At 41.7% G+C, this 57,689-nt stretch overlaps 1 protein-coding gene across 3 annotated transcripts; it reads right to left on the bottom strand.

Moving 5' to 3' along the window:
* Positions 1-1,441: 1,441 nt before the first annotated feature.
* On the bottom strand, positions 1,442-41,951 carry atp1b3a (ATPase Na+/K+ transporting subunit beta 3a). Of its 3 annotated transcripts, none has more exons than XM_080185927.1 (8): positions 41,673-41,951; positions 38,028-38,182; positions 30,541-30,669; positions 13,563-13,670; positions 13,288-13,481; positions 13,149-13,205; positions 2,803-2,880; positions 1,442-2,161 (listed from the first exon to the last, which is right to left on the bottom strand). In XM_080185927.1, the coding sequence occupies exons 1-8, from the start codon at positions 41,735-41,737 to the stop codon at positions 1,994-1,996; spliced, it is 954 nt and encodes a 317-aa protein (XP_080042053.1). In that variant the 5' UTR covers positions 41,738-41,951; the 3' UTR covers positions 1,442-1,993. The 3 variants fall into 3 exon arrangements, with proteins under 3 accessions (XP_080042053.1, XP_080042055.1, XP_080042054.1); XM_080185929.1 differs by lacking the exon at positions 38,028-38,182 and adding an exon at positions 38,690-38,790 and having other exon boundaries at positions 41,673-41,789; XM_080185928.1 differs by lacking the exon at positions 38,028-38,182.
* Positions 41,952-57,689: the final 15,738 nt, after the last annotated feature.

Below are 57,689 nucleotides of genomic sequence, written 5' to 3'. Positions count from 1 at the left end.
CTGACATCCTGCATGATCTAGTGAAGATTGGTGGGCTGGAGAGAGTGATATGAGTGTGCTGGACTGGTGTTTAAATATGTTGCCAGGCGCTTCAAACCCACCAGCTGACAGCGGGCAGACGAATCATCTGCCTTTCCACCAGGTAACTGGGAAGGGAAAGTACTTGTGCATTATTAATGAGGTTCCAGGCACTGAACCCGGCCTGGGATCCCACCACTTTGGCTAACAGGAAATCAGCCACCAAAGCCCCCCATCACCCCACTAAGTGTCAAAATGGGAGAATTCCACCATATTTGGATGATACAGTAGTTAGCACTGCTGCCTCACAGCACCGGGGACCCAGATTCAATTCCTGCCTTCAGTGATTGTCTATGTGGCGCTTGCACATTCTCCCAGTGCCTGTGTGGGTTTCCTCCAGGTGCTCTGCTTTCCTCCCACAGTCCAAAGGTGTGCAAATTAGGTTGATTAGTGATGCTAAATTGCCTTTTAGTGTGAGGGGGACTAGCAGGGTAAATATGTGGGGTTATGGGGCTAGGGTCTGGGTGGAACTGTTGTTGTTGGTGCGGACTCAATGGGCTAAATGGCCTCCTTCTGCACTGTAGGGATTCTGTGATCTCACCAGATAATCCAGCCCTGTATGCAGAAAAAATCTGCAGGCGTGGCCCTCACTGATTGGGTTGGAGAAAGCCAGCGAAACTGGGAATTCTGAGTGCACAATCTCCGGTAGACAAAAAAGACAGGGACCATCTCCCTTCCCCCCTGCACCCCACCCCCAACTGATAAGGCAACCCTCCCCAGTGGAGCTCCCCAACAGGGCACCCTCGTTGGACTGCCCCCACTGTTATCGGGGCAGTGCCAAGATACTGCCCAGCTATGACCCTCTCTGCCTGCGGACTGTACTTACCTGTGCGCCTGGCAGGTTCCACCTGGTTCCTGTTTTTAAATGCTATCACAGCAGTGAGGGGGGGTGGTGGGGGGGAGATCCCATTGTGGGGCAATATGCGGCAGGGAAGTCCTTTACTTAGATTAACATTTATTTAAATGAGCTTCCCGACCTTTGTGGGAGGGAACCTTGTTCCTTAACCGCTTTGAGGTGTGATAAAAATCAGAAAATCAGAGCTTACCGGCAAGATTCCCATTTTCCGACTCGTGATATTTTGCACCCACATTGCCATTTTTCACTTGTGGCAAACATGGGCACAAAACCACGGTCAATGTGTGGTTGCTTTGGTCGGGATGAATGCTTCAATTCACTGTGAATGATGGTAAGTGTTAAATAATACGCATGTAGGACACTTACATGAAAATGAGAGTGTGATGCTTAGTGCGTTTGGCTAAAATGATGTCACTGTAGCCACATGGTTTATATCAGCTGCTGCTTTAAAAGGTTCTTGGTTTAGGGACAAAATAAATGTTGGAAACACCAATCCACATCCCAAAAAAAGTTTAAAATCCAGTTTTATTTTCTCTTTTCTTCATACAGGTTTTAAGGCATCTGCACGAAAGACATAATTCTGCAAAGGTTATAAAATCATTTACGGTCAGCCTGGGGTATCATTTGATCTTGCTTCCTAAATTTTCCATTCTTCTATGTGAAAGTTAACCTGTGTTAAGTTCATTAAATATGTACACAGCAACAGCACATCAAGCTTTAGACATTCACTTGGGGCAAAAATCACAGCACAAGAAGGACAAAGACCGCCATTATTCAAAGTTATAAGTAGAGCTATTTACAGGTCCCTTATTATGGCATGATGTCTTAATATGTGCGTAAACTGATCCAACAGGGGGTTGGGCTGGGGCAAGGCAGGCAGCTATGTATTTAGGATTTGTTTTTAACACTTGATATCTGGAAGCACAACATGATGCTACCATAAAATGCCATCTAGCTCATACCCCCTTCAAAGTGGTCACACATCTACAATGGCAGGTCCAGCGCATTATAACAAAACAAGACAACAAAGTAGTCATCGTGCAAGCTCTCCCATTCATGCTATTCTGTTACGTGAACTCTGAAAGCTACTCGACCCAAGAACCGGTCGCGGTCATCATCATTCTTCAGATTGGCACCAGTTATTTTGCACTCAATCATTAAATCCTTGTTGGTATCGTTGGAGCCCAACATTAGTTTTACAGCAACTAGAGGCTGTGAGTAGTTAACCTACAAAGGAAGGACAAAAAAAATCAGGCATTTATATATTTTCATTTCACCTCTTCCAGTTAATGTTTTAGCATTTATCACTAGATCAGAGTTGGATTTCCCCAACTCCATAAAAGGAAGCCAGCTGATTATGTGTAAAGCTGGTAGTGATGGTTGACGTGACAAAACATAGGAATCAGGAGCAGAAGTAAATTTAACCCTTCAAGCCTGCTCCACCATTCAATCAGATCACGGCTGATCTCTTCCTGACCTCAAATCCACCTTCCCACCTGTTCCCCATATTCCTTTAACCCACTTTTTAAAATCAGAAATATATCTACCTCCTTCGCAAAACCATTTAATGATTCAGACTCCGGCGCGCTAAAACAAACTTTCGCTTGGCTATTTCCACAGACTTGTAAAAGGCAGCACTGCACAGGTGTAGGAACAGGAGTTAGCCATTCATTTAGAGCATGGCTCCAATTATCACCTTTGTTCATAATTGCTGGAAGCCCTTAGCTAACAAAAATCTAACAACAGTCTTGGAAATATCAATTGATTCAGCATGCACGGCCTTTACGAGCAGTCAATTGTATTCTTGTAGGTCAACATAATAAAAACAATGTCAAAGAAATGTAGGATTAAGATTAAAACAAACTTACATGGGCTTTTTTGCCATAATATGGATAGTACATTTTATCAAATGATCCAAAGTATTTTACATCCACTTGTGGTTCTTTCTGCATAAAGAAAAGCAAAAGTTTACAATACTTCATATAACAGTTAATTTAGTTAGGATACTATTACTTAACTGATCAGAGGTTCTGGGAGACATATGATGTAGATGTTAGTTTAGAAAGCAAACTATAGATTTAATAATACACCTACATATTAACATTGTGAATTGAGGACGGGGCAGTATGGTGGTTCAGTGAATACATGTAATATACTCCACTCTGGAGCAGAATGGATCCCCAATGAGTTAACTAGCCTTGGCTGTTCATCAGAGACTGAGGGAAAACGACACTGAACATCAAGTAATATTTATTATTCCTGAGTGATCACTCACAAACAAAAGTCAAAAGGTCAGAATCTCACTGCAGGAGCTACGCTTTGACAATTAGAACTAAATCTAATACACATTGGCAGATTATTTTTCATTGAATTTCTATAGAAGTACAATTGGAGTTAAGGAACCACCTTGCCACTCCGTGCTAACCATCATCACTAATTTATAAGATCCTAAATTGAGGTTCATTTTTAAAAATTTTGTACATGGACATGTACATGTACACTTTTCAGCAAAAGCAATGTCAGAACTTGCAAATTGATCTTTTCCTTGGCAGACACATGTGTTCAGATTTACTAGAGTGTTATTGAACAGAACATGAGTGATTTTTCAAAAGAAAATGATAACACAAAATATGCATACTTAGTCCATAAACCTGAATGTTATACACGGGCATAGAACAGTACAGCGCGATACAGGCCCTTCGGCCCTCAATGCTGTGCCGAGCTATGTCCAAACCCAAGATCAAGTTATCTCACTCCCTATCATTCTGGTGTGCTCCACGCGCCTATCCAATAACCGCCTGAAATTTCTTAAAGTGTCCGACTCCACTATCACAGCAGGCAGTCTATTCCACACTCCAGCCACTCTCTGAGTGAAGTGTATACACATTAGGGTTCTAAAATTCAGACTAGGAAAGCAGCAAAGTTAAGATTAAAAGATAATGCTTCTAACTTGAAGACTTCTCATTTTGAATGATATAAAATCCAAAACCATTTAAGCAAACATTAATCCAAATCCTGTAGATGGCACAGATTTAGGCACCAACCTTTATAGTTTAGCAAAGACAACATTTAGCACAATCCTGCCAAAAGCAATCTTTTCCACATTTCCTACGCAACATCGCTTAAAAGAGATTGGCCAGGTAGGATTCATCCGCTGCTATCCTGAGTTTTGCTTTCAAATATCAAACTTCTGTCTTGCCTTAGATTTTTCGTATACACCATCCCCTTCCTAAATTAAGTGGGTTAAATGGTAAAGCAACTCATTATAGTACGGCTGCAAGCAATTAAACTTACAATTGAAAGTTTTAATCTGCTAATTTTGGTTCTAATTAGATCATAGAATCATGCAGCGCCAGAAAAGGCTCTTCAGCTCATCGAGTCTGTATGACACATTAGAAACACTAAGCTCCCACCTAATCCCATCTACCAGTACTTAGCCCATAGTCCTAAATGTTACGAACTGCTAAGTGTTCATCTAGATACTTTTTAAAGGATGTCAGACAACCTATCTCTGCCATCTTCCCAGGCAGAGCATTCCAGACCGTCACCACCCTGAGTAAAAATTTTTCCTCCCATCCCCCCTAAACTTCCTGCCTCTCACCTTGAACCTATGTCCCCTTGTGACTGACCCTTCAACTAAGGGGAACAGCTGCTACTTATCCACTCTGTCCATGTCTCTCATAATCCTGTACAACTCGATCAGGTCACCCCTCAGTCTTTCTCTGCTCCAATGAAAACAACCCAAGCCTATGCAACCTCTCTTCATAACTTAAATGCTCCATCCCAAGCAGCATCCTGGTGAATCTCCTCTGCACCACCTCCAGTGCAATCACATCATTCTGATAATGTGATAACAGCACTCCAGCTGTGGCCTCACGAAAGTTCTATACAACTCCATCATGAGTTCCCTGCTTTTGTAATGTATGCCTCAACTGATAAAGGTATGTGTCTCATATGCCTTTTTCACCATCCTACTAACATGCCCTTCTGCTTTCAGACATCTGTGGACAAACACACCATAGTCCCTTTGTACCACAGAATTTCCTAGTGTCCTACCAATCATTGAATACTTTCTTATCAAATTACTCCCTCCAAAATGTATCACCTCACACTTGTAAGAAGTCTGACAACACCAGGTTTAAGTTTAGTTTACTATCAAATAAATCGGTTGGACTTAAACCTGGTGTTGTCAGACTTCTTACTGTGTTTACCCCAGTCCAACACCGGCATCTCCACATCATCACCTCACACTTTTCAGGGTTAAATTCCTTCTGCCACTATCTGCCCATTTGACCATTCCATCTATATCTTCTTGTAGCTCAAGACACTGCCTCACTGTTAACCAACTGTCCAATCTTTGTGTCATCTACAAACTTACTAATCCTACCCCCCACCTAGTCATCTTTATGATGAATAAAAGAGGGCCCAATACAGATCCCTGTGGTACACCACTGGACACTGGCTTCTAGTCACTAAAGCAGCCTTCTGTCATCACCCTCTGTCTCCTACAACTAAGCCAATTTTGAATCCACTTTACCAAATTACCCCTGTTTTCCATGTGAATATACCTTCTTTACAAGTTTCCCATGGGGGACCTTATCAAAGGCTTTGCTGAAATCTATATAAACTACATTGATTCTCATCTATACAGCTGGTCACCTCCTCAAAAAATTCAATCAGATTTGTTAGGCATAACTTCCCTCTGACAAAGCCATCCTGACTATTCCTGATCAAGCTTTGCCTCTCCAAATGGAGACAGATGCTCTACTTCAGAAGTTACTCTAATAGTTTCCCTACCATTGACTTATGACTTACTGGTCTGTAGTTCCCTGGTTTATTTCCAAAACCCTTAAATAGCAAATCCATATTAGCTGTTCTCCAGTTGTCTGGTACCTCCCCCGTGAGGTCAGAGAGGGGAGCCCCTGTAATCTCCTCCTTTGCCTCCCACAGCAGCCTATGTTACATATTTTTTAATTTATTCATGGGACATGGGTGTCGCTGGCTGGCCAGCATTTATTGCCCATCCCCAGTTGCCCTTGAGGATTCATCTGGATCAGGAAATTTATCCACTTTTGAACACCTCCTATACCCTATCCTTCCCTTTGTCAATTAGCTCAAGAACCTCAGTCTCTCTCCCTGAATTCCATACCATGTCTTCATTCCCTTGGGTGAAGACAAATGTGAATTATTCATTCAACACACTACCAATGTCCTCTGGCTCCACCCACAAATTGCCTCCTGGTCCATAATGGGCTTATCCTTTCCCAGGTTATCCGCTTCTCATTGATCTACTTATAGACTATCTTGGGATTTTCCCTACTTGACCCTCTTTGCATTCCTAATTGCTTTCTTAAGCTCTACGCTGCACTTTCTATACCTCGCTAATGCCTCCACTGATTTGCTCCCCTTGTACTTTTTAAAGTCATTTCTTTTCCTTCTCATTGTAGCCTGAATATCTCTGGTCATCCATGATTCTCTGGGATTGTTATCCCTACCTGTCACAGTAGAGGGAACATGCTGGGCTTGCACCCTCCCCATTTACTTTCTGAATGCCCTCCACTGCTCTTTTGTAGATTTTCCCATTAGGAGCTGTCCCAGTCTTGGCCAGATCCTGTCTTATTTTACTAAAATCCACTCTCCCCCAATACAAAACTTTTTTTTTGCAGCTTGTCTATTTCCTTGCCTAAATTGTACCATGTTGTGATGACTATCACTAAAATGCCCCCTCACCACTTCCTTAACTACCTGTCCAGTTTCATTCCCCAGAATCAAGTCTACAATAGCTCCCTCCCTTGTTAGACCCTCCATACAGTGATTTTAAAAATTCTCCTGCACACGTTTCAAAAAATCTACTTCATCCAAGCCCTTAACACTATGTATATCCCAGTTAATGTTGGGAAAGTTGAAATATAATAACCCTACTGTTAATGTTTTTACACACCTTCACAAACTGAGTACATATTTGCTCCTCAGTATCCCTCTGACTATCTGGGGGGTCTAATATAAACACCTATCAATGTGGCTGCCACTTATTTATTCCTAAACGTTACCCACAAAACTTCATTTGATACCCCCTCCAAGATACAATCTCTCCTTACTGCAGCAACTGACTCCTTAACTAACATAATGCAATGCATCTTCCTCTTCTACCTCCTCCCCGTCTTGCCTGAAGATTCTATATCCTGAATGTTGAGTTGCCAATCGTGTCCTTCCTTCAAACATGTCTGTGATGGCTTCCATTTCCACATGTCAATCATTGCCCTCAACTCATCCGTTTTACCTGCAATACTCCTAGTATTAAACTAGAGGCTATCCAGCCTGGCCTTAGTTCCTTACAACTTAATGCAGCAGCACTCCCTCTTATTTGCTGTGTTTCTGTGGCCTTATTCTGTTAACAGTCTGTATCCCCTCCCCCTCTGAACTAATGTGAAATTAGTTCAAACTCCTCCCATAATAATTGACATAATTATTGCACCCATCTCTTTCAAGTTTATTATTAACACTATTAATCACCCAAAATCCAGCATAAAGCTTATTCCCATTTACCCATTTACGAATTCATACAAATATTGTGCACTTTTGACATAACTTAGTATTTATACACAGACACGTCAGGACAACTTGATCATGTAGCCATGGCTGCACTGAAGTTAGCACGTAGACAAAAGCGACTTGAGTGCAGAGAACTTTAGAAAGTTTAACTCCTTTTTTGATAGTAAACAGGGACAGCCCACAGCAACAGGTGATAAATGTAACTGTTGGCATGAAAACTGATGTCTGCTATGTGTCAATTAATGCTTCCCTCTGACAATGTTGTTGAGCCTGTGAATTCACCACACTCCTTTGATCTGATTTATTATTGTCACATGTACTAGTATACAGCGAAAAGTCTTGTTTCTTGCACACTATACAGAAGGAAAGAAGAGAGTGCAGAATGTAGTGTTGCAGTCATTGCTAGGATGTCGAGAAAGATCAACTTAATGAGGTAGATCCATTCATAAGTCCGACGGCAGCAGGGAAGAAGCTGTTCTTGAGTCAGCTGGTACGTGTCCACAGACTTTTGTGTCTTGTTCTAGATGGATGATGGTGGAAAAGAGAATTTCCGGGGTGCGTGCAGTCCTTGATTATGCTAGCTGCGAGGCATGCAAAGTGTAGACAGAGCCAATGAGTGGGAAGCTGGTTTGAGTGATGGACAGGGTTTCATTCATGACCCTTTGTAGTTTTTCACAGTTTTGAAGCAGTAACTTCAGTCAAAACTGCATCAAAGAAGAAACTACATTCCTTCTTGAAAGAGGAATATGATAAGGCAGGTTATTGGAATTTATATCCAGCAACCAGAAAAATACTGTTAGGTCTGATACCCTTTCTTGTTCCGAAGGTCTAGTTTAAATTACGTGGGCTGTGCACTCTGGTACCTTGTGCTACAATGCAGGGAAAAACTTTTAATATTCCTTCACATGACATTCCAAGCTCAGGAGACAAGGCAATCTTAAGAATAATCCAAATTACCTAGTACGATGGATTAAAGAACTGTAAAGACTAGAAATTAATTGTAGTTAACTTCTGCAATTAACACATTCACCCTTCTGTTGATTCTCTAATGTGCATTCATCACAGTTGTTGCACAGAGGATATCTGTGTGAAAATAGAAGCTCGGATTTTCTAAATTACTTAAATTTTCTTTTCCTCTGATACAACCTCACCTTTTGGCTCCCTAACATTTTTGGGATTCTCCCAAGTTCAGGATAGTAGGCCTCATTATTTCCCTCTCTTCAAATCACAGCTGATCCAGCCTTCATTCTCAGCCACCTCAATCTTTCACAAGTTTCAGTGGCTCTCTCTATCCCAGATAACGGAATAAGCTTCTTGTCCTCTGCCTCACTCCTCCTTACTCTGTAACCTCCTTCAGCCTTATATACCATGACACGCTCTCCACCTATGCAACACAGACTGACTTGTCATTTCCTCTACTCCACCATCAACATCCATCATCTCCACACACTCTGGAACAATTTGATCTCAGTCACCTCAATAATTTTATTACTGCCTTCAAAACAGCCTGAATAGCCCTTTACCTTGTTATCTCCCTTCTCCATGCACACCTACTTTCCACAGCTCTGTAAGCTGCTCTCCATGGCATGGAGGCACAGTGGTTAGTACTGCTGCATCACAACGCCAGGGATCTAGGTTGGGTCCAATTCCCAGCTTGGTTCTGTGTGTGGAGTCTGCACTTTCTCCCTGTGTTTGAGAGAGTTTCCTCCAGGTGCTCCGGTTTTCTTCCACAGTCCAAAAGGCGTGCTAGTTAGGTGCATTAGCCATGCTAAATTCTCCCTCAGTGTAACCCAAACAGGCACTGGAGTGTGGCAATTAAGGGATTTTCACAGTAATTTTCATTGCAATGTTAATTCAAATCCATGGAGTGTCAAATTCATACACTCAATAAAATAAATCCAGAGTTTTTTAATTAAAAATGTTTTATATTTTCTATTTTATCCCCTCATGTATTTTTACATCATTTATTTGTATAAAAAGCGAAGGATATTCAGTACATTTTACTTCCTACTTTGCTGTCTATGAGAATTCTTCAATTTGATTGGCTAGTTTGCCTGCTTGAGGACATCACTATTGCAGGAGACTGATGACTTAAATTGGTGCCAGAATCAAAATAACATCGGGAAAAGTGAAATCCATGCCACCAAGATCGCTAGATCTTTGTGGACAACCTTATTTAAGATCAAATGTTGTTACTTCACCACTCATCCCAAAATCTGGGCCTTAATGCAATAAGCCTATCAGAAATCAGTGTATTCTCCAGCATAGCACAGTCAATGCCACTGGAGATCTGCCTGTTTCGATTTAGTTTTGGGACAATCTGCATCCAGCCCCACAGGCTTGACTCTCACTGCACGTTTGTGGAGCCCATTTTATGAGTGGTTTAAGGTAAATGCCTAAAAAATGTTCGACCCCTTAACTTATAAATTAAAGATTCAACACCTGTAGAAGGACTGCTTTGACAAATAAGTCATCTCATGAACCCACCAGATTCTTCAACAGAAGCAGAAGGTTTTCAAATTTTTTTTATATTATCACCTTTGTGTGAAGTCAGGAATTCGCTTGCAATTCCACATGTACTACAATTGCTCACTATTATCTTCTCCAGACACCCATAGCCTGCTCCAAACCCAATCCAAGGGCCACCACTAGTAACACATGACTGGTATCAGCATGGTACAAGCCACCTGTGAAAGCCCAACAAGTACCAGCCATATGGCTTCTTTACTGCTGGATCAGAACCTTTAGTTTTGAGTCAAGTGCCAGGACTTGTTTGTCATTAAAGGAGCATTCAACAGGCTGATAATCAGCTCAGGAATCCTTGCACCACTCATTCACTATTTTCCCAGTGGTTAAAAAAAACAGTCTCGGAGTGAAAACACACTGAAAGAAAATTCAGTATGCAGACAGCTACAAAGTTGCATTGGTATCTACAACATAAAATGGATTTGGAAAATTGTGGCCAAAACACTTTCATCAAGAATAAAGCAGGGCCAATAACTTCTGCTCCAATTCATTCAGACAGCAAATCCTGGTACTGATTCTGCTCCTGAAATTTACAGCATCTCTAAACCAATCTTCTGCTTTTTTCAAATCTTGTCATATTACCACACCTTTTGGACTTGCAGCATCATTCCTCTTAACATTTCATCAGTCCTGTCTGTGAGACCTTCCCTTTTGTTCTTTTCTGCCTCTGAATTGGTTTGTAACCATCTCTAATGTTTGCGAGACAGAAGGTTGCCGACTCCAAAACATTGAGCAGGACTTAATCCGGCCCGATGCAGTGAGAGAGATGGTGCCCTGGGCCAGTTAATTGTGGGCGCGGTGTCAGTCTCCTGGCTGTGAGAAAAAATCGTTGATGATCCCATTGACACAAATTATCACTGAGATCACTGGAAGTTAGCAGTGGCTCAGGGACTGAACAGGAGTCAGATGGCTTTTCCGTACCCCCGGAATGCCACCCAGCAACCCCTACGGGTTAGCCAGCAGCCAACCACGTTGCCAAACTTCCTGCGTTCAAACAAGGGATCTGACAATGGAAGAGGGGTGGGGATGAAAGCCACCCCCTGCCCTTGCCCCTAACTCTCTTGTCTGCTCCCTCCTGTGGCTCCAATCTACCCTCCCAGCGCTGCTGCTGACACTGGCTTCAGATTGGCAGGCCATTCTCGAGATGGGATTTGTGTCACCCAGACACTAAATCTTGGGGAAGGCCTAATGCTGGTCAGTTCAGTGCCTGAGAGGCCTTAATTAGGGTGGGCTACCGCCAAGGGAGCAATGCAGGTTTTGCAACAATTCTTCAACCAATGGACTCATATGGGAAAACATTAATTCCATCCACTCCGTGTCTCTCTCCACAAATGTTGCCTGACCCACTGAGTATTTCCAACATTTTCTGCTTTTATTATGGATGACAACTAGGCTCTGGGCCTAGCCTGGAGGGAAACAAGTAGAAAAGACACCTTTGGTTGTTATCATTTTCTACTGATCATCCCTCAAATACAACAATTGCTGAATCAGCTCAGCGGCACATTGGTTAGCACTGCTGCCTCAAAGCATCAGGGATCAGGGTTCAATTCCTGGCTCGGGTGACTGTCTGTGCGAAGTCTACACATTCTCCCTTTCTGTCTGGGTTTCCTCTGGATCCTCCAGTTTCCTCCCAGTCTGAAAAACATGCTGGTTAGGTGCATTGGCCATGCTAAGTTCTCCCTCAGTGTACCCAAACAGGCACCAGAGTGTGGTGAAGAGGAGATTTTCACAGTAACTTCACTGCAGTGTTAACGTAAGCCTACTTGTGACATTAATAAATAAACTTTATCTCCAGCGTGCACTGAAATGAGTGTTTCTCACTCTTTAAGTTGGCTACTCCTCTATTCTCTCTGCTTTGCTAACCATCTCTTATTCCAATTGCCTCTCATATGCTGACTTTCATTGTAGAAGTCCTTTTCTGGGTTTCTGATATGTTATAAACTTCTGAACCTCTCCCACTTTCCCTTTACTCTCACCTGTTACGGAGATCTGGAGGCAGACTCAGAGCTCCAAGTCTTTGAAACTGTAGGAAGGATCTTGACTCTTTGATGGTGGAACCTGAGGCACATCATGCGTGCGATGAGTAGGCAGGTCGGGGACGGAGGATGGGGGCTGGTGCTTGGGGATCAAGCTTGGGCTCAAAGAGGATTTGGGAAGCTGGGACTCAACTACAGAGCAATAGTTTGATCAGGAGTACAGGGACTGATAACCACATAAGCAACATTGCATTAATGGTCAAATAGTTGGGATGGATTAAAGCAGATCTGCAGGTTATAATGCACGACTATAGAAAAGAAAAATCTTCACATAAATACTGAATAGATATTTTCCATTATATAAACACTCATATGAAATTATAATACCCAATTATAATTCTATAAATAACTAAGCTTTCAATTTATTATATCTGGTAGATGAAAGACTTCTTAAACTGTTTACAAAAAAGAAACAAAAATCATACATAAATTAGGTTCCCATTGAAATGAATATAACCTTAGCCAGTAATTAATATTGCAAACACATACCACTTCAGGACTGAGGGTCAGACTGCCAGTGCTAAGGCTGCAGCTGATCTTGGAGAGACCAGTGCAGAGACTGCATAGTCTATAGCTTGTGGGCGTGCTAGGAGGGGAAAGGAGCTTTGGGGTTCAAGCAAATCAGACAGATGGATGATAAATTCAAAAGCAAAAGCTTAGAATTGGGAAATAGGCTTAAAAATATACAATGGAAAGTATGGTTCGAGAGCAAAGTATCCTGCAAAAAGATAGGAGACGGATAGGCTTGTGGTATATTTTCAGTAACGAGGATAACAATTTCTCTCGAAGCCACTGTTACCTTGTTTGAACTGTGGTATATTGTCACTCAATTAATTCTGGTGGACTGGGGTTTGAAGCTTTGAATTTTAAAATCTGGAAGTTCCTTTCATATATTTATTTATAAAAGAATGAAGATGACTTGTCTCGATTTGAGGGGCTGGAAGGAATGGAGGACAACGCAGGGTGGTGGGGAGAACAGAACCATCCCATGCCCCTCTACGTTGCTCACCGCAGCAATCAACTGAGTCCTGAACACAATCAGTGTCAACTGAAGATTTTTTAATGTAAAACCCCAAAGAAGAACACGGTTTATAACTGACCTTGGATGTACAGTTTACAATAGGATTGTTCCCCGCACCTGCTTGTAATCCAATTATCTAGAAAAATAATTGTAAGATTTAGTTTCAAAGCCAGCTTTTAAGGATGCTTTCAAGCAGGTATGTCTTAAGGAATACTTACTCTATTCATTTTAACCAGGACACAAGGCTTTCCCTCATTATAGCCAAAACTGCTGTTGTTTACTCCAGAGCAGTCACCCAGCATCGTTCGGTTAAATTGACATGCCTTTTTTATCAATATATGGGAAGGCTGTGTGAGGTAGTCTCCAGGGTGACAGATAATATTTTTTTGTGCTTGTATCAAGTCGTCATAAGCTATTGAAAAGAAGTATTTCAAGAAGAATGAATTAAGCATACAAGGAATTCTAGAAAATACTCAAACTGGCCAATACTTACGTTTTAGAAAACCATCGAGAGCAGTCACGTATTTTTCATAAGACTTGGCGTCAGATTTGTTAAATACAATTTCCAGGGAAGAACCTACTTTTGGTCTAATCATAAGACCTATAAGTAAAGGGAATAAATTGAAATTAGTTGTTTGAAATATCCAGGGACATTCCTTTCTTCCATTCTGGACAAATTCTGATCGTTACTGTGTCAAAGATCTTTTCGCTGGCCCAGGCTTTGCAATTGTAATGACGACGAAATTGTCAACATTTACCCAATATTATACCTTTGGAACTGACAGCAACATCTCTAGTCTGTATATGCACAGTTAAACATGCTGAAGTTGCTGTCAATGATCCTATTCTTCTTCCCCATTGGGTGCATTGCTAATATTCCCCAACCATCATCATGCATTCATATAGAAGATCCATTAAAACGATGAAATGTTGCACTTTAATGCTATTAATCTTCTTGTACAAACTTTTGAAAAAGTTACATGTCGTTGAATGGGTTTTCTAATGACATACTAAGTTCATAACTGCTGAACACCTTTGCTGGTCCTCAAAAACTATGTTTGTGAAATGTCAACTCCTAGATTTGGATTTTTAAAATTCAGATGTTTTCATAGAAACCCTACAGTGCAGAAGGAGGCTATTCGAGCCATCGAGTCTGCACCAACAATAATCCCACCGAGACCCTATCCCCACAAATTTACCCCCCTAATGCCGCTAACCTACACACCCTGGAACACCATGGGGCAATTTAGCATGGCCACTCAACCTAACCTGCACATCTCTGGGCTGTGGGAGGAAACCCACACGGACACGGGGAGAATGTGCGAACTCCACACAGACAGTGACCCAAGCCAGAAATCGAACCCAGCTCCTTGGAGCTGTAAGGCAGCAGCGCTAACCACTGTATCACTGTGCCACCAGTTTTAAAAGTATGATATTTCAGCTTGGTGAAAATCATCATTTCTCACTTTCAAATCACCTTACTTCCCATACAGTCTGCTAACTGACCAGCCACTGCCTATTTCTCTCTTCAACAAAATATTGGAACAGAGTCTGGTGAAAAGTTCTAAAACACTCCGATGCACCTTTAGAACAAACATGGTCACTCTTAGTGAGGATTAACAATCTTGGCATGAATTAGGAAGTATAAAACAGTTGAATGTGTTCTAGAAATTAGACCCAAATATATGGCTGCATTTTCAGTACACCAAAACAAAAGTCTTAGCCGTACCAGGTCAGAAAAAGAGGTGCTGCAATCAATGTTCCCTCCAGCCGTGCACCAGTCAATCCCTTGTGAGCACGGTCACCAAAAAGCTTAAAGGACCCACACACCATTAAAAAAACAGGGTACGTTGGTTGCCAGAGTGGAGCTTTTTATATGAAGTCTGTACTTCTAAAAGTGACAAAGGCTACAACAGCTTATAACTAACATTTTGTCAACTCAATGTTGAATCAGGAAAATTACCATAGATGTACGACACACAAAAGAAAAGGAAAATTTTCTGGAAACATGATGAATATCAAACTGAAGACTGGGAAAGATATTCTATATGGAAATTCCGATGTAAATGATTCAAATGTGTCTCCTCTCAATGAAACCTCAAGAATGGATAAAACCTCAGCGTATCAATCATAAAATCCCTACAGTGCAGAAGGAGGCCATTCGGCCCATCAAGTCTACACTGACCACAATCCCACCCAGGCCCTACATTCCCATAACGCCATGCATTTACCCTAGCTAGTCCCCCGATACTAAGGGTCAATTTAGCACAGCCAATCCACCTAACCTGCACATCTTTGGACTGTGGGAGGAAATTGCAGCACCTGGAGGAAACCCACGCAGACACAGGGAGAATGTGCAAACTCCACACAGACAGTGACCCAAGCCATGAATCAAACCCGGATTTCTGGCGCTATGAGGCAGCAGTGCTAACCACTGTGCCACCGTGCCGCCCATCTTCTGAGACATGTGAAAACAAGACTAATCTGGGACATGACTGACAGCTGAGACTGCTGAAAAGTCCCACTCTCAATCCAGATTGAGAATAGCCCAATGAAGTAGATTTGCTGATTCTGCATGGTAACACACAGGTCAAAACTGCAATTTTAAAGGGTAAACAATATAAGTTTACAAGAACATACAAACTTAAATAACTTGACAGTTTACTTGGAACTAAACATATGCCTGGGCTGTTGAAGCAAAGAGGAGTTGTACCTCTTCTCTTGCAGAATACCACTTTATCTCACTTGTTGGAGGGTGATTGTTGAAATAGCAGCAACATGGATTGTGAACATTCATGCCACATTGCCCCCATAGAGCTTGAAGCAGTTTTCCTGACATCAATGGATGAAATGCTTCCAATGGCATTTTCCACTTTTAATATGAACATTTCCCTGAAGGATAATCAAGCTCAGACTTGAATTGTATTCGGACTGTATTTCTCGGACTCATCCTGTCAAATCACTCATGCTCAAAACATCTGACCTTTTACTGAAGACTAGGCACATGATTCAGGAATAGCTAATCTAAGTGTACATCAAATTCTTCTTGCATAAACAAAGCTGTTGATGTGACTATCAAGAAGCCATTGCCAAAGACATATCAGGGATAGTCAGCATGGCTTTGTCATAGGCAGGTCATGTCTAACAAATGCTTTGAGATGTGTAGGCAAGGGTAGTTCAGTCGATGTAGCTTATACGGATTTCAACAAAGTCTTTAAAAAGGTCCCACATAGGAGATTTGTAAAGAAGGTAAATTCGCATCAGATACATGGTAATTTGATAAAATGGATTCAAAACTGGCTCAGTTGTAGGAGACAGAGAGTGATGACAGAAGGCTGCTTTAGTGACTGGAAGCTGGTGCCCAGTGACGTACCACAGGGATCTATGTTGAGCCCCCTATTATTTGTTATTTATATAAATGACATTGATGACAATGTGGGGTGTAGAATTAGCAAGTTTATGGATGTCACAAAGATTGGCTAGTTGTTTAACAGCAAGGCAGAATGTCTTGGGCTACAAGATACAGACAGAATGGTCAAATGGATTGGTGGAATTTAACCCTGAAAAGTGCGAGGTGATACACTTAGAAGGAGTAATTTGACCAGAAAGTGTTCAATGAATGGTAGGACCCTAAGAAGTTCTGTGGGTTTGTCCAGGGATCTCTGAAGGTGGAAGGGCATGTTAGTAAGGTTGTGAAAAAGGCATATGGGACACTTGCCTTTATCAATTGAGGCAGAGATTACAAAAGCAGAGAAGTCATGTTGGAGTTGTATGGAACTTTGGTGAGGCCACAGCTAGAGTACTCTGTGCAGTTTTGGCGGCCAAATTATAAGAAGGATGTGATTGCATTGGAGGGGATGCAGAGGAGATTCACCAGGATGCTGCCTGGGATGGACGTTTAAGTTACGAAGAGAGGTTGCATAGGCTTGGGTTGTTTTTATTGGAGCAGAGAAGACTGAGGGGTGACCTGATCGAGGTGTACAAGATTATGAGGAACATGGACAGAGTGGATAGGGAGCAGCTGTTCCCCTTAGTTGAAGGGTGAGTCACGATGGGATATAGATTAAAGGAAAGGGGCAGGACATTTAGGGGAAGATGAGGATAAACCTTTTTACCCAAAGGGTGGTGACAGTCTGGAATGCACTGCCTGGAGGGTTGCCTCACATCCTTTACAAAGCACCTGGATGAGCACTTGGCCCATAGCCTTGAATGTTATGATGTGCCAAGCGCTGGCAGATGGGATTAAGCAGGGGAGTTCAGATGCTTCTAATGTGTTAGTGTGAACTCAATGAGCCAAAGGCCTCTTCTGTGCTGTATGATTCTATGAGGCGGTGTGCTACTCACTGTGGCAAGATCTTGTCCTGCCATTGTCAATGGAGTTTCCTGCTGAACACCCATCTTGCTGCTAGGAAGCCCGTGGCAGGGGTGCACCATTGGTGGGACTGTAAGCTCCCATCAGCGTGAATGCCAGCAGGATTTTGGTGGTATTCAACATCAGATCAGATGGCTAGCCAATTTGGAGGACAATTGGATGACGTCTTAAACTTCTCCTTATGAACTAAGACATTAAGTGCAGAGATTCAAGATAGACAAAATTCAATTTAATTTTCAGGACGACAAAGTAACAGAATAGAACTTCAGTTTTCTTGCTCTTGAGTGATCTCTTTAATAGCTCCAGTCTGTAACAGCTTGTGTATAGAAGAGTGTACACAAACCTATGCTCAAAGCCAAGATTTTCTCATTGCCTTCTAAATCTGTGACCCCTACAACATTTAAGAGCAACAACAGCAGATGCATGGGAACATGCGTCTACGATTCTAACATCACTCTGAAGTTCCCCTCTGAGTCACACACCACACTGACTTGGAATTATATCATTGTTGCCTCACTGTCATCGAGTCAAAATCCAGAAGCTTCCTACCTAACAGTCCTGTGGATGTATCTAAATCTGATTGACTTCAGTGGTTCAAGCAGACAACTTACCTCCGCTTTCTCAAGGGCGGTTAGGAATGGGATTAAATGCTGGCTTTCTCAGCATTGCTCAAATCTGACAAAATGAATGAATGAAATGAAAGTCTCCATCATCAATGCCTCTAAAGGAACAATTGTTCAATTACAGCAGAAGTCAATTACATAAATATTTAAGAAATAGGAACTGGAGTAGGTCAAAATAGTCCCTTCAGCCTCACCCACCATCCAGTAAGATCATGGTTTATCTTCAGTTTGACTTTTCTACCCATTCCTCATAGCCATCCTATACTTCAAAAATCTATCCATCCCGGCATTTAATATTCTCAATAACTGAGCATCTACAACCCTCTGGAGTGAGAATTCCAGAGCTTCACAAGCCTCTGAGTGAAGAAAATTCTCACCTCAGTTCTAAATGATCATCCCCTTATCTTGAGACCGTTCCCCACAGCTCTAGACCATCCAATCAGCAGAACCAGCTGCTCAGCATCTACCCTCCCAGCACTTTAATATGTCTCAATGAGGTCACCCCTCATTCTTCTAAACTGGCCCATTCTACTCATAGGATAAACCCAGGAATCAGTCTAATGAGCAATTGTTGCATCCCTTCTAAGACAAGTATATCCTTCCTGTGGTACAGAGAACAGAACTGTACGCAGTATTTCAAGTGGGCTCTCACTAAAATCAAGTGCAACTACAGCAAGAATTCCTTACCCTTACACCCCAACACCATTGCAATAAAGGCCAACCTACCATTTGCTCTTTCAAACTTCTTGTTTTAACTGCATGTTAACATTCTGTTTTTCATGTACCTAGGACTCCCATATATGTGCTAATAATGCTGAAAGTGGTAGCAGGGAGGCTCCTGGAGGTTTGCACAGCTCCACCCAGGGCTGCCCGCATGGTCTCTCAGAAATGATGCCCAGGCAAGGCTCCCTGCTAGTACCAGGGGCCTCAGAAGGAGCATTATCCTGAGGGCATACAACCCTACTGACTGGCATAATGCCAGAATGCCTAATGTGTATGTCGTTTGGATTTGACCAGGACTGTTACTGCATCCTCAAAGGCAGGGCATAGGTTCCAGTGCCATCTACACAAAGGGTGCACTATATTTGGGGACTGTAATGGCAATGACTCTGAGTCTGCCACACAACAAGGAGATGGAGCAGAAGCTACAGAGAGTGAAAGCTCTGCACAATGTCCTCTGCCTAACTGAAGCTGGAGTCCACCAAGTGTAAGTGCTGCCCATCCCCACTGTAATCACAACCTGAAAAATAGACAATTCTTTGCCATAACAGTATCTCACTATTTAAATAGTATGCCATTTTGCAATTTTCTCTACCAAAGTAAATAACCTCACAATTCCTCACATTACTCTTCATCTGCCATCTCATTGCCAACTAGCCTAATCGGTCTCTATCCCTTTGCCTCATTTTGTCCTCTTCACAGTTTACTTTTCCATTTAACTTTATATCATCAGCAAACTTGGATACATGAGTCTCGGCTCTTTCATCTAGGTCATAAATACAGATTGTAAATAGCTAAGCAGCAATCATTTTAGAAACCCAATATGAACAATTTGTTTTCTGTTCTTTAACCAATCTTCTGTCAACACCAACTTCATGCCCATTTGTCTTGTAGAACAGCATCTGGCACCTTACTGAATGCTTTCTGAAAATCCACTGGTTCCCCTTTACCCTGCTAGTTACATCATCTTCATGGATTTGTCAGGCATGATTTCACTTTCATAAAAGCAGGCTGACTCAGTCTAACCATGTTATCATTTGCTTGGTGCCCTATTACTAATTCCTTAATAATGAGGTCCAGCATTTTCTGACAAATAATGTCAGGCCAATTGGACTGTAAGGTCCCTCCCTTTGCCGGATAATGCTGTTACATTTGCTGACTTCCAATCCACTGAGGCCACTCCAGAATTTTTAAAAGATCATAAACAATGCATTCATTCTACGCAGCTACCTCACTTAGAAGCTTAGGATACATGTCATCAGACACAAGGGATTTGTCTGCTTTTAGTCCTATTCACTTCTCCACTACTTTTTCTTTACTAATAATCAGTTACTTTAAGCTTCTTACTCTCATTAGCTCTCGATTCCCCCCTATCATTGATAGGGTCTGTCTTCTAGCATGAAGACAAACATAAAATATTGGTTTAACGTCTCTCCATTTTCTTATTCCTGTTATAATTTCTCCTGTCTCAGGCGTTAAAGGGTCCATGTTTACTTTTGCATTCTCTTACCCGTCTTAAAAATAACTCATCCTCCACCATTAGGGGAACCCACGGCGGGAGGTTGCTGTTGATGGGAAAATCCTGCTGATGGCGTAATGGCAGGAAAACTTTGGGCTTTGTTTTTATATGTCTTGCTATGTTATTCTCTGTATTTTCGCCTTTTGTCAGTTTTTTTTGGTTACCCTTTGCTGGTTTCTAAAACTTCTTCAATCTTCGGGGCTTACTAATCTCCTTGGCAATATTACAAGCTTCTAATAGTAATCTAACATTTTCCTTAACTTCTTAAATTGGCCACAAATGGATCACTCTTCCTGTGGAGCTTCTTATTTCTCCACAAAGTATATATTCATTGAGAATTAAGAAATATTTATTTTAACATTTGCCATTTTGTATGTAGCTTACCAATCTATCTTAGCCTATATGATACTCATCCTGCTTGATTCCACTGTGTGTTGGTTTTAGGAAACTATCTTGAAAGCATCCGGTGGACTTGTCCTCCAGACTATTTTTGTCCATTTGATTCGTCCAAATTATGATTAAAGATCCTGATGATCATTGGATTGCATTTAACAAGCTCTTCCTATTTCTTGGTTTACACTTTGTACAACAGTACAGCTAATATTAAGGGGCCTGTAAACTACTCACAAATGTCTTCCGATCCTTCTTATTTTTAACCTCTACCCATATTTAGTCCAGCCAAAAGATTCCCTTGTTACTGTGTTCATGTGCTCCTTTATTACCTGGCAACCATTTCTCCTTCTCCAAATGTTATGTACCCTGGGAGTATTTAGTTCCTAAACTTGGTCACCTTGCAACTGTGGGTGAGATTTTATGGTCCCATTTCATTACCATACAGATGAATGTAGAAAAGAATTACTGCTGAGTAAAGGTGGAAGTTCTGCTTCTGTTTCCGCCTCTAGCTATTTTCAGTGGAGTGGAGATGGAGGGGAAGGGGAAAATAGGAGTGTGGGCACCCCACGTATTTCTGGCATTTCAGAACCTCTGAAACTTTCATCAAAATGGCTGCATTTTGGAAACCATCTTAAATCACACCTGCAAAGTAATGGTGTGAAACCATGATCAGAAGTGGGAAGACTATAAAAGTTGTATTGCCTCCTTAACAGTTCATCATGAAATGCTGTAGGCTGAATTAAATCTGTGTTTACTAAAGTAACTGATGACAATGCTGAGGTTGGAAAATGTAATTGACTATTAAAAAAAATTGGTTGCCAGGTTGTTATTTCTGACAACTAACAAGCTATCAAGTGAAAGATCTCCACTGTAAAAGGAAAAATGTCTTAATATGCTCTTAGAATAGATTATCCACTGGGTAAGGTGCTATTCTACATTGTACATTATTGAAAGTCCAGCTTAGTGTAAGGACCAGAGCTAATTGTTTGAACGTTCTCGTACTCTGCTCATACGTAGTAATGACTATTAGATCAAACTCAATTCCTTCTAGTTGTTGCTTTGAGCATTTAGATAAAGCACCTTTAATTTAAACTTTCCAGCTTTTTTTCCCTGATTTGACACTGATGTGCTAACATTGTCCTTTCAAATCACAATCTGCCATTGTTACCCAGATTGCTACACTGCTCTCCAGCTTTGATTTATCTTTTAAATGTATATATTTCCCTACAGCTGAACCCACTCCCCCCCCCAAGTATATCCTTCTCCATTCTTTTTAGTTTAAAGCCCTAATTATTCAATTCACCCACACATTGGCACCAAGCTGCCTTCAGTAGAACATACCCCAAAGAATCAGCTCCCTTTTTCTCCAGTATGCATGTCATTGCCCCATGAATCAAAACCCCCATCTCCCGTAAAACCTTTTGAGCCATGCATTTATTCAATTTTCTGATCTGTTTGATCCCTGTACCTATTTGTTTTGTTGTTGCTTTTAAGGGAAGTCTTTATGATCATTAAATGGAAGCTTTAGAGAACGTATTTTCATTTGTGAGAAACCAATGTCAAGGATAATCAGGTATTCATTAATAAGCCAAAAGGAAATTTACCTAGGGAATGGTTAGAATGAGGATTTTGTTTTACCATTTAAAGGGAAGCCAGACAAATACAAGTGATAAAGGATTAGAAGGTTACATTCATGGGGATTGATTGAACAAGGGTCTCAAGAGGTTTGTGTGGATCATAATGAACATGGACAAATGACCTGTTTCCCTGCTAGAAATACAAAACTTAAGTATTTTCATTCAGAGTTAACCAGGCAGTAATGTCAGCTCATCCTGCCCATGCATGGTCTTTCTTCATAAATAAAGAGTCTCAGCTGCCTTTTGCAGTTATCCAGCTGGAGACTGTACCTACTTAAAATCTAACATTAACCTAACTCCCAACCACTCAGGTAGTGCACCCAGACAACATTTTACTGTATATCGAAGAACAAAAAGTGCAAGATTGGCCATTTAGAGACGGCCACCAAAAGAGACAAGGGGTTCAATGACATAGAGACACCAATGTATAGGGGGGAGGAACTAATGGCCTGCATCAGCCCCCCCACCAACCTTCCAACTTCCAAGATGAAAAGTCAGTAGAAGTCGACATGCTCCATGCCGACCCGCCACGCAGCCATAGCATACTGCAGGCATGGCTGAAAGGAGGGCTGAGTGGGACTTCCACACCTCATTGGAGAGGAGGTTTCGCTGTAGGTTTGTCTGGCAGCTCCATCAGTCTCAGCAGCGCCAATAGCATGTTAGTGGCAGCTGCTGGTAAGTGCAGAGTCTTGGGCAGAGTGGGGTGGGGACTTAAGACAGGTAGAAAGGAGGAGGGGGGTGGAAAGATTCGAACTTAGGGGGCCACCCTGCCATTGGAAAGGGCAGCCCCCAAAAACTGAATCCCTTCCTCTCCTGTCCTTTGAAGTTTCTTTTTACAAATCGGGCTGCCCACTGCTGCCCAGGCCAAACATTTTATGGTGTAAGCACTGCATTATCAGAGTCAACTGGTTTCTTGACAGGACTAATTAATTAGTCCTTGATTGCTTATTTGAATGTGGAGGCAGGCTTCCAATCTTAGCAGCACCCCCTGCCCCCCCAGGGGCGTAAGCAGGTAGGCGTGGGGTGGGCATGTAAAATACAACCCAAAGTGTGCAAAAAAGAAAAAATATGGCACAATAAACAAAATTGCCCAACGGACTGAAGTCGATTTGACTTGAATTTGAATGGGTGCTGAATGTTTCCCATTATGGGAGGGACTCGAAATGGGGGGCACAGTTTAAAAATAAGGGGTCAACAGAAGAGTGAACTACTGTCCGGGTGCAGGGCAAATATGGTGCCCAGAGGTTGGAGTCTACGAGGTGACAACAGGATGAACAACCCTACCACGAGGTTTAACATGTTTCTTATTTTTTTAAAGTTTATTTACTAATCACAAGTAAGGCTTATTTTAACACTGCAACGAAGTTACTGTGAAATTCCCCTAGCTGCCACAGTCAATTTCATCATTGTTCAGGTCAGCCTGTTCAGGTCAATGTACCTAAGCAGCATGTCTCTTAGAACATCAGAGGAAACCGGAGCACCCCGGAGGAAAATGTGCAAACTCCGCACAAACAGTGACCCAAGCTGGGAATCGCACCCGGGTCCCTGGCACTGTGAGGCAGCAGTGCTAATCAGTACGCCACCGTGGCTGCTGCATTGTTAGGGAGCTGAACAAATAGAATTAACAATGCAGAACAATAATGGGAAACATTTAATAAGATGATCAGACTGCAAGGAAAATATATTCCACTAATAGGAAAGAACAAACCAAAAACTGGTGGCACTTCATGGGTGAATAAAGATAAAGGAACAATTGAGTGTTAGGCAAGAGGCATACTTCAAGTACATAGACAGCAGAGGAGCGTAGGATAAGAGAGAATATGAAGACGTTAGTAGAGAAGTTAAAAAGGCATGAGGAACTATGAAATTAAATTATCCTTGGAACATAAAACAAAACAGTAAATTATTTTAAAGGCAGATCATCAATAAAAAAGGGAGGTTGGGATGGAAGGAGGACTATGAGGGATACTCATGATAACACCACAGGGATGATAACACCATAGAGAGATGGCAGATATTAAATAATTATTTTGCTTTGGTATTTATAAAGGGAGACGGAACAGGTCGACATGACACTGAATGAAGAAATGCCTAATGAGGTAAATGCATTTCAAATTTTAAAAAATAGATATAAAGCTCTGGTTTGAATGGATTGCATTGACATATATTAAAACAACCCAAAGAGATAGCAGAGGCATTAATACTCATATTCAATAAAACAATAGCAAGGCCTGAAGGATTACTGATGTAATTCCTGTACGCAAGAAGGGAGACAAAGTATGATCAAGGAATTATAGATCAGTCAGATTAATGTCATAAGTAAGAAGAGCAGTAGAATCTGTAATAGTGAAGCTAATAGAAGAATATCTAGAAATGAGGAACTTAATAATTAGTTCGAAATCAGATTTCAAAAGGGTAAATCTTGTTCAACCAACCATATTGAATTTTTAAGGAGGTAACAGAGAGAACATACAATGGTAAATAATTTATCTAAATTTTCAAAAGGATATAACAAGATGTCTCATAATCGACAAATAAGTAATGTTGGAGAATATGGACATGGGGACAAGTACCAGAATGGATTGCGAGATTGCTACTGGACAGAAACAGAAAGTGGGAGCAAAGGTTAGATATTCAGAGTTCCAGAAGGTGGAAATGGTTTCCACTAGGATCAGTATTGGGACCATTGTTGTCTGTAATTTACATTAGTGATTTGGACTTTGGCATCAGTAACACAGGCCGCAATTCTCCCATTGCGGCCTGCAACTTTTCTGATGGGCTGAGGTGGGGGATACGCATCGTTGGCCTTGTACTGGGATTAGCTTATGCGCTGGGAACGCATTTGCATCTCTGAGCCGGCAAACAGTCACTGGTCAGACCATGCTGGAAATCGGCAGGAAGACAAGTAAGTAATTTGAATCTTCTTTAATATGTTTTAAATATGTTTATCAGTTCGTTATCAAGAACTTTCAAGTCCCAATCGAATCTCCCACCTGCCAGGAGTGCTTCATTCCAGCGGGGTTTAGAATAACTCCACACATTCGGGGAACGAGCAGGAGACCCCACCGGAATGAAGCGGGGAGCAATCGGGGCCCTCCAGATGGTCAGGCACTGGGGGTTAGGGCCCCCTGGGCATAGTCACCCTGGCAGTGCCAGCCTGTGCCCCTTGGCACTGCCCAAGGGGCAAACTGCCCATGTCCAGGAGGGCAGAGTGCTAAGGGGGTGGGGCTATTGTGGCAGGACGTGGGGCAATCAGTCGGGGTGCAGGTGGGGGGGGTCCTGCTGCCACTCTATAGATAGGATCAGTCTGGGATGGAGGGAGGGCAGCAATTGAGGTGGGCTGGTCTGACCCCGGGGGGAAGGGATTTTGTGTGTGCGTGTGTGTGTGTGTGTGTGTGTGCGGTTTGCCCGGGAATTGCTGTGAGGGCTGCGATCGGGCCATGGGGGGTGCTGGAGGGGCAGCACTGCGGTGGTCCGTGGCTGGCCAGTGATCGAACTGGCCAGCAAACAGGCAGTCTGACAGATCGGAGCCACTGCGCATGCGCAGAGTTCCAGAACTGTCAGACTTTGGCACAAATAGGCCCCACTCCCTTGGGTTTTTAATGATAGTCATGACTAGGACCTCTGCATTGCACAGAGTGTGGAGATTCAGGTGAGAAGCTGAACTGAGAAAACAGTCGGGATTTAGAACAGTTTTCCCGTCAATTTGGCACTTTTGGGAGAATTGCCCCCACAATTTCTAATGTGACAACAAGTGTTGCAAGTGACAACAAATAGTAAGAATAGTTAATGCTGAGAGGGCTGCAACAATTACTAGAGCGTAGTAAACTCGCAGAATGGGTAAATAATTGACAAAGGTCAACACAGATAAATGCAAGGGAGATGCAAATCTAAGTGAGATTGGGAATGAAGTGATGTTAAGAGTTTAACTATGCACTCGTCGGAAAAAATGCAAGAATACCAAATTTCAAATGATTATAATAACTTATATTAGAGGAGTAAAAGATACTGATTGAATCATAGATTATACATTTGCTATCCAGCCAATCGAGTATGCACCAAGTCTCTGAAAGATCATCCCACTCAGGCCCTTTCCTCTGCCCAATCTTTGTTATCTTGTATATAGCTAATCCACCTAACCTACACAACTTTGGGACACTAAGGAGCAATTTTGCATGGGCAGTCCACCTAACCTGCACATCTCTGGACTATGGGGGGAATGATGTGGAGATGTCAGCGTTGGACTTGGGTGAACACAGTAAGAAGTCTCAAAACCCCAGGTTAAAGTCCAACAGGTTTATTTAGTAGTAAAATCCACTAGCTTTGCTCCTTCGTCAGGTGAGTGGGAACTCTGTTCACAAACAGGGCATATAAAGACACAAACTCAACTTACAGAATAACGCGAGTCTTTACAGCAAATCAAGTCTTAACATACGAGTGTCAGTGTAGACTCAATGGGCCAAATAGCCTCTTCTGCACTGTAGGGATTCTATGATTCAATGAATTTTTGCAGTGCTCCTTTTTTAATTGCATAACCTTTTAGGTCATGTCATAAAGCTGTGAGTAATTCTTGACATTTGGAGCCTTCAACATATCATTGATGAAGACGAACATCTCGCCAAGGCTATCCCCACACCCCCACTTCTTGCCTTCAAACAATCACACAACCTCAAACAAACCATTGTCTGCAGCAAGCTACCCAGCCTTGAGGAGAACAGTGACCACGACATCACACAACTCTGCCACAGCAACCTCTGCCAAGATGTGCCAGATCATCGATATGGATACCATCATCTTATGTGAGAACACCATCCATCAGGTGCACGGTACATACCCTTGCAACTCGGTCAATGTTGTCTACCTGATACCCTGCTGGAAATGATGTCCCAAGGCATGGTACATTGGGGAGACCATGTAGACTCTATGACAACAGATGAGTGAACACCGCTCAACAATCACCAGGCAAGACTGTTCTCTTTCTGCTGGGGAACACTTCAGCAGTCATGGGCATTCAGCCTCTGATCTTCGGGTAAGCGTTCTCCAAGGCAGCCTTCATGACATACGACAGCGTAGAGTTGCTGAACAGAGACCAATAGCCAAGTTCCGCACACGAGGACGGCCTCAACCGGGGTCTTGGGTTCATGTCACACTATCTGTAACCCCCACGACTTGCCTGGACTTGCAAAAATCTCAGTAACTCTCCTGTCTGGAGGCAATACACATCCCTTTAACCTGTGCTTAATGCTCTCTCCATTCACACTGTCTGTACCTTGAAGACTGGATTAGCGTAAAGACTCGCATTTCAATCATTATTTTGTAAATTGAGTCCGTGTCTTTATATGCCCTGTTTGTGAACAGAATTCCCACTCACCTGACGAAGGAGCAACGCTCTGAAAGCTAGTGGATTCTGCTACCAAATAAACCTGTTGGACTTTAACCTGATGTTGTGAGACTTCTTACGATGGGAGGAAACCAGAGCATCTGGAGGGAACCCACACAGACATAGGTAGAACATGCAAACTCCATTCAGACAGTGACCAGAGGCTGGAATTGAACTCGGGTCCCTGGCACTGTGGGGCAGCAGTGCTACCCACTATGCCACCTTGCCGCAGGTTGACAAGCAGACTCTAGCCAAGGTGCTGTTATGGAAAAAGGCATAGGGAACTATAGGCTCCAAAAAAGGATGCCAACCTAAGACAAACCATCTACCATTAGATATGATTCTGTGATTGGGTAGCACTTGTTGAACAATCCTGAGTGTTAATAGCTACATCAATCGAGCTCATGAAGTGGTTAATTTATGCTTCAAATAACATTAATTCATACACAGTGATGCACCAATTCTCTGCGAACAAAAGAAATATGTTTTGTCTTGACCCATTTTAGTTGTGATCATTTGAAATTTGGCATCTCTGCATTTGTCCTGATGAGTGCAAAATGTCTCTCTTTTCAGCAATATCCAAGTTCTGTCCTACCAAGCACCATTTATATATGGATCACTAAGAGTTCTGCCACAGATTAGTAATGCCGCAAAAACCAAACCAAACACTAGGTTTTATTTCTACAGTGATAGAATCAAAAAGTACTTAGAATCAAAAGGAACTTATGCGGGGGAAGAACATAAGCAGAGGCCAGCAATGTAAGATAGTCTCCACCTGTACTATTTCAACATTGTTTTCAATGCCATAAACTAGCAAGAGAGATTCAGTAACCAAGTACATGCCCTATTAATTTGTGACGGTCTAATCATAAGCTAAATAGTTTCTATTACTCAAATTAATTTGAACTACCATAAGAGTGGATACATTTACACACAGCTTTATCACATGATCTAAAAGGTTATGCAGTTAAGAAAGGAGGCCTGCAAAAATTAATTGAATCATAGAATCCCTATAGCACAGAAGAGGCTATTTGGCCCATCAAGTCTGCACCGACTCTCAGATAGAGTATTTTACCCAGGCCCTCTCCCCCACCAAATTTACCATGGTTAATTCATCTAACATACATATCTTGGGGAAGTATCGGGCAATTTAGCATGGCCAATCCACCTAACCTGTTATTATATCTGTATTTCCTTCTTGAGTTTATTTAATGTCCAGTGTATTGACAGGGCATTGAAAATTGTTGGACAGTCAATTAATACTTAAAGTGTAGTCAATGTTTTTTTGTTTTGTTCATCTCAATATTGAATGCTACCTGCTTCCCCAGCCACACAAATAAAAAAAATGCCAGTTTGCACACAGTGAGGTTCCATAAACAGCAAATGAGATGAGTAACCTAAGAATTTGTTTCAATGTTGTGTGTTGGAGCAGAACACAGAACTTAATGTTTTTCTTTGAATGCTATCATGCACTGTTTCATGTACATTTGAACAGGATGAGGCTTTGAATTAATGCATCATTTAATAGTCAATACCTTGGACAATGCAACACTTTTCAGAACTGCAATGAGATGTTAGCCTGGTGTGTGCATTATTAAATTCAATCTTTAAGTAAACTTTAACCTATGATCTATAAAGTAGCAAGTGCACTTTGTGTGGCTGGGGAAGTTGGTAGCATTCAAAGAGGTGAACAATCCATTCAGAACAAAACAAAAAATAAAACACTTCAAAAATATTAATTGACTGTCTAGCAATTTCGAAGGCTCGAAGGGCTGGATGGCCTACTCCTGCTCCTATTTCTTATGTTCTTATGTTCAATTTGATGTCCTGGGAAGACACCGGGCACTAAATAAACACAAGAAAGAAATATTGATATGACAACAGGTTAAATGGATTGGCCATGCTAAATTGCCCCTTAGTCCCCAAAATGTGTAGGTTAGATGAATTAGCCATGGTAAATTTGGCAGGGGAGAGGGCCTGGGTAAAATACTCTGTCTGAGTCAGTGCAGACTCGATGGACCAAATGGCCTCTTTTGCATTGTAGGCATTTTATGATTCAATATATTTGTTGCAGGGCTCCTTTTAACTGTATAACCTTTTTAGATAGAATCATAGAAACCCCACGGTGCAGAAAGAAGCCATTGGGCCCATCAAGTCTGAACCGACCACAATCCCACCCAGGCCCTCCCCCCACATATTTACCTGCTAATCCCTCTAACCTATGCATCTCAGGACACTGAAGAGCAATTTCAGCATGGCCATTCGACCTAACCAGCACATCTTTGGACTGTGGGAGGAAACGGGAGCACCTGGAGGAAACCCACACGTGGAGAATGTGCAAACTCCACACAGACAATGACCCAACCCGGGAATCGAACCCAGGTCCCTCGAGTTGTGAAGCAGAAGTGCTAACCACTGTGGTACCGTGCCGCCCATCATGTGATAAAACTGTGTACGTGAGCGCATAACTGTGTCCACTCTTAAAAATTACGGCAGTTCATATCAGTTTGAGTAACAGAAACTATTTAGCTTATGACTAGACCTTTACAAATTAATAGGGCAGGTACTTGGTTATTGAATCTCTCTTAATAGTTGTGGCATTGAAAACAGTGTTGAAATGGTACAGGTGGAGACTATCTTATATTGCTGGGCTCTGCTTATGCTCTTCCCATGCATAAGTTCCCTAAGCCAAACAGACACCTCTGTAACATCTATTGTAATAACTGTGGTTTTATTTTAAAGAAAAAGCGGTTAGTTAAAATATCTATTGTTCAAATCTTGATTATTGACAAGCATCCTGTAAAGCAATATCAAGTGGAATAGTTACCTGGACTGGAAACTCTGTCACGATATTTGGGTGTATAATCGTCCAGCATCTGAAGCATAACCCACATCGTGAAGCTGAATAGACCAGCTAGGAAGCCATAAAACACCAGATAGAACAGAAAAATCAAAGCTGTACAGAAAGGAATAAGAAACAAGTTAGTTTGTATTTCCAAATGTTTTTCATTCCTTCCAGAATCATTTTACAGCTCACACTTGACTTAACATCCTGCATGTAGGAGTGAACAAAAACCACTCATCAGTGGGATGGAAAACATTTAAATGTTTTTAACCTACCAATGAACCTACCAACATACAGTGCATCTTTTCACATAGCACCACAACTGAAGACTATACAATTACAGCGGTGGATACTGGTATCTTGAAGAGAGAACTGAGAAGAAGAAATGTGGGCAAGGTAACCAACGACATTTACAGCACAGACCATTCAACTCATTGGTTCGGAATTTTACCGCCTCGCCCACCCTGAATCTGGGAGGGGTGAAGCTCACAGAACAGAATTCTCCGTTGGCCTCGGGCAGGATTTTATGAGCCTCGCCCAAGCAAGGTCGTAAAATCCGAGCCGTCGTGTCTCTGCTGATGCCTCACGAAATCAATCCCAAGACTAATGTCACTGCCCATCTTGCTTCCCAAAGTCCTGTACCTTCCATTATTTCATATATTTCTCCAATAGTCCCTGAAAAAATGTGGCGTTCCCTGCATCAGCTACGCTCGCAACCAAATTTTCTGCAGTCCAACAACTATTTTGAATAAAAGGAAATTTTTCTTACATCTTTATTCACTCAGTAGCAATTTTTAATTTTTCCCCAGACTCAGAAGAGATTGTCCATCCTATCAAAATTGGTCATAATTTTCTTTTAAATTTTGAAATATCCTCTATTTCAGTATAAATAATCCATGTACCCTAAGATAGAATATAATTGTAAAGAATAATACTATGCTCCTTTCTATATAACTCAAAATGTTGTTGGTTGGACTATCTTCACCTAGGTTTGCATAGAATTAAACCTGAACTTTGCAATGATGTAGAATCTCTCCATCATTACAAAAATGGCACAAAAGGCTGAAATCTGAAATTTCCATAACCAAACACAGCACCTACCATTTCTGTAGGGGCAGGGATAGGGTGGATTGGGATTTGTACATGTGTGCTTCACAGAGGCAACTGTCTGCATAAAGCAGCAGCTGCCTCTAGTCATATCCGCTTTTCATTAGCCAGGAATGGGAAACATAACATGTACAAAATAGACCTGGGAGGAGCGGATCTAAATTGTGCAGAGTCTTCTGGAGAGGCAGGGTACCTCTTGGATCTAGTCCTGGGATATTTTGGGGAAGGTCAGGTGTCTTTTTCAAGAAGTGAGATGTCTTTTAAAGTTGTTAAAAGTGGACATAAATGTGTGTAAAAGAGAGCTGAAAAAGAAACTGTCAAGCTATCAAGATATTTAAAACTACTTTAAGTATTTGTAAAAACTTCACGGAATGTTTTTTAAAAAATCATTACTTGCTATTTCACTCTGTTGAAATAGGCATGAGGGCTCTTTTAACAGATTTACTGCCACATGACATATTTTCCAACTTTCCAATATCACAGTGCAATGCTTGCCAGTTCAATTTGATTGACAACTACAAGTGCTTATAGCCTCTTTGAAGGGGGACAATGAAGTTCAATGTTTGTTCTTACAAGGGATTAGGCACTTGAATGAAGTATTTCTTTTTTATATTCAATTTTGTCATTGAAGAAATGTAAATGTGGTGAATGAGTCTTTGAGAATGAGCACTTTTTTAAAAAAAAAATCAATCTGCAATAGATGCTTTTTTCATTTCATCTCAGCATTGGTACTAAGGTCTAACCTGACAGATGCAGGGTGAGTGGGCATGGAGGATATTAGGGCAAAAGTTGGTAGGTGGGGAGCCCAACGAAGTTGGCTCAGTGTTCTAAAGATCAATTGAAATAGAGGGGCATACGGGATGGAGAAGGGTATGGGGGAGGGGATAGAGGGGCATAGGTTGATATGGGAGTTATGAATGACCATGAGAGGTGAGAGGGGCATAAAAAGTTGGCATGGAGACTGTGAATGAGGGCTAGTAGTGAGGGATGGAGTGCTGGCTTATGTGTTACTTATTTAAAAGAAAATTCCACACAGTGTGGTGCACTGAGATAGGACTCCCACCCAGCCTGCCTCCACACCCTGCACTTGTCCTAGGGACACCCACAAGGACTCCCATTTTTACCACCTTTCCCAACCTCCCAGACTGAATATCTGACCCTCTGGAACATTTCTCCTGGGGAAGGATTGCAGAGTGAAGATTTGTTTAGACTCTTCCCCTTGACCAGAGTGAAAATTCAGGCCTAAGCACTGAATCCTTTGCCGACTCTACTCATTCACACTCTTCAGTATCTTTTCAATGAGGGCTTGTTCCTATTCCTTGCTTTAGCCTCTGAAAAATGTGATGCTTTGTACATATCCATATTGTGTCCAAACTCCACTAGGCTTCCTACATCTAACATATCCCATCACCACCACTCATCTCCCTTGAAAAATATTTATGGACATTATGAATTTTAAGTTGTAAAAAGAGGGCATGTTTTACTGTACTGCACTATCTGCCAGGCTCTCCAATGACTTATGTTTAATTGTCTAAACAAGGAGAATGTAAATGTGAAGAACTTGATCCAAATCCCAGTCATGATGAATGTACAAAAGATTAGTGAATTAGAACCAGGAGTGCAATTTTTATGAAAGATTATTACAAGAACTTTAGTAAAAAAAATGCACACATCACTCTGTAAACAAGAGAAAGTGGTATCTAAAGATAAAAGAGTCTTCTAGACACTTAACTGAGTCTCACTGGGGAAGTCTTTAGTCTCCACCTACAGAAAGTTGGTAGCTTGATTTGGTCATTCGACCTAAAAGCTTGGTTTAAGGTGTTGTTCAATAAAGGATTACAGATAAAGAAAGTTTATCAAATTTGTTAAACCATACAACAACTGCTGCCTTTGTGGGAGGAATAGCAAGAGATTGACAGACACTAAGCTCTCAATAATCTATGATTTACTTAAATTGCATAATAAAAAACTTGCTCCTTTTGTCTGAAAAACAGAAGGTCTCAATCAAATCTATAGAAAAATATTCTCTCCTGAGAGCATAAAAGAATGGCTGTAGGCCAAAGAGATAAAGCTTGCTTACTTCCTGTTAATTTGCATTGTTATTACAGTTGCACTAACAATTTACAGTTGAAAAGAAGTTTATCTTGTTATATCCATATCAGTGCTGCAATAATTTCATAGATTCTGTCAATGAATGGTGAGTTTTACCATTTTATGTGTTCATTAGAGAAACGTCCAGTCTACACATCTCCATGATAATTACATTTCTTATTACAACTACACATGTTTATATGGACAATTTTGCTTACATAATAGCATAAAACCCATATATGATAACAAATGGTGGTTCATATTATTCAATAGCTGCTCGGCATTTTTTGGACAGGTCCAGCAAAGATCCAAAGAGAGGCAACCTGGGGTTTAGATAATTTAACTACAAGGAAAATTACAAAGAATAATTTTCATCATTGGAAAAATAACAATTTGCCACATGTAAAGCAAAAAGGGAATTGATACAAAGAAAGCCAGGAGTTCATTTCTGCAGAAACTCAAACACAATTGTGATCTTCAGTTTTATGAGTTCAGTGAACCATGAGCTTGCTGTAACTTACGGCTCAAAAGTAAAATTGTCAACTTATTGAATTAATTTCATCACACATCACAAATGCAGAACCTCCAAAATCTTTGGAGGGGAAAAAAAATCATCCTTAAGGGAGAGCAAAAATATACTCACAGGATTGAAAGAGTGCATAGAAGATTAAGAACCCACAAATTAAATAAAAACAACACAATAAAATTCCTCTCAAAATATAACAAGTTTAAATATTGCAAACACTAATTTTACACTGATATGTTCTTTAATTCTAATAAAAGCATGACATTTATTTTCAGTCAAAAAAGTTTTTTTTGGCAAACTATCTTATACATTAAAGTCACTTAACTGCAACAGTTAATTTAATATAACGATATTTTTACATACAACCAGTTAATTTCTTGTGTTATTACATACATGAGACCAAACCTAGCCTTCAGGTAGGATTAGAGGATATGGATAATTGGGTCAGTGCACCCTTCAGTCCTCATTTCAATATTATATTTTGACTTTATTTGCAAAATAATTTAATTTCATATCAGTGTCAAATAACAAAATGTGTACTAATCCAGGATGTGGAGAAAGAGAGTTGGTTGGAATTTCCCTGTAGCTGAGCCTCTGAACTGGTGATGGCACGACAGTGCCATCATTGGTGAGAGTGTATTATTACAGTTTCTATGGGTAGTTTCCACTGCTAAATTTTCCATTTTAATTTCAGAATTTATAGTGGAAAAAAGTTGACATAAAAATGTGACAAAAGTTACAGGATACATGGTAATTGGATTTGAGCACCAACCCTACAAAAACACTTCAAGTATAATCTTTCAATTGTCGGCAAAATCTTAAGTGGATCCAATTTGATCAACATTTTTATTTTCCAGCTCTTGCCCGTAAATGGTTGGAAACAAATTACAATGAAGTATTTAGATACAGGAGATAAAACTATGGAACAGAATTTTATTGTGCTGTATATTACTTTCAGTGAATGCTATTTTAGGCATCTTTTGATTGACCGTGGACGAAAAGCAAATTATGGGTCATTTCAACAGTACTTACAAATTGTATAGTCAATTAAAATAAGTGGAATACTGGTAATAGTTTATCCATTAACTTATGATACCTAGGGACATTATACACCAGTGCACTGTGGAATAAGTAAACCTGCTTGTTTGCAGGCAAGACTAGAACGCCCTTCACCAACATCTAAACATCAGTTAAATTCTAATATTAAAAAGATAATTTGATATTCACCAACAAAGCCATCTCAACAATAATTTAAGTCACTGTATAAATGCAAGTAAAATCTCCCACACCTCTTCGCAAGAACATAAAACAAAGATTGATTCCAAGCTAAAAGAGGAAATATTAGAACAGATAACCATCTTGACCAGAAAGGAAGGTTTTAAAGGAAAGAATTTCAGAACTCGGAGCCTAGATAGTTGAAAACAGAGTTCTTGGAGAGTTGAAGTTTGAACACACAAGGATGAAATTCTTTTTAAAATCCAGGTGTTAAGACTGGAAGTCAATGTTATGCATATAACAGAGGTAACGGGTAACTGGGACTTAGTGCATGTTGGGATACGGGCCGAAGAATTTAAGATGAGTTCAAGTTTATGAAAGGTGGAGACTGGATTTAGTCAAGAGAACACTGGAATTATCAAGTCCAGAGATAACAAAAAGCACAAAGATGGTTTAGGCAGCAGATAGATTGAGGCAGAAGCAGAGACCGACAATCGGTGGAAATAGACAGTTTTGATGATGGATAAAATAATGGGCAGAATCTCAGCTCCAGATCAAATGGGACGCAAAGTTCAAGCTTGAGGCATGGGCTAGGGGGAGAGATGGAAATGGTAGCTTGGCAATTGGGGTTTGGATGGTGGACAAAAAAACAGCAACTTTAGTCTTTCCAATGTTTATTAAGAGGAAATCTCAGTTCATTTAGGACTAGTTGCTGTACAAGTGGAGACACTAAACAGAAACATAGAAAACAGGAGCAGGAGGTCAAACCTGCTTCGCTATTCATTATGTTCATGGCTGATCATCCAACTCAATAGTCTAATCCTGCATCCCCCCCCCCCTCCATATCCTTTGATCCCCTTCACCCCAAGTGCTATATCCAACTCATTGTTGAAAACATACAGGGCTGAAATTTCCAGTTCCGCCCACCAAAGGAATCACAGTGGGCAGGATGCAGATCATAAAAAAGTCCACTGACTTGGGCAGGATTTTCCAGTTTCCAGGCAAGCGCGGCCGGAAATTTCCACCCACAATGTTTTGGCCTCAACTGATTTCTGTGATAGTGAATTCCAGAGGCTCACCAATCTCTGGGTGAAGAAATTTTTCCCCATCTCAATCCTAAAGGTTTACCTATATCTTTAGACTATAACTCCTGGTTCTGAACACCCTCACCATCGGGAACACCCTACCTGCATCTACCATGTCTAGTTCTGTAGAATTTTATAGGTTTCTATGAGATTATCCCCTCATTCTTCTGAACTCTGGTGAATGTAATCCTAAACAACTCAATCTCCACTTATAAGTCATGCCCTGCCATCCCAAGAATCAGTCTGATAAACCTTCGCTGCGCTCTCTCTATAGCAAGAACATCCTTCCTCAGATAAAGGACCCAAATCTGCACACAATATTTCAGGCGTGGTCTCACCAAGGCCCTTATAAATGCAGCAAGACATCCCTGCTCCTGTATTTGAGTCCTCTCACTATGAGGGCCAGCATATCATTTGCCTTCTTTACTTCCTGTTGCACCTACATGCTTACCTTCAATGACTGATGTACAAGAACACCCAGGTTTCATTCCCCTTTCTTAATTTATGTCCATTCAAATAATAATCTCCTTCATGTTTTTGTGACCAAAATGGATAACCTCACATTTATTCATATTACACTGCATCTGCCATGCATTTGCCTGCTCACCCAGCTTGTCCAAATCAAACTGAAGGATCTATGCATCCTCCTCACAGCTCACCCTCCCACCCAGCTGTGTCATCTGCAAATTTGGAGATATCACATTCAGTTCTTTCAAAGAAAGCATTAAAATACATTGAGAATAGTTGGGATTCAGATAGATAGGTTTCAGGACCTGAGAGAAAACTGTTTACAATATCAGCTACTATGAGGGCCAGGAAGGGAAGTTGACTGATCAGCAGTTTAGTGGAAGGAGGGTCAAGAGAGCAGGAGGTGGGACTCATGGATAACAGTTAATTCATCATGTATTACAAAGATTTAACAATCTCAAAAAAGTTATTCATGGCTTGATAAGCTACTAAATCAAGATAGCAGCTCAGTCTCTTGCAATATATTATAAATCTGTCCAGAAGGTTAACTATAGATTTATAACTGGGGAATAACAAATTAAATTAGCATTAGTAGCCTAATTAAATCCGTTGAAGCTGCCTTACAAGGCCTCCTCGAGTACTGTGACCAGTTCTGGGTCACGAAAGTACAAAGAAAATATTAAAGACTATGCAAGAAGAGAGTTAAGCAACCAATCCTAGAAAAAGAGTAATGAGTTCAGAAGAAAGAGAGAGAATCAGGAAACTTTCAGCCTTGAAAGAAGATAACCATGAGATGACCTTATAAGAGCCACAAAGATAGTAAGTCATTAAGTAAAGATAAACCTGGAACACAATTTCAAAACAAACTAAGAGTAGGACAAGGGGGAAACAAGTTTAAACTATGAAAAAGCAGATTCAGGACTGATATCAGGATGTTTTTCTTCACACAAAGATTAACACATGGAATTGACTCCTACCTAAGACAGTGGAGGCAAAACCTCTGGAATCACAAACATTTGGAAGTTGTATTGCATTGGAGTAGTAGGAAATTATACGATCTTTCTGTAAGGGTGAGCCAAGATGTGCCAAATGGCCTTCCTCATGTATATCCATTTGGCTATTTTGCATTAACCTGGAAATATATTTCCACATGCATTGTTTAAAACAAAGTTTTTAATCAAGATCACTGATCAGGGTTATGATTCCAACTAATGGAAAGAACAGAGTTATTGGAGCATTTTAACTACACGGGCCAGTAGTGGTTCAAGAAGATGCTTCACCACCGCTGTTCTAATAGCAATTAGGTATTGAGAATATATGCTAGCTTTGCCAGTGCTACCGATGCTCTGAGAATGAAATATATTATATATTTTTTACTGGATTATACAACTTGTGTTTCATACACAATTCAACAATGGAAAAGAAAAATTTGCTCCTTAGACTTGTATCCAATGTATAGTGCAACCACGCATAACAACTATTCATTGTCCAATGCCAATATTTCATTTCAAATGGAATCTCCAAAGGATATTAACTACTGAACAGATTAAAGGGAAAGGAAAATATTATGATTAAGTATTTATCCTCAGGTCATCCCAGTATTGTGTTTAATTAGCCACTGAGAGGGCAGATTCCTTACCATTGGTATGGTTCACCTGAGTGTAGTTCAACTCCATACACAAAGCTCCCGCACTTTCTGCTCCTCAGTTCTCCTTCATACCAGGTGCTGCTTGGAGTATACTATTTAAAATTAAGAGTTTCAGTATTCACAGTCTCATTCAGTCCTTGGCTATTTCTACTTCCACTGTCTATCCAGTTCTGAGTTTGCCTACATTGGGAACTTATTAAACAGGACTGAGAAGGTGGAAAGGATATACGAGTGCGTGTGTGTGTGTGTGTGTGTGCATGCACACATGGGGAGGTGGGAGGGAGGGAGGTAATGGAAAGTTCCTTTAAAGAATGGTGCAAAATTTTAAGAGTGACATTGATGCTGATGTCGAGACCATGTCGTTTAGGATTATATTTGCTGGAGTTTAGAAGAGTGAGAGGGGATTGCATAGAAACTTATAAAATTCTAACAGGATTAGACAGGATTAGACATTTTTCAAAAAAAAATGTTCCCAATGGTGGGGATTAAAGTTTGAGGATAAGTGGTAAAACTTTTAAAACTGAGGCAAGGAGAAATTTCTCCACCCAGAGGGTGGTGAATGTATGGAATTCACTACCATGGAATGTAGCTGAGGCCAAAATGTTGTCTGATCAAGAAGAAATTAGATATAGCTCCTGGGGCTAGAGGGATTGAGGGATATGGGTGGAAGGATGAAGGGAAAGTCACAATATTGAATTTGGCGTTCAGCCATGATTATAATGAATGGTGGAGCAGGCTCAAAGGGCCGAATGGCCTATTCCTGCTTCTAGTTTCTGTCTCTCCCCCAAGAATATTTCCTAGTTTAGTAGAGTTGAACATGTGAAGGACAAACCCTTTACAGAGCTCTTCTGCATGAAATTTTGTATAGGAATAGGCCTCCCAAGGATCTAAATGGGAATGCTAACATTTGTGATGACCAAAGCCGAAAGGACACTCAGTGTAGTTGTGCGTTGTCCAAGTGGTCAGTTCGATTTCCCACCAACCTGCCCTTTTTACTTAAACACTATATTTGTTATGGGGGCTGGGAAACATCATAATAAACATGCCTGAAATCAGTCAAAAAAAGGCAAATCTGCAGTTGGGCAAGAGGAAGATCACAATAACATCAGTGTTATGAGCAGGTGTTCTTGATAAAGCACATCCGATATCACAGTTTAGATAAAAATCAAGGATGCAAAAATTTACCGAGGTGCCCCACAAATGGGAACATTGTTAAACAGTTTAAGACATTCTGGATTCATCATTTTGAATGGTCTCCCCATTTTCACATAATCTTGAGGTAAAATTGTTAAAAACAGTTCAACACATTTAAGAAAATGGGCAAGATCACCTTCATCTTCTGCAATAGATCACCGTTATCTTCTGCATAGATCTTTATAAGATTAGCAGTCAAGCAAAAGAGCTATGTTCTTAATAAAAGGCAAGATGATCAAAAGTCAACCCTTTTCACTATGTGGTTAAAAGCTGATTGAGAGAAATGTCCTCAGCCCCACAAACAAACAATATCAGCTTAACCCAAAACTGGAACCTTGAATTATTCAATGCACCTAACAGAAATGTCCTTCCAAACTGTAATAAATGTAGTAAAAAGGGTCAGAGAGAGCCCCATTCCAAAAAAAAGAAATCCATGTTGGTGGAACATTATGACAAATACAGAAAGCAAAACCTATAAATGTACAGCTTGATTGCTATTGATTTTGTGCAAAGCGCCTTTCGAATTATTAAATGAGTTAAACAAGTGAAGCAACACGAATGGGGAAATTTTGGAATCTATTGGATCGTCCAGTTTGGAATTCAAAGCAGACTGCGTTAAAGACTGCTGTTCCAAGGACCTTTACCCAGTTTACTGTCTCCAGTTTTATCATCCATAGAGATTCCTTTTCTGTGGGAGCTGGGTTGCTACAATTTCCGACGGAATATCACAGCGCCCTTTCAAAAAGAAAACTTCAGGGTTTCAAAAAAAACACTCGTAAAATCGACTCCAACCCATTAACGGATAAATAGGTTTGATGCATAAAAAAGTGTTGCTAACATTTTCCCCCAGTATCAAATCAGATTTCAATTCCGGACTGAATGTTTCTCAATCACAAGAAAACTGACATTTATGTTGCCCCCAGCCCTACCATTTCTAGGGATGAACAAGTCACAAAACCCCACAGCCAGGGGAAATTGGTCACTCGTCCAGGTCTAAATGAACATCAACATGTTTTTTTGCTGGAACCAAAAATAAGAGAGGAAAGCCGCTGGAAGTGTAGCAGCTCAGCCGCTCAGATCAAACATTAAGGAGTTTGGTCACGTTAACACCTTCTGAAGCATCGTGACTGACAGCCGGCTGCAAAATGCGCAGGTTTTACCCCAACTCTCCATCCGCCCCCAAGTCAAGCCATTCCCTCAAATTGACAATTTAACACCCTCCTCACCCTGGCCTCATCCTGCTGCTTCTCACCCGGGGGTGGGGGAAGCGGCTGTGTGTGAGGGGGAGAGAGACACAGAGAGACAGAGAGATAGACAGTCACACACACAGGAGAGAGAGAGACAGCGACATAGAGGGAGAGACAGAGATACAGCAAAAGAGAGACACACACAGACACAGAGATAAAGGGGGAGAAAGAGAGAGACAGACCCCCTCAAATCAATCCTGCCTCTTTCTCCCTGCGGCAAGACAAGCCAGGCTGAGTCCAGCAGCCTGGCTGAAGAATCCCCACCAGGGGGGACAGGCACTGACTGGGCTAACAAACCCCATCACCTCATCCAGTTTATAAAAAAAGACAAACCTTAAATATCATACCCACCCCCCCCCCCCCCAACTCCGTCAAAGATGACAGCAAGACACACACAAAATGGAAGGAACTACCTGCATTTACAGTAAATCAAATTCCATTTTTGTTTTGGAAAAAAATACCATTTGCAGAATGTCCACTGGCGTTTCCCCCATTCACCCCCCCCCCTCTCCATCCATCTCCTTGATCCTTACCCCAGCTGCTGGCGGTCCTGCCCATGAATTGGCCGGTGCCCGGGTTGTAGACGAATTGCTTCCATCCTCCTGTTCCCTCCGAGTCCTTCTTGTCCCCTTTATCAGCCATGGTGTCAGTGATGGGAAGTGGGACAGGGTATTATTGTGTTTTCTTCTGGGAGACGGGTGGAAGGGGGGGGGGGGTGTGAAGGAGTGGGCTGTGTGTTGCGAGGAGGATCCCGGTGACTTGTGCTGATGATGGATGGATGGATGGATACTGCTCCCTGTCTGCCTCCTCTCCCCGCCGCTGCTGCTGCTGCAGTGAAGAACCGCAGCGGCTGCCCCGCGGGTATAAAGGCGAGGCGAGCATGCGCTTTGCGCAAAGCGGGGTAGCGGCGCGCGAGGAGGAGGAGGAGGAGGAGGAGGGAGCGCGCGTGAGAGCGAGAGAGAGCGCGCGCGCGCCGGTGGGCCGCGCGCACTAGCGAGACGAGCGCCCCCCGCCGCGCGCGCACGGACAGTGGTGGGAGTGCGCGCGCTGCTGCTGTATCAATTTGAGGAGGTTGGGGGGGGGGGGGAGGAATGTTGCAATGGAATAGGATACAGTGTTGCCAGTGGTTTCCGATGGAGGCTGGATGGATGGAGGGAGAGATGGATGGAAGGAGAGAGGGATGGAGAGAACAGCAACATCCCCCATCGGCTCCTGGAGCGAGGGAGGCAGAGGAGATGGCGGGCACGCGCGCTGCACCACACTCCAGCCACGGCGGAGCGACAACTGCACCCCGATGCAGTTGGATGGAGTGAGTCTTGACAGCACAACCAAACAGCCATGTACCTCCCACTCCCACTCCACACACACATACTGCAGAGATGGGTTTACTCCATAAGTCGCCACCTGCTTAGGGTGCTATGATTCTATCTAGCATACGGTAATAGTTTTTGGCACAGTGACAAATTGTTATAAACAGGCTAGGGACAAAGCTCTACAATATTGTCAAATTCAAGCTATATGTGAATATATTGTCATGGTCAAGTTAGATGTGAGTGCCCCCCCCCCCATTCTAAATGTCTTAGTTTTTACAGCATAAAGAACAAGCCATAGATTGCTAGTTCACACAATCGCTTGGGCATGTTGAATTGCCTCCTCCAGCACTTCATTAACTTGTTTTTTGATAGAGAGTCCCTCCACAGCAGAGGGTAACATCCCCGTACTTTACAAAATGCAATGGGATACCCAGCAGAGTAAACTGAGGGATAACAGAGTAACAAAAACATCATCAAAGCAGGGACTTTAAAGAGGCTTTTGAAACCAAGGACAGGGGCATAAAGATAGCTGGAAGACATTAATGATCAGCAATCTGCTTTTACCTAGAAGAAAGAAGCCGGAAGAGGCCATTTAGCTCTTTGAGCCTGCACCGCCATTCATTATGATCAATGCTGATCATCCAACTCAAAAGCCTAATCCCAACTTGCCCCCAAATCCTTTGATCCCCTTTACCTCAAGTGCTATATCTAATCTCCTCTTGAAAACATTCAATGTTTTGGCCTCAACTACTTTCTGTGGTAGCAAATTCCACAGGTTGGCCACTCTCTGGATGAATAAATTTCTCCTAATCTCTGTGCTAAATGGAGCATCCTGCATCCTCAAACTATGGCCCCTGGTTTTGGACACCCCCACCATTAGGAACATCTTCTTGTATCTTCCCTATCTAGTCCTGTTAGAATTTTATAGGTTTCTATGAGATTCCTCCTCATCCTCATTCTTCTGAACTAGAAGAGGGTGGATACAGGATGTACAGCTGGAGAAGCTTGCAAAGGTAAGGTGAAGGGGATCACTGGGGAATTTGAACAAGATGATTTTACAATTGTTGGTAATGAAAAACCAGTTGTGCTTAACATGGACAACCATGTAAGAAAACAAGAATCAAAGTATTCGTGGTCTGTGGAGGCTAGCAAGGAAGAATAGAGACCAGCAAAGAATAAATCAAAATGGATATGGACAAAGGTCTTGGTAACAATAGGAGAGATGGTGAGCATTTCTTAGGAGTTGAAATAAATTAGTCTTGGCAATGAATTGGAAGTCCCACCATTGTCAATGGGGCTTCCCAGAGCAGGGATACACTATCAAAAGGACTGTAAGATTCCACCAGCGAGATTGGCAGCAAGATTTTGGCATACAGATACCTCTTCTGACAACAATGCATAAACCTCATGATCTCTACTGAACAACTTGCTCTGTAATAGGAATGTCCAAATCCCTTTTGGCCATTTCATCTCTTTAGTTACCTTTTCATTTGAGATTTTAAAAAAGCTTCCACGTTCTTTTTCACAAACTTGGGAATAGTTTGTTTGGATTTGAGATCTTCCCACTGGGTTCTAATTCCGAAATCCTTCCTCACCTTCTTCTGGGATCTATTTTAACTGCCAGCATTTTAAGCTGGAATTCTCTGTCTTTCTCCTTTTCTCTTTCTTGCTTTGCTAACTTTTCCATTTCCAATTCTCTTTCTTGTCTCCTTTCTCTCTCTTTCTCCCTTTCCTCCCTTAGCCTGCAAAAATTATGAGACCCTGAACAAAGATGTGAAGTTTGTGATCATGACAATTGTTAAGGTTTCAAAATGTAAATCCCAGATATTAAACACCTGGCAAATATCCTACCCTCCTTTAAACAAAACCAACAATCTCCTCTTATCACCTTGTTTGATACCAGAGCCAGGCCTCACTCCCATCATGCCACTGCCTATACTCTTGATCACCTCAACCTCAATTAGAGCCAGCATTTACTCCTCATAAGGAGGCTATATCCCTGCCTATACGGGCTCAACCTTGGGTGTTGTGGGCTCACTTTTCCTGAAAGGATTTTGCACAGATTTGTCATGAACAATCTCAGACTCAGCTAATGTTCTGAGGACCTGGGTTCAAAACCCCCCACGGCAGATGTTGAAATTAGAATTCAATAAAAAAAATCTAGAATTAAGAATCTACTGCTGAGCATGAAACAATTGTTGGAAAAACCCATTTGGTTCACTAATGTCCTTTAGGGAAGGAAATCTGTCATCCTTACCTGGTCTGCACTGCATGTGACTCCAGAGCCACAGCAATGAGGCTGACTCTCAACTGCTTTCTGAAATGACCTAGCAAGCCGCTCAGTAAGGGCAACTAGGGATGGGCAATAAATGCTGGCCAGCCAGCAATACCCATGTCCCCCGAATGAAAAAAGAATTCTGTCATGTTATGTCGCTACCTCTTTATCAGAACAGCACATGCCCAACTGAAGCCCATGTTCAGGCATCATAAGATCATCCTGCCAATCATCCATTTTTCTCTGTGATAATTGCTTGGAATGCATAAATGGCATGGTTTATGACAGCTGTGCACTTGTGGAAACATGCAACTTTAATTGAGCATATAATCTTGAATACTACTGCATTCACTTTCTTGACCTGTATCACATTGGACCAGTATTGCCTTTACTGATGCCACACTCACCTTTGCCAAACTCATGAAGTCATTGAACCTTTTGTGGCATTGCAACCAGATTTTCCTCACCACATCCAACCTCCTTGGCTATCTCCTCCCATGCAGCACGAGTTGTCTGGGCTTCCTCCTCTTATCCGTGCTCAGAATAAGGTCATCATGTCTTCCCTTGATTGCATAGAGGAGGGTACTAAGAGTAGCTTCACTGAACTTGGGGGCAGCTTTGTTCCTTTTGGAGAGCCCACATTCTGTGGCATAGACACCTATGCATGGAAATATTAAAATTGTTGGCCAATTCCTCGATGTCTAAAGCTGTTGGACTTGTTGATTTATCAACATTTTGCTAACAGCGACGTTTCAGATGGTTGACAAACGTAAGCACAAGTTAAAGTAGACTGAGCTGGATATATTGGAAAAGTCAAAATTCGTCACTGCTCACAATTTCAACTGCAGAAAGATCAAATGATGAGTCACTGGACACTCATCCATACCAGGGGGCCCTTTAAAGTGCTGGCTACAACCTTGTTCAGAGCTGTGGCCTTCAGCCTGGAAGACTGCGCATCCTTCCTGCGAGCACACATCGGACAGGGTGAAAGTCTGTAGCCTGTTCTTCTTGCTAATTGGTTGCAATTACAGTATTATTGAGTGAGCACCGATGATGGGAGAGAAGTTGGAATGTCTTTGACTTCCAAGTACGGAACCTGATGTTGATGCCTGACTGTATTATTCAGCCCACTGTGTGCATTATTAACTATTTTTTAAACAGGATTTCTTCTTGCATTAAATGTAACCATTTTTTAGCCCCCTTGGGAAGTCAATCTTACCAAAACAATTATAAGTCCAGGATGAGCGAGAAAATGGGAGAGTTTCAGATCCATTTTAAGGGCGAGTTCAAATCTGCTATCTTATGAAAAATCAGCAGTAATGATGGGGGCTGAGGCTTAAGACACCTGAAAGCTGGCTGAGAGCAGCAGAGGGCACCCATTGCACATGTACAGGTCCCCCAGCAGAAACTTGTTGATTTATCGCAGAGACTTGTGGCTCAGCATCTGCTGCTCTCAACCTACCTCTATTGTTAACTACAGCAGCCCCCCCAACCCCCAACTACTGAAGGGGCCCGCGGCCTATTGCAATCTCCCCCCACCCACCCGAACTGATCCTCCTACAATTGGTAGACTGACCATCCCAACGATCGACCGCCTTCCCATGGCCAGCTCCAATCATTCCTCCTCCCTCACCTCCAGCAATCCCAATGCAGGGTGGCTGTGGGACCCCCTCTCTCCCCATATCAATCCCCAGTTGCAGTAGCACCGCCCTGACTGGCTACTGCGCCTCCAGTACGCTCCATCCCTATAGCCCTACCCATTTGGCACTGTCCAGTGCCCAGTGGACAGTGTCAGGCTGCCCAGTGGGCAGTGCCAGAGTGCCAGGCTGTAACTGCCCCGGGGCATCCCTCCCCATGTCCTGACCTCCCTCAGGGTCTTTAATGGCCTCCGGTTCTACCAGTGAGGCCATCATGACTTGCCCACATTGCTGGGGACCAGCTGTAATTCTCACCAGAGAGAATCTCTCCCGGTGAGGTCACACAGGCAAATGATCCCAGACAATAGTGTCCTAGACTCATTAAATCAATGTAAAACAGGTTTAAATCTATTTAAATAATTTTTTCCATCACGCGCTGGAAATGGGTGCCAGGCTGACCTCGTCAGATATCCAGTGCTGGTAGGATCATGAGAGGCGAGAGATCAGACAGGAACCTGAGTTCTCAGTTCTGGCATGATTTTACCGGCTTAACCTGCCCATCAGCTGGCGGAGCACAATGGTAAGATCATCCCCTTGTTCTATAAATCTATTTCTTCCCTGTCATTAAAACCTTCTTTGCTTTATTTATTACTATGCTGACCTGCCTTGCCATTTAAATTTCTTTCATTTCTTGTTGATTCTTCTCCCAACTTACTAATTTTAAACTTTTGCCACCTCTCCAGTTGCCCTTTCTGCTAGGACATGGATCCCTTCCTGGGCAGCATGGTGGCACAGTGGTTAGCATTGCTGCCTCATAGTGCCAGAGGCTTGGATCATTGTCTGTGTGGAGTTTGCACAGTCTCGCTGTGTCAGTGTCAGATTCCTCTGGTTTCCTCCCATGGTTCAAAGATGTGCAGGTTAGGTGGATTGGCCATGCTAAATTGCCCCTTAGTATCAGGGTAAATGCATGGGGTATTGGAGATAGGGCCTAGGTGGAATTGCGTTAGACACAGACTGATGGGCTGAATGGCCTTCTTCTGTATTATAGAATTCTATGATTCTATGGTTCGGATGGAGTCCGTTCCATCAGCACAGTCCCATCCTGTCCCAGAATTGATACTATTACAGGAACACACCATGCCCACAGCAGTTCTTTAGCCATGTGTTCATTCTCTTGACCTGTCTGCTCCTATGCCAATTTAGCCATGGCTATTACCCTCACGATTCTGATTTCTAATTTAGATCCTAACTCTGATACTCCTTCAATAAGATCTTCTTCCTTTTGTTTGCTCCAACATGGACCACCAACAACTGGATTTATCTTCTCCCTTTCCACGATCCTCTCTTGCCACAATGAGATATCCCTTACTTTGGCACTAGGTAGGCAATACACCCTTTGGAATTCTCATTCTTGTTGCAGAGGACAGTATCTAGGGCTGTAATTAGAGAGTATCCTATTACCACATTTCTATCCTTCACCCAATTGGATGGTGTTCTGAACCACAATGCCTTTGTTTGCATTTTTATTGTCCTCCCTTCAGCCTTTCTCCCTTTCCTTAGAGATAGCAAGTATGTAATACCTGTTGGACAGGACCCGTGTCTATGGGACTTCCTTTTCAACCTCTCCTATATCCCCACTACATAGTTCTTTATCAGTTACACACTCTCTTTCCAGAACCTGTGATTTTCTCTGGGGTGTGACTATATTGTGCATAAAATTGTCCAGAAATTCCTCTGCTGCCCTCTGTGTTGGAGTCTCTCCAACTCGCACTGCGGCTCAATGATTCTGAACTGAAATGGCTAGCAGTTCTCTGGTCACAGCAGTGCCACCAGGAATGGTGGCCACTCCTCAGACAGTATCTAGTCTCCAAACACAAGGAGCAAGAGCGAAAGGTAATTGTGGCAGATATCGTCAACGAATGGCGCAGGGCCAGGATACACAGGAGGGGAACCAGGGTGGAGATCCCTGAGGCAGGTCCTCTAATGGGCTCAGGGGACCTGTTAAGGAGGAAACCAATCCCCCATCTCTTGTCAGCAACCAGCTTTCAGTGAAAGTTGCCAAGCTTAGCATGAGTTTCTGCTACCTTAGATTCCAGCAGTGGCAGGATCAGGCCCTTAAGTGAGCATTAATTGATCACTTGTGGGGCCTCAGTTGGCCCACAAATGTTCAGGTTATCTAATGCCCCTCCACAGCTGGGATAATTATGGTAAGGCAGGGATAGATGATCAAACAGTGGGTAGAAACCTGTCACCGGTGGGGGAGCTGTAAAATTCAATCCTGTGTCTCCAAAGCATATACTATGCTGTAACAGAATGACTGCACTAAAAGTTCACCACACAGGGACTGTCAAACAAGAACAATAGCTGCAGCAAATCCTCAGTGACTCATTGAAGATAAGATAAAATTGCACCCTATGCAAACCATGACTATCTGAGGAATGAGATTAACTCTCCAGGCAGTCCGCCCGCATGTCTGGCTGATTCTGGAGAAGGATTGCATCATTCAGCATCTTCCAAATTAATTTGTGTAAAAGATTCAGAAAATTTTGGACATTGTCTCTCAACTTAATGAACTGTCACAACACAGAGGCCATTCAATGCAGTCATAAATGCTCACTCCCATCCAGCCCCCTTCTGAAGAAAATATTGCTCAGGCTGCAGGATATTTCTCCTGATATTCAGCCAACATTCATCCCTCAACCAGCACCTAAAATACAATAACATGGTTATTTATTTAATTGCTGTTTGTGGGACCTTGCTTTACACAAGGTATCCTCCAAAGATGTGCAAGTTAGGTGGAATCGCCATGCTAAGTTGCCCCTTAGTGATAGGGGGACTTGCTAGGGTAAATGCATGGACTTATGGGGATAGGGCCTGGGTGGGATTGAGGTCAGTGCAGCCACGATGAACTGAATGGTCTCCTTCTGCACTGTAGGATTCTATGATACAAGTTAACTTCCACGTTCCCTACATTATACAAGTGACTATACTTCAGAAGATCCTTTTTTCGATGTAAAGTACTTTGGAATAGCCTAAGATTACAAAAGGCACAATATAAATGCAAGTTCTTTTTCCCTTAAGTTATTCTGTAACTCAGTATCATGCTGGGTTTACATTTTTATTAATTTATTTAGCAAGTAAAGCTGTGAAAAAAATAAATATTTTGTCTTGTTACATGGAATTGGAGATAAATGACAACATATAACCAATCTGTGTTAATATTTATTCACCATACAGACAAGTCCTAATTCCATGGAGCTTCTTCTGTACACAGCTCCCTTTATTTCATTTTCTTTAACCATCTATCTAATCTAATAAATGGTCTCGGCTTTGCTTACTGTTTCTGACAGTATATTGCACAGGCTCACAACCCTACTCTGTATTGTAAACATCTTACATTTAATCTTTTATCTGCATTGGCAATCACTAGGAACAGTCTATTATCTACTTTGTCCCATGGTTTAACAATTTTAAACACCTTTGTCAAATCACCCCTTAATCTCCTCTGTTCCGATGAAAACCACTCTAATTTTCCAACTCTTTCTTCAGTTTTGTGTATTCTCATTCTAGGCTGCATCCTAATAAATAATCAGTGTATTCTTTCTATTGCCACTAACCTTCTGTGCAAAGCCCAGAATTGTACAGAGTACTTCAAACATGCTCTTAAATTCACCATTACATGTCAAAATTTATATCCTCTACCTGTTGCCTTAAAGCCCAGTCTTTTCCATTTGAGCTGCTCCTTCTTGTGTCTTAAGCCTAGACTTTCAAATCATAGAAATCCTATACTGCAGAAGAGTCCATTTGGCCCATCATGTCTGCACCGACTATCTTACCCAGGCCCTCTCCCTCACCCTTTCCTTGTAACCCTGCATGTTTCCCATGGCTAATCCCCCTAACTTACACATTTTGAGACAACTAGGGACAATTTAGCATGGCCAAGCCACCTAATCTGTACAAGTGTGGACCACAGGAGGAAACCGGAGCACACAGAGGGAACCCATGCAGATAAGGGGAGAACATGCCAAACTCCACGCAGACCCAAGGCCAGAATTGAACCCGGGTCCCTGGAGCTGTGAGGCAGCAGTGCTAACCTCTGTGTCACCATGCCACTCCTCTGCATTTTTACATCTTACCCCAATTGAAAGTATAATAATTAATTTTGTTTGTAAAGAAAATATATTATCTTGTAGATTGATTGTAAAGTTGGATATCAAATACATGCAATATGAACTTTACATTATATTGCTAGTATAAAATGTCAATAAAAAGATACCTCACTGGAATGTGACAGTGCTCAGAATAAGGGGAGAATTTGATAATAATACAACTTATTTTAACATTTTATAAAATAACCAATACATTTAACAGATAATTTCTGATGTTTAAGCTGTTAATTCTGTTTTGGCATATACACAAGAATAGCATAGATTTCAAAATTATTATCTATAGCATAAAATCAAGGAATTAGTTCATAAATATTTAGGTTAAACTTTATTGGAATATGTAAGCTAAAACTATTCCATAGATTATTCATTGTGAAACATTCTGTAATTTACATGTAGTCATTTCTTCATAAACATTCTTTGTGTTGAATATTAACTCATTAGTTTATTTAAAATCAAGTGAAGTCCTACATAAAAGTTGAAATGTAAATAAGACCACACAATACTCAAAGAGAATGGCAGCATGGTGCATCTGCAAAAGCTGGGGAAAGGAAGTCTACTATCAATATTTGTACAGCAATTAAAATAGATTTGCAAGGCTGTGTCCGACAAGGAGCTTGTGGCAACAGGGAAGGCACCAGCTGTCGAGAGCCCTGATGAATGCCCTGTGACTTGCTTAACATTTCTTATGAACAATCAGATCATTACCACAGTGATGTCAGGAGGTCTTGAACCACAATTGTAGCCACCCTTCTTCTAAAGCTGAAAGGTTATTTATTAATATCACAAGTAGGCTTATATTAACACTACAATGAAGTTACTGTGAAAATCCCCCTAGTTGCCACACTCCGGTGCCTGTTTGGGTACACTGAGGGAGAATTTAGCACGGCCAGTGCACCTAACCGGCATGTCTTTTGGAATGTGGGAGGAAACCGGAGCACCCAGACAGTCATGGGTAGAATGTGCAAAGTCCATACAGACGGTGACCCAAACCATGAATCAACCCCAGATCCCTGATGCTATGAGGCAGCACTGTGCCACCCAGAAACCAGACCTGACCGTTTTTGAACCAGAAACTCTAGGTTCGAGTTCCTATCGGAACTTCTTAGCCGTGGCAAGAAGCATTCATGACTTGGTTCAATGGGCCGATTCCTCCCAACGTATCTCCACTATTCCCCAAAATGAAATGAAGTATAAGTGAGAAGATATGCTTAAAAAAAGTGTTGTCAAACCCACAATCTGGAAAGTTGGGTTGGCCTTTTCTTTCAAACATAAATATACATAGATGAACAGTTGGTTTATCAATCTCATTAGAGGCTTATTTAATCTTTAAAAGTCAGAACTCTTTCCAATACTATTCTACTGCATCTAAAAATGTCTAATGAAAACCTTTGCTGAACCCCATTATAATAATACTTCACCAGTTGAGGACAAAATAATAACACGTTTATTTACAGGTGGAGGCTATACAGAGACTTACAGCCTCAAGGCCACAATCAGCTCCCAAGAAGGTTTTGGAACAGAAACCCGAACTCACCAGGGTGATTCCTGATCCTGAACCCTGACTAGTCATGTGACCCTTACTCTGCAAATGGATCCTTAAAGAGACAATCACCACACCCCTCCCCACCAAGTCCTTTGATACAAATGTCAATACTCAATACACACAATCCAAGATAATTAAACATTTAGTATATTAATTTAGTCAATTATAAATTAAACCTTTCAAGGGGGCATAACTGCTCACTCTGGTGTGCTTCCACATTGCTGTCAGCCAAAAGCACAATGACAGGTGCCTCTTCAGGCACAGGCAGTTCTGTTCTGTGTTTCCATGGAGATATCAGTTGTGCCTGCCACAGAATGATCAGGTACTTCAGTGCTTGGATAGTCAACAACACTCCCAGAAGGCAATATAGCTCCTGATGGCAGCACTGGCTTCTGGGCCAACTCTCGCTCTCTCAAATGGTCTACGTCCTTCCTTCTATGTCCACTTAATAAGACAGGGATCCAGTTTTGGACATGATTCCAGGAACGCAACTCAACCCACTTCCCAAATTCCTCACATACGTAGCTTCATCCATTGAAAGCAATTGTGTTAACTTACATGGTTTGTCTTCTGACTGCTTTTGGTGGCCTCTGCCCTCACTGGTGTAGTAGTGAGCCCTAGTAATGGGCAAGATTTTGGAGGGTTATGTGACCTCTTTGTCTAATTGAGCCAAAGTGCATGAATCCTGGAACTGAGAGCAAGGTCTCTCTGGCAGTCTGGGGACTGATCAAAATAATCGGTAGCATCTTTCTCTCCGAAATAGTTATTCCTGTTAATAAATGGCTCTTTAGTAACTCTCCTGGTGGTTGCCATCTTTCCACACTATTGCATTTGATGATGAGGAGCAATGGAGCACTTTCCATTTGCCACAGAGAACGACAAGAACAGACCTCAGATACAAGTCACTGGAAGTATGTTTACTCAGCAGTCAGTGAGTTATCTTAATGCCTCTATTCAGATAGCTTGAACCATTGACCTCAATTTGGAGAATTGGGTTAAATATGTTGAACACTTGTAATACTTTTTCATAGCAAACCAAATTTGGGGAGGGGGTTGGAGAAACAAAGGGTAATTCTGCAGTGCCTGACCTGAAAAGCTGATAAGGAGTTTGACTTCTCCAAATGCCCCTGACATGAAAACCTTTCAAAAACTCATTCAAATAGTAAAAGGGCATTATCACCCGTTTTTGGACCAGAAAATCCCCCTTCTTGCCACACTCCGGTGCCTGTTTGGGTACACTGAGGGAGAATTTAGCACGGCCAATGCACCTAACTGGCATGTCTTTTGGAATGTGGGAGGAAACCGGAGCACCCAGAGGAAACCGACACGGTCATGGGTAGAACGTGCAAAGTGACTATGCAGAGATGTGTTTAATTTGACACCAAGAGTCCCCTGGGGAGGCAATAGCAGCTTCCCTGGCAAGGTTGAAGCAAATGGCTGAACATTGTGAATTTGGTCAGCTCTTAATGAGATGTTTTAAGACTGGCCAGTGTGTGGGGAGAATAATACTGCCTTAAAGAAGAAACTGTTGGCAGAAGCAGAAATGACCCTAACAAAATCATTAGAAATTGCCCTTGCTGTGGAAAGTGCAGAAAAAGGCATGATAGAATTTGGAAGAGTACAAGATGGTGAGTTCCACCAAGTTTGAAAGAAACTGCTAATGGCAGCAGTGCCAGGGATGTGGATGCAGAATTTAACAAACAAAGGAGTACAGAACCAGAGAGAGTGCAGAGGTATAGGAGATTTGTTCCACAAACCAAGAGCTGCAAAGAATGTTATCAGTGTGGGGAAATCCACCTGTAGGAGAAGAGTAGGTTTAGGAAAGCTGTGTTTTACGACTGTGACAGAAAGGGGCATATAAGAAACAAGTGCAAGGCTAAATAGGACCTAGAGGAAAAAAAATTCCAGCTCCAGTGCACAATGTAGAGAGTAATTCTGAAGAAGGATCAGATGTATACAGGTTGAATAGTATTAAAGTGGGCAAAGTGACTCCCATCACAATTGGACTGATAGATAATGGTCGTGTGAATGTGAGTTGCCTAATGTTACTTTTTCAGATTTTAGTCAGGTTTATGGTAATGACCAGAGTCGACATTCATGGGGGTTCCGGAGATTGTCGGACTAAACTTGAAAGGGTGCTAGATGTAAGGGCAGGCTTGATCAAAAGGGTAAGTGTCTTAAGCAAGGAAAGAGAAAGTAGAGAGGGAATTCCAGAGTTTGGAGCCTTGAACACTGAAAGCAAAACTGGCAATTATGCCACACTTAAAATCAAGGATGAGTGAGAGGTCAGATTTGGAGGGACTTTGGACTGTAGGAGGGGTGAAAGGGTGAAGACAGTGGCAGAGATAGGGAGGAGCGAAGGTCATGGAGGGAGATTCCTGACTTCAGGGGCTTAGCTTCTAACTGGAACATTTTCTCAATAAATGGAGGAACTATGGATTTAGATACTTTTCATCTACTCCTATCTGTTGAATCAGAAATCTCAAATACCAAGGCAAAACATGATGCTGCATTCGACCAGATAGAGGAGAAGGCAGCAAATCTAACTTTAGGAAACATGATCAAATAAAACTGTTCATCTTTCAGAAAAAGACCAGATGAAATGAGGTATAGCTTCAACAGGTCATCTCCCCTCCACTTTATATCTTTTATTAAGCCTTAATTTTTAAAAATGTTGTATTGATCAACAAGGATACTTATAGAAGACATTTATAGAAGACATTTTTAAAGCCAACAATTCCTTCAAACAATATTTTTTATATGGACAAAAGTCACCTTAAGTGAAAATTACATGAACTGCAGAGGACAGGTGAGGTATTGAAGTCTCTGGTTAATTTGCATGGCTATGATTTTTAATTTGTAGACACTCTCTCAGATTAGGAATTAGATTTAAATGAACGATGACTCAAGTCCCCCTGAAGCCCAGGCTGAGGCATAGATTTCTTCTGCGGTTTGGGCTTTGCGGTCCTCACTACCCATTCTTCCCGCCCATTGTTTGGAGATCCACCAAGAGTCTCTGCCGCTCAGTCGCACCTCCTTGACAGTTACTGCGAATGCAGGACACCAGTCCCATTCCAGCGCCAGCCCCTTCAGAGGAAGTCTTTGAGTCACCATTCAACAGTCCTGAGGTATTGAGAATTCTCCCAAATGAGACTCAACTTTACTTCAAAGTCGCATCTCTGGTGATCAGTTTGTGAGTCGGATGTCTGTTGCCATAAAGATCTTGAGTGCCATTGATTTATTTTTCCTTTCTAACTCGTTCAGGGTAACTATCAGGGTAAAACTGGCAGAACCATCCAAAGTTAGTGACTTAAATCACTTTTGTCTGATGGTTCTCAGTCTAGCGCAATTATTTAGGGGAAGTCAGCACTTCTGGATAAATGTCAGATAAACCTTTACACGGGAATTTCCTGGTGGGATTTCTCAGCACATCAGTAGGGTACCCCCCAGACGTGACAATGGGGAGCCAGGACGTTATGGGCCATTATATCTACCACTTTCTTTTACAACACAGAAATACAACGAATCACATCTGCACTCTAACTTTGCCTCTGGAAGATTTTGAGTCAGAAAACACAAAGATGAATCCTAGCAATGATAACCATTTTTACTCTATGTTCCACAACAAACTAATGTTGTCAATCACTACCATGTTATCCATCAGAGAGTGGTAAGATTGCTCAAAGGAATTGAATTATTTCCTGTACATCTCAGCCATACTCAACACAGAAATGGAAATTGAACCAAATTCAGAACTGAATTTTGCCTCCATTTGTTTTTTTTCAGATTTCTTTATCACAGAAATTGTCAGCATGCATGCTCAGAAAGACAGAAAATATATCTGTACTTGTCCAGCTTTGCTCGGTGTTTCTTGTTATTTATTCCCTGCAGATTGTTAGGCAACTACAACAATAATTGAAATCAGTTTTTGGAGAAATAATTTTTTCTTACTCCGCATCTGTTGTGGGGTGAATTGAAATGGCTGGTACAGTCCTTAACACAGTAAGAAGTCTCACAACACCAGGTTAAAGTCCAACAGGTTTATTTGGTAGCTAAAGCCACTAGTTTTCGAAGCACTGCTCCTTCACCAGGTGGGACTCATATGCATTTTAAATATCTGCATACATGTTGTAAAATCACATTTACTTATCTAATTCTCTTATTGCATCCACATATGTGTTAACTATTTATTTGATTAGCTTATTATCTCTGTTTCAAGTATCATCTAATTTTTTGCTGATGTTGCTATCAGTGCCTTGTGTCTTCTGTCTAAAATACACAGAATATTAGCTGGGTTAATAATTGCCTCCTTCAGTCCCCCTCCTGGCCATTGGCCAGCCCAATACTAGACCACTTCACATAAACATAAATCCTAAGCAGTGATTGGTTTCTTAATTTTCTTCCTTCTTAACCTTGGCTGTCATTGCTAATACTATATAGATTGTGTATAACTATATCCAAATCATAACCCTCACTAATACGAAAAATCATAAGAAAAATAATATTATTTCATGTAGGCCATCAGATTGATATCTGGCAGTACATATTCTCATTAATTGGAGGAGCGCTTGGTAAGAGGGTTATCTCCTTGTCCTCCCTGATCCACGCCATTGCTTCTGTACTTGCCACGAACTTTATTGCCAAAGAACAACAACACATGAACATTTGCACAATTGCAATGATCATCAGGATAAAGATGGGAGAAGCTATTATCCCCTGCACTATATTTGTCCCCAGCGAACCCATCCAGTCAGTTGTCCAGTTCCACAGAGAAAAAGATGAAGTTTCTTGACCTACTTTCGAATGTCTGTAACCAAATTAGTTACATTCTGTGAAGTGTCTGGTAGATATGTGCAACACTTTGATCCAATTAAAGCACATGTTCCACCCTTAGCTGGCAATATGAAATCTAATGCCATCCAATTTTATAACACAACTGTGCTCATTGCAATCACCTCATCACTGATCTCTGTAAGAGCTGTAGCGGTGTCACTGACAACCTTTTCTAAAATCGAGATAATGGGCTTCAATCTTGATTGATAGCCTTACATATACATAAGGGGACATCATTATACCAAGGAAGTTGTATATTCCCATGAGGTCATGTTGATTTCTCCCAGCTGGTAGCTGGTAAGAATGATAAATATATGGGACTACATATCCAAGGTAACATGACCCTTTCCATCCAATAGGTAGCAATGGATATGCGTTATTTCCACAAATCCAATAAGTACCGTTGACGGTCAAATAAGTGTGCATCTACCCTGAACCAATATTGAATATTGCAAGGTCAATAATTGCGGGTGGATTCAGACAAATTTGGTTGGTTACATCTACTGAGTATTGACACTTCCTTGTGCCCAAGTTCGCTCCAGGACCACTCTTGTTCTCAACACGCTTTGCGGCTCTGATTCTGGTTCATTTAAAAAGAGGCTGGGTGCTAGACTGGATGTGTTAAAAAAGGTGAATACCTGTTCATGTGACCTGGCCCACCTATACTGGATCTTTAACTATAAAAATCTACTCCATCACATGCTCTAGGAAAACCTGATGCCACTACCTTAAGATCTCGAAAAGACTGAATAAGCTGATCCCACACAATTCAATCTGCCC

Source organism: Carcharhinus amblyrhynchos, chromosome 3 (genome assembly GCF_965287045.1).
Source record: "Carcharhinus amblyrhynchos chromosome 3, sCarAmb.v2.hapA, whole genome shotgun sequence".
Taxonomy (NCBI): domain Eukaryota; kingdom Metazoa; phylum Chordata; class Chondrichthyes; order Carcharhiniformes; family Carcharhinidae; genus Carcharhinus; species Carcharhinus amblyrhynchos.
This window is presented reverse-complemented; position numbering and strand designations above follow the sequence as displayed.

What these genes read in the sequence shown, in the direction of transcription:
- atp1b3a (XM_080185927.1), bottom strand. Translation starts at nt 41,737, where the DNA reads ATGGAAGCAATTCGTCTACAACCCGGGCACCGGCCAATTCATGGGCAG. An exon ending in TCCTGGTTAAAATGAATAGA is followed by an intron (nt 13,206 to 13,287) that starts GTAAGTATTCCT and finishes TTATTTTTCTAG; the next exon opens with ATAATTGGATTACAAGCAGG. An exon ending in TTGTAAACTGTACATCCAAG is followed by an intron (nt 2,881 to 13,148) that starts GTCAGTTATAAA and finishes TTCTTTATGCAG; the next exon opens with AAAGAACCACAAGTGGATGT.